The sequence below is a fragment of the Myotis myotis genome, unplaced genomic scaffold (genome assembly GCF_014108235.1).
Source record: "Myotis myotis isolate mMyoMyo1 unplaced genomic scaffold, mMyoMyo1.p scaffold_m19_p_6, whole genome shotgun sequence".
Lineage (NCBI taxonomy): Eukaryota > Metazoa > Chordata > Mammalia > Chiroptera > Vespertilionidae > Myotis > Myotis myotis.
This window is the reverse complement of record NW_023416368.1, coordinates 87,793,989-87,848,219: the sequence shown is the minus strand read 5'-3', so window position 1 is coordinate 87,848,219 and position 54,231 is coordinate 87,793,989. Positions and strand designations below refer to the sequence as shown.

Genomic DNA, 54,231 nt, shown 5'->3' with positions numbered 1-54,231 from the left:
AAATGGAACTCATTGTTATGACACAACTGGAGGAATTTCTAAAGGGGATAAGATCAATAATAACATTTGCAAAATTTAGCCACATTAGCCAAGAATGGTGACATTTTCTTTACAATCTTTGCATTCCAAGAAGAGACTAGTGTGGCAGCAGAACTCATGTCATGGATGAGACACTGAGCATTTGCACATGATCTGCTTCTGAGATCCTGAGGCTGTAGTTCCAGGCCCTCATATGCAACTTCCTTTCTAATTCTTGTGGTAATCCCATGGAGTTGTCAACATTGTCCCACTGTTGATGAGGAAAGCTTATGTGCAAAGTCCAGGCTCACACCACCACAACATGGCTGCCAGGAGATGCAGTCCCGAAGACCAGCTCCTGAGTTAGCCTGAGCTAAATAAAATTTGGGAATTCTTTAAACCCTTTAATGGTGATCTAATGGTCCAAATTGCAAGTCAAGAAAAATGGCTATGTAGACAGACAATAGCTTACTGGACTCCCCGTACCTCTCCAGTTCAACCAAGTTGTTCTTCATTCATCTAACATGGAAGCTCTGCCCCAGACAGCATGGTCTTTTATTCTTTCCCCAGACAAAGTTTCTCAGTCTGACCTCAGTATTTTCCCCACGTGGCCCTCCTGCCTGTAAAAACCACCCTATCTTCTCTACATCTTTAATGACTATATTCACTCTTCTGAACTTCCTCTCTCAATCTTGTCTTCTATCACTACATGACCACTAGGACCTGTCAGCACAAGTGTAGCTCAGATGTTGCTTTAATAAAAATAGTAGCTATTATTTTCTCTGTAGCAACCAAGTGCCAGCGCTGTACTAAGCACTTGGTTTACATTTGTTTTGTTCACACGATAGCCTCTCAAAAAAGGTATTTTTATCTTCCTTTTATTGATGAATAAATTAAGATGCAGCGAAATTAAGTTACTTAGAAATAGCTGGAGAGTTGATGTTCAAACCCAGGTCTGACTTCAAAGTCTGATGTTTTTTTCTAAGTTTTAAGCCTGTTTGAACATATCAGAGCACTTGGGGATGGTCCACCAGAAATCTATTGGCAGGAAAAACTTTTCCTAAGGGAAAAGCAAACTAGAGTACACAAAAGAAAATCATGAACACGAGGCCAGGATAGAGAAGAGAGACAACTTTGAGTTCTGCCATGAGTCTGTTTCTCCTATTGTCTTGCAGCCCAGCCACTCGGGAGGTATGCCTGTGACTTCAGGAGAGGAGATTAATCTGTGGATGGCTAGATTTGGAGCTTTGACCCAATATTTTCCCAGCAAGGTTTGATTTTGTTTTTATTTTTGTTTTTTGTTAATCCTCACCCAAAGATACTTTTTCATTGATTTTTAGAGAAAGTGGAAGGGATGGGGAGAGACACGGAGAGAGAAATATTGCTGTGAGAGAGACACATCTATTGGTTGCCTCCCCCACGTGCCCCAACCAGGGCCGAGGATGGAGCCTGCAACTGAAGTACAAGCCCTTGACCAGAATCAAACCCGGGAACCTTCAATCCAACGGCCCATGCTCTATCCACTTAGCAAAATCAGTTAGGGCCCCAGCAAAGTTTTGTTTTGTTTTGGGTTATTTTTGTGTGTTTCATTTATTGATTGATTGATTGATTGATTGATTGATTTTACATCTTTATTGTTGAACTATCCCAGCAGAGTTTTACTACATTGGAGTCTCTGGTGGTTTTTATAAGCTGTACAGGCTTCTGGGGGACTCAGTTAGTCAGGAAACCTTAACATCTCTGGCGTTTAACGCTTTGGCGATGGGTTGTAACAAATGATATTATTAACAGCTGGAGGGACAGAAGATGAAACATGTAGGGTTAATCCAAATTGACAAATGTCATTTGGCATCTACTACATGCAGGCATTTTGTAAGGTGCTAGGATCATGGCGCCATTGGCAAGTTTGAGCAGGCAAACGGGAGTAGATGGAAAAGCTATGCATCACATGGATCTTCACATGCTTCTTGTGCTCAGAAGTGAGTGCCTTCTTATTACTCGTCTGAACAGTGTGGACATCTTTTAGTAATTCATGCAAAGGCATTGTACATGCTAACACTGACTTTACTCACTGCCTTGTCCCTCACCAAAATTAACTAAAGATTAAAAGATGTTAGAGGTACCTGAATATGAAGTCGTGGGCTAGGAAAATACTGCTGGATTGTGCTTTGGCCCTACATTGCCTCCACCATTTTATTTCCCCGGAAATTGATTTACATCATTGTTTGTTTTGCCTTCTCATATGAACAGTAGAAATCTCTATAGGTTTGCACATGATGAGTATAACTGAAATTGATCCACACATTCATTCTTCCTAGAAACAGTACAGTTAGGATGCTCTAAAAATACATTCTTTGATTCATTAAAATAAACTTCTTAAGAATGTAACAAACATGAACATAATTATCTCTAGGAAGAAATTTTCCTATATGTCCTAAGAAGAAGCAAACAAGAAGGAACTGAGAGACTGAGCCAAAAAAGCTAAAGAAAGAGGAGGTGAGTTGAGTTGGAGTTTTAAAAAAAGCAATAGAAAACAGAAGTTAGAAAGAAGGAAGGAAGATATTTATGTCATAACACTGTATCATTCATATTAATTTTAAAAGAAAAATAACTTTCTTTTACCACCGTATGTGCCAACATCATGTGAGATAGTGTCATATACTGAGGGTTATGACAGTACAAGTTAAATAAAGAATTGGCTGAGTTCATGACTGTGAACTTAGCACTTTGATATCCAAGGAAGAGCTAGAAAATTAGACTCTCAGAAGTCCCCAAGTTGGAGAATCTGGATTATAAAATAAGGCTCTAGGAATTCTCTACTACCACATGTGATAGGGCTAAGATGACAGATGAGTATATTCTCAGAGATATGGAGCATTCTATCTGAAACTAGGCCATTGATCACTTCAAGATGAGCATGAATCCAAGGGTACATTTTAACTCCATATGCACCAAATAGTGTCACTCTGTTCCTTGACCTTTACTGCTCTTCTGGTCCTAAAGGCATGATGTAAAGAGTAAAGATAGTACCTTTTATCCACACCAGTGAAAGAAGAAATACCCAAGTTATACTGACTACCTACTATAAAAGAAATTAGCAGGAATCAGCACACAATTATAATAAGGTTCACCACTTTTCACAAGATGATTTGTGAGAGGAACTGATAAAATTACAGTGCCACCAGAGGCTCTTTCAGTGATTGAGCCTAATAAGCAGCAGGCAGGTGGAGACAGGCAGAGGTGGATCTCAAGGTTCCTTGGGATTTTGGCTGACTGCCCCCTGGGACTGGTGCTGTTAAATCCCAGCCTTGCCGGCTGATGTGGCTCAGTGGTTGAGCATTGGCCCAGAAACCAGGAGGTCACTGGTTCAATTCCCAGTCAGGGCACAAGCTCAGGTTGCAGGCTCGATCCCGAGTGGGGAGCATGCAGGAAGCAGCCAATCAATGTTTCTCTCTCATTGATATTTCTATCTCTCTATCCCTCTCCCTTCCTCTCTCTAAAAAGAATAAAAACCTATAAAAAATATTTTCAAAAAAAAACAGCCTTGGTGCACAGCTTGATCCTTCCTGCACGCACCCAGGGCCCAGCAGAGGCAGCCACAAACTGTGCATCGGTTTGTAGCTTCAAACAGGTTGCTTAGGGCTCGTCACAGGCAGCGTCTGACATTGGCCTACAGCACAGTTTCTCCCAAAAGGCCCAAATATCAATGACGACATCAGTGCAGGACTCATTTATCCCCACAAGTGGCACATCCAAAGGGAGATCTCAGCAGGTGCCAGACCCTGCTGAGTCAAATTCCGGTCTGTGTGCACAGCAGTGCCTTCACTGTGGTTAGGGTTGATCCTCACAGTTAGCCAGCCTGAGTGTTGACTCCAGGTACTAATGGGCCAATAGCAATTAGACTCAATTACAACAGGAAGGCCTACATAAGCCGTGCAAGGGACACTCCAGAACTCCCAGCGCAGGTGATGAAGGAAATTGCACCACGAGTCCCACAGGACACCTATGACATAAGGCCACCCTACCAAGACTGAGAGTCATAGCAGATCGACCTAAAACAGTAAAACCTTGATATAATGGGCTAATTCAGGCTGGGGGGTGTCCATTAAAGCTGAAAGTCTGTTACATAATAAAGTAGGTTTTCCAAATGTGTATGGTAAAAAATTGGCAAATTAGTTAGTTTACCTGTTTTTACTTATGTAGACATATGTGTAATTAAAATTAAGTATGTATAAAAAGTTTAATTCCACAGAAAAGCTTTCTATATATATTCCTGTAATTTTAAATTTATGTTGAATAGTCTAGTAAATGGGTGCATTTCACCAGTCAGCATTTCACAAATAAACAAATGCACACAGGTAGGGCGTGGCTTAGCTCACATCGGAACATCTGCCAGCACATAATAAAACTGCTGCAGAAAGTCAAAACACACGACAACAGAACCAATTACTACCTGTGCTGCAGTGTGACCATGCGCTAATCATTCACTGAACATTGTTTACAAGCAGTGACTCTTGGATTTAAATATGTATACTAGCCCTGGCCAGTTTGCTCAGTGGTTAGAGTGTCAGCCCACAAACCAAAGGGTCATGGATTTGATTCCCAGTCAAGGGCACATACCTTGATTGCAGATTCAATCCCTGGCCCTGTTGGGATGGACCAGAAACCACCAATCAATATGTCTCTTTCATATCAATGTTTCTCTCTCTTTCTCTCCTCTCTCTTCCCATCTTCCCTCTATTCCACTCTCTCTAAAAATCAAAGGAAAAAATATCCTCACTCTTCAGGTGAGGATTAAAAATATAAATAAATAAATATGTAGACTAGCCCTGGCTGGTGTTTCTCAGTGGTTACAGCATTGGCCCATACACTGAAGGGTCACAGGTGAAATTCCCGGTCAAGGGCATATACTTGGGTTGCAGGTTTGATACCCAGCCTCAATTGGGGCATGTGTGGGAGGCAACCAATTGATGTGTCTCTCTTGCATCAATGTTTCTCTCTCTCTCTCTCTCTAAAACATTAATCAAAAATATATCTTCAGGTAAGATTAACAAAAATAAATAAATAAATGGACTATAGTTATAGATATGTAATATTTATTTATGTCAGCAAAATTACTACAGTATTTTTCCAACATATGGCCTGTTAGCTAAAATTTGTTTAAAATAACAGTGAATTAATAACAAAAAATAACCTATTAATTTAATTATAAGCAAATCTTGATTAAAAGCATTTTTAAATTAATAGGATGTTAATTTTCATATATGACATACAGACCAGAAACTTTGTTTATTAAATCTACAGTCTGTTAAATCAATGTCCACAAAATCAACTGTACACAGAGCATTTCACTCCAAAGAAGCAGAATATAATTCTTTACAAGTGTGTACAGAACATTTTCTAGGATACATCATATGCTGGACACAAAACAGTCTCAATAAATTTAAGAAGATTGAAATCATATCAAGCATCTTCTCTGACCATAATGGTATGAAACTAGAAATCAACCACAAGAGAAAAAAAGAAAACACCTGAAAAACATGCAAAGACATGGAGGTTAAATAGCATGTTACCAAACAATGAATGGATTAACGAGAACAAGAAAGAAAAGTGAGTGTCCATTTATATTTTCACTAATAGAATCTAAGAGTTCTAGTTGCTCAATATTATTACTCTCTCAATTTCTGCTTTTTACTTGGGGGTGTTTATAATATTTATAGTTAATGTTGTTACTGATATGAATAGGTTTAGGTATATCACTTTGCTAATTGTTTTTTATTTGTCCCATCTCATATTGGTTCCCTTTTTCTCTTTTTCTGTCTTCTTTTAGATTTTTTCTTTTTATTAAGTCACTAGAGGCCCAGTGCACAAAATCCATGCACAGGTAGGGTCTCTAAGCCTGTCTGGCAATCACGGCTGATCTGTGGGGTGACCAGCAGGGTGATGGGGGCTCCCACTCACACCCGCCTTGGCTGTCCTGGCGCCGCCCACTCAGTCAGGGTCTGTGGGCTGGGGGCAGCTCCTGCATTGAGCGTCTGCCCCCTGGTCGTCAGTGCATGTCATAGCAACCAGTCATTACACCGTTCAGCTGATTTGCATATTAGGATTTTATATAGATAGACTAGAGGCCTGGTGCACAAAAATTTGTGGACTCGTGGGGGGGGGGGGGGCCCTCAGCCTGGCCTATGCCCTCTTGCAGTCTGGGACCCCTCGGAGGATGTCCACCTGCTGGCTTAGGCCCACTCCCTGGGGGATCAGGCCCAAGCTGGCAGTCAGACATCCCTCTGGCAGCCCGGCAGCCCTCAGGGGATGTCCACTTACCAGCAGGGAGAAGACCTAAGCTGCAGTCGGACATCCTTAATGCTGCTGAAGAGGCAGGAGAGGCTCCCGCCACCACCACTGTGCTGGCAGCCATCAGTCTGGCTTGTGGCTGAGCAGAGCTTCCCCTATGGGAGCGCACTGACTACTAGGGGACAGCTCCTGCATTGAGCATCTGCTCTTTGGTGGTCAGTGTGTGTCATAGTGACAAGCCATTCCCAGTTGTTCTGTTGTTAGGGTCAATTTGCATATTACCCTTTTATTATATAGGATAGAGGCCTGGTGCACGGGTGGGGGCCAGCTGGTTTGCCCTGAAAGGTGTCCCAGATCAGGGTAGGGGTCCTGCTGAGGTGCCTGGCCAGCCTGGGTGAGGGGCTTATGGCTGTTTGAAGGCTGGTCAAGCCTCCCCCCCAGTGGGGACCCTCACCCCATGGAGGTTTGGCCAGCCTGGGTGAGGGGCTGAGGGCCGTTTTCAGGCTGGCCAAGCCCCCCCAGCAACGGAAGCTCCCAGCCTCTCCTTTTTTCTTTTTTTTTATTCTGGGTTTTATTTACCTTCTATCATTGAAACTTGTAGCCTTGAGTGGAGGTATGAATTCTATGAAACAGTTTTTGTGTCTGTGTATTTAAAAGATGCTGCTCATTAGTATTTCATGCATTTTTTTCAGCAAGAAATATTCCACCAGTGGTACATCTACACAATGGAATACTATGCTGCGGTAAAAAAGAAAGAATTCTTACCATTTGCAACAGCATGGATGGAACTGGAGAGCATTATGCTAAGCGAAATAAGCCAGTCAGAGAAAGATAAATATCACATGATCTCACTCATTTATGGAATATAATGAACAACCTAAAGTGATTAACAAAAACAGATCCAGAGACAGAAAAGCATCGATCAGATGGTCAAACCTCAGAGGGAAGGTAGGGGAGGGGGGTGTAAGGAGGAGAGATCAACCAAAAGTCTTATATGCATGCATATAAGCCTAACCAATGGACACAGACAACAGGGGGCTGAGGGCATGAGTGTGTGTGGGGGGGGGGGCAATGGGGGGATAAGGACACATATGTAATATCTTAATCAATAAAGAAAAATTATTTTAAAAATAAAATAAATAAATAATAGAAGCAAAAAAATAAAATAAAAGGAAAAAGAAATATTCCGCCATCCTTATCTTTCTTCCTCTGCATGCATATGTCTTTTTTCTATAGCTAGTTTAAAATTTCTCACTTGCTTTGAGCAACTTAATTATGATGTGCCTTAGTATAGATTTCTTTTTGCCTGGGTTTTATTGAGTTCCTTAGATCTATGGAGTTATCGTTTTCTTCAGATTTAAAAATATTTCCACCATTTTTTCATTGCACATTGTTTCTGTTCCTCAAAAACCCTCCTCTCATTCAAAGTCACTAATTGCACATATCAGACACTTCAAGTTATCCACAGCTCACTGATGTTGTGTTTAATTTTGACACTTTTTACTTTCTTTTTACTATTGTATAGTATGTCTTCTGGTCTATTAATCTCTTCTTCTGCAATGCCTGCTCTGCAATGCAATTAATTTGATTCAGTTTGTTTTTTATCTCAAACATTAGTTTTCATCCCTTGACATTTGATTATTTTTTAATATAACTTCCATGTTACTATGGAACACAGTCCTATCTCTAGCTCTTAGAATAGATGGACTATAACTGTTTTAATGTCCTAGTGTACTGACTCTATCATTTGTGACATTTCTAGGTTGGTTATGACTGATTGGGTTGTTTTTTTATTTTTTAGTTATGGGTCACATTTTTCTGCTTTTTACATTCCTGATAATTTTTAATTGGACACATTGTGAATGGGGCCAGCCTGGGTGAGGGGCTGAGGGCTGTTTTCAGGCTGGTCAAGCCCCCCGGCAACGGAAGCTCCCAGCCTCTCCTTTTTTCTTTTTGGGTGCTCAAAATTCTTATTTTTATAAATATTCTTTAGCTTTGTCTGGCATGCAGTTTCTTGGAAACAGTTTGAGCCTTTTGAGTCTTGCTTGTAAGCTGTGTTGGCGGGACCAGTGATGTGTTTAATTTAGAGCTAATATTGTCTACTATGGAGTCAAGACCCCTTTGTGTTTTCTACTTGATAAGCTATTAAATATGAAGTTTTCTAGTCTGTGAGTTGAAGACAGACAATATTTTATTTCTGTGTGAGCTATGTAGTTACTACTATTTTCTCTATTTCTTTTAAAATCGATCTTTTGTGACCGTTTGGTAGTTCATTCTCTCTCTCTCTCTCTCTCTCTCTCTCTCTCTCTCTCTCTCTCTCTCTCTCACACACACACACACACACACACACACACACACACACACTGATCCATAAGAAACTGAAGACTCAGGGGATCCCTCATCAGACTCTAGAGCTCCCTTTCTGTCTCTCCCTCATATCTAGTAAGTACTCTTCCTTCAAGTTCTAGCTGCTCCCTAGATACTCAGCTTTGTTTTCCAAACAAACACTGGGTCCCTTCTCCTGCGCTGCAGCCTTAACGCTCTCCCCAGACTTTAACCTGGATCATTGCAGGGCTCACGCCATTTGTCCCCTCCTCTCAGGGATCACTGTCCTGTGTTGTCTACTGTCCATTGACTTGAACACCATTGTTTTATATATTTGTCCGGTTTTGCCCTTTGCTTTCATCTGTATTATTTATTACTTCATCTTATTTGGGGGTGGAAATCTGAATACAATCTCTTTTTAGCAAAATCCATGATTTAAAATTTGTTAATGAATCTCTGGTAAGCCAATTTCAGTCCCCTTGAGGGAGATGTTCATGACTCACAATGGCCTTTCCAGGTCACTCTCTCTGAAGCCTGATATTTTGAATGAGGAACCTGAAATAGAGATAATAAGTAATTAGCTAAGGTTACAAGAAGGAAATGACAGGCACTAGAATCAAATCCAGGTGAGTCTTTTGCCAAAGCCCACATTCTTTACTCCATTATGCTTCTTACACCTGCAAGTGAGTTATGGAGGCCATATTTGATATCAGAGACTAAGTGACTAGAGTCCAACAAAAATACCAATATTGTGAAATCCCAAGGTCAAGTGGCAAAGAGAGTCTCAACTGAGAATAGACTTGATTTCTACAAACTAACTTTTCTTCTTCCTCCCTACCTCTAATTCTCTCCTTTTTTCCCATCCTACCATGTACTTTTACTGGATTTATCAGGTTTGTCATCTAACAGTTGATTGAGATTAAAATCCTCTAATCAGTCTGAAAGGTGGTGAAGTGGTATTGCTAGTCAAAGCCCCATTTTAAAAAAAAGAAAATAAATGAAACTGACCATTGAAACACTGGTGACAGGGTAGCTCAAAGGTTACTCTTCATCTGCTGCTTGGACCTCACTTTCAGCTTCTCGCCTTCCTCCCTGAACAGCATGAGCTTCAGCACCCCCTCCAACTTCTCCACAAACTTCGGAGCCCAGGGATTTGTGCAATAACCCAGCCACCCGGCCATCCAGCCAGCATCTATGCAGGTGCTGAGGTTTTGGGCTTCTGGTTCTCTGTGTCTTACTCTACCAGTGTGCAGGGCAACTGGGGGTCCCAGGGCCTGGCTACGGAGATGACACGGCTCTGGTGGGCAATAGGGAGCATCCAGAGAAAAAGGAGACTATGCAATGTCTGAATGACTACCTGGCCTCCTACCTAGAAAGAGTCAGGAGCCTTGAGGCTGATAATCAGAGATTGGAGAGCAAAATCCAAGAACACCTGGAGAAAGAACCCAGGTCAAAGACGGGGCATTATTATTTCAAAACCATCAAGTCCCTGAGGGCTCAGATCTTTGCAAGTTCTGTGGACAATGCCCATATTGCTCTGCAGATTGCCAATGCCCGTCTTGCTGCTGAAGACTTCAGAGTCAAGTATGAGACAGATCCAGCCATGCACCAGTGTTTGGAGAGTGACGTCAGTAGGCTCTGAAAGGTCACTGATGACCCCAATGTCACTTGACTGCAGCTGGAGACAGGGATTGAGGCTCTCAATAAGGAGCTGCTCTTCTTGAAAAAGAACCACAGGGAGAAAGTAAATTGTCTACAAAACCAGATTGCCAACTCTGGGTTGACTGTGCAAATAAATGCACCCAAATCTCAGGACCTCAGCAAGATCATGGTGGACACTGTGGCTCAGAAGAGTCTGTTTCTAGAGCGTTAATAACTGTCTCTACACGTCTTAAGAGATCATTACACATTTTATAAAACCTTACTTATTTTAGTTTAAGGTACTAGGAAAACAAAATACATGGCTCATAACACTTCAACATGAAGAAAGTGTGGGTTGGGAAATCAAACCAATAAGAAGCTAATCTGAGTCCCAGGAGGGAAATCCCTGGTCTAGAAATTGGTGCAGGAGTCAGCAACCTCTCCCAGGCGTGGCAACAGGAAACATGCTGTGATTTGTTTAGTGACATGGTGGCCAAAGCTATGGAGAGTCATGTGCAAGCATGTGCATGGACACGGGGAAGACCCACCCAGCCAATGCACCAATTTTTAAGTTAATCTCTTCTCACTCCTTCCCGTTACATCCCAAGTCTTCAGGTTTCTGCAGAGCTGAGAGCCTGAGGCCTGCTCAGCTTTCTTCTAGCTTGTCCCCTATCGCTGGAGCAAGCAGGTTCTCAGTGAGACAATATTTACCACATATAGCACAGTGTCTGGAACACGAGAAGATATTTCAATAAACATGGTTAGCACCTGTGAGGCAACTGTTGACTGGTTATTTTGTCCTTTCACCTTGACATGCTTGGAAAGATCTCAACAAGGACTTGGCATGTTTCTTCAGAAAGCTCCCAGTCCCTGAATTGAAGGGTGTAATAACAGAAAGGAGACCACATACTGACTTGCAGTCATGCTACTGGATAAAAACTGGCCAGGGAGGATAGCTAACTCAAACACAAAGAATTTTTAAGCCACAGGAATCTCCTAAGATTTTGTGTGTGAAACCAGTTTTCTAGATGGCCATTCTGTGGGAAAGAAGGAAAGAATGTAGTTGGTAAGTTTGTTGGTTATTCTTAACCCCAAATCTCATTGGGGCTATGACTCTATAAATAATCCATTAATGTGGAAGAAGTGTATCATTTTGTAAAAACAAAACTGAAACACAACAGAAATAGAAATCAAAGAGCTGATTTGCGTGTTCTCTTGCCCTACCAAAGAAAGGCAAGAGAGAGGGAAAGAGGGTTCTTTCAAAATGTAACCTTCTCTGATTCTTTTGAAACATGGTTTTCTAACTGTTTAGATTTATGAATAACTATTGAAGGGTCACTATCGAGTAAAGTAAACTATGCAAATTCGTTTTCTATTGCTCCATAACAAAACATCCCCAAATTTACCAGCTTCAATCAATAAACATTATTTCACAATTTTTGTGGGTCAAGGATTTGGGAGTGTTTTGCTGGGTCTCTCATGAGGTTGCATTCAAGCTCTTGGTGGGGGGGCTGCTGTCTCTGGTGCCCACCTGGCTCTTGTGGAGCCACTTCTGAGCTGACCTTGCGGTTGTTGATTGGAGGGGTTAGTCCTTCACTATGTGGGCCTGTCTATAGAATCGCTCACAAAATGGCTTCCCCAGAGCAAGTGACGAGAGAGAGAGAGAGAGAGAGAGAGAAAGAGAGAGATTATTTTGGGAGTAACATACAATCGCTTCTGCTGAGTGGTATTGGTCACAGTGATCAGTGTAGGAGGAAACTACCCAAACATGCAAATACCAGGAAGTGAGAGTTTTGGGGACCAACCTGACGGCTGGTTGCTACACTATTCCAATTGTTCTACACACATTTGGTCTGCAGCCTCGTGGTTCCTCTGTCTACGACACTGTGATGACAAATAAAAATTTAAGGTGTGATGAACTAGTTGGTATCCATGGTACGGAGTGCCCTCAGTGGGTAGGTTCACCACCACACACATACTGTGTCACTAGTCATTCTTTTATCCTATTAGAAGTCCAAGGCATGCATCTTCAAATGGTGAATGTATTGTGCTAGGTTTGTATATGAAGAAAACTTATAATTAACCATGTAGTTTAGAATGTATTTAGGAAATAGAATGATATAAACAAATGTGGATACACTGAGTATTATACAGTAAGAACCAGTTCCAGGTCCGTGTGTGTTACTAACTAGAACTACGTCAGGCAAGCCACCTAACCTCTTTGAGCTTATGATATCAACTATAAAATGAGTGTGTGGTATTAGGTGGTTTCTAATAATACTGCTATTTCTAAAAATTGGTTATTTAATGATATTCTAATTATGGAAAATTCCCAATAAGATGCATTTCAGAGTATAATTTTCTAGACAATAGCATTTCCAAAGTAAGAGAAATCCATCACAAATGGGCCCGTAATCTATCTGAATCAGATCAAGATTATTGACTGCATTCGCTTATGACAAACTGCCACATGCCGGGTCCCTGGGATATTCAGGGCTGGCATTAGAGGATGGTGTGTAAGCACTGCAGAGGTTCCTCCCATAGGGGCCAGAGAGGTGTGTCCCCAAAGCACAGTTTTCATAGGTCACATATGCAGCATGGGGTCACGTCTATCCCCACAGGTCTAGGCGTATACCTTTTTTCATTTACATGCCATAAAGTTGACTTGTGCTAAGTGTGCAATTCAATGACTTTTAGCAAGTTACAGAGTTATGCGATCATAACCACAATCTAATGTTCATCATTCCCAAAAGGCCTATATCCATTTGTAGTCCATTGCTTTTCCAGCTCCAATCCCCAGGCAACCACTAAGTCTACTGTCTCTATAAATTGCCTTTTCTGGAATTTTCATACAAATGGAATCACACACTATGTAGTCTCTTGCACCTAGCCCCTTCATATAAAAGAGGTGTTCAAGGTGCATCCATGTTGTAGTATGTATCAGCAGTTTGTTCTTCTAAGTTCAGAATAATATTCATTTGTGCGGGCATTCTGTGTATCTCTTCACCAATGTATGGACAGTTGGGCTACTTCCACTTCAGAGCTGTTAGAAATAATTCTGCTATGAACATTTCTGTCAAATCTTTGTGAACATGTGTTTTCATTTCTCTCAGATAAATACCCAAGTAATGGAATTTCTGGGTCACATGGGTTAAATTCTATCAAGTTTTTAAAAAACTGCCAAACTGTTCTCGAGAGTGGCTGCACCATTTCACATTGCCATGTTTTATTATATCAACAGGCATTGATGGGCAGTGAGGAAAGTGTAAACTGGGGAGCCTCTTCTCGTCAAGGTAACCCCAGCTCCCAAAGACCTTATGCCTAACTGACAATGAAGTTTTGGGTCAGTGACCACTGAAACAATTGTTTTCTGGACTAAATTCTTCCTGATTGTACTAAGAAGCAATCCCTATTGCCCTACCTGGTTTGGCTCAGTGGATAGAGCGTTCCATAGACTGAAGGGTCCCTGGTTCAATTCCAGTCAAGGGCACATACCTTGGTTGCAGGTTCCCCAACCCAGGTAGGGGTGTGTGTCTCTCTCACATCAAGGTCTCTCTCTGTCTCTCCCTCTCCCTTCCACTCTCTCTAAAAATCAATAGAAAAATATCCTTGGATGAGGATTAACAAAACAAAAAAAGAAGAAGCAATCCCTGCTTAGTTGTGTGGGTGCTATTGTATGTCCTTTTTCACTGTTGAGACAGCCCAAAGCAAAGTTCTAAAATCTAAAAAATGAACCTCCCGCCCCAAGTAGTTCATCTCATTGCATAAATGCCAATCTCTTTGTAGCCAATATTTAGACCTCAGAAAGAGACAATGTATTCCAGAAAATGGTCAAAGATATCTTTATATTAGTCTAATATTTTGCTTGTGAAAAAGTATCCTGCAGGTGAGGAAAGTTCTCTGTATTTTATTTAGGAAAATGCCTGCATCATTTTCCTCTGTAGTTAGTTTAAAGGATCTTTAAGACATGGATGGACCTAAAGAGTAATATGCTAAGTAAGTCAAACAGAGAAAGACAAATACCATGATTTCATTTATATGTGGAACTAAAAAAAGAATATAAATCAACAAACAAAACAGAAACAAGGTCACAGATACAGAGAACATTTTGATGGTTCCCAGATGGGAGGGGGTCAGCGGGTGGGTGGAAAAAGTGAAGGGATTAAAGAGTACAAATTGACAGTTATGAAAAGAGTTACAGGGATGTAAAGTACAGCACAGAAAATCTATAATAATAAAAGTGTAATATGCTAATTAGGCTGGACAGCCAAACAACGTTCCAGACATCCTTCCAGACAACCTTCTGGATGAAGCTGGGGCTGCAAGGGCCGAGACAAGCCACCTCAGCTGCAAGGACCGAGCCCCTTTCACGAATTTCGTGCATCAGGCCTCTAGTATAGTCAATAATATTATAACAATAAAGAGGTAATATGCAAATTGACCCTCACTTCATCGCATCGTCACAAGATGGCTGTGCCCACAGTGGAGGCAGGGTTCCCATAATACAAGATGGCTGCACTCACAGTGGAGGAGGGGTTCCCATAACGAGCCATAACAAGCAATCAGCAGGGACCTGAGGCTGTGTGGTGCTGGGCTGGTGCGGGAGACCTGAGGCTGCGCTCCCTCGCCTGGCAGGGCTTGACGGGGGACCACAGGCCGCACCCCCAGCCCAGTGGGGCTTGACAGGGGACCTAAGGCCATGCCCCCCCACTCAGCAGGGCTTGACAGGGGACCTCAGGCCAGGCCCCCCACCCCAGGCCATGGCACCTGAGGCCATGCCCCTGCCTGACACTGGGCTGGGGGACCTCAGGCCACACACCCCCAGCCCTGGCACCAGGCCAGGGGACCTGAGGGTGCACCAGGGGACCTGAGGCTGCATCCCCCTCCCACCAAGCAGGGCTTGATGGGGGCCCTGAGGCTGTGCCCCCCCACCCGGCAGGGCTTGACGGGGGTAAAACCAGCCAGGTCTGGATCTTGCCCAATGGGGGTGGGGCCGGCCAGGTCTGGGTCTTGCACAATTTCGAGGTGCACATGGGTAGGCAGGGACTTGACTCTGGGTCCCATGGGGTCCCTCTGACAGGAGGAAGATTTTCATATACATTTTACTGATTTTCTTTCATCTCTGACACTTCTATTATAGAGAAAGGGCAAATAGCAATATTAACATATTTCCTCTAATTAATTCCCTCTTAATCTGCACAAATTTCATGCACCGGGCCACTAGTATTATAATAACTACGTATGGTGTCAGATGGGTACTAGAATTATCAAGGTGATCAGATCACTTCATAAGTTATATAAATGTCTAATATCTATGTTATACACCTGAAACTAATATAATATTGTATGTCAACTATGATTGAAAAATAAAAAATTTTTTTTTAATTCTTAGCTTGTGGGCCATGGAAAAATAGGTCACAGTGGATTTGTTTGGCCCATGGGCTGTAATTTAGTGACAAATAAATAAATAAAGGGTCTCTAAGTATGGCCCTGTACAAATGTCAATATAAAAAAATGTACATAATGTGCACTCTTATTTTAGAAGCCATATTTTTTACTAAGTATAGTGGTTACTCAGTAAAAATTTAATGAATCTGCCCTAAGAATAAATTTCTACTTTAGGGGACTAAAATTATACAAAATAATGACTTAGTGTTGTAATAAAATGTCAATTTTATTAAAACTTCACATGGTTAAGTAAATTTGTTTTTCTTAAAGCCCATTTTATTGTATTTCTTCATCAGAGTCAGTTGGCTCAGTGAGACTGTCACTGATAAAGACATGTACAAAGTTAGCACCGCACACCTATAAACGCAGATAGCCATGACGACCTTTCCCATATGTACAACCCTTTTACACATACACACATATATTTACAGCTAATAAATAACACTTAACGCCAAAGCATTGTTAATATATAATATATAGTGAAGTCCACAGAAGCCAGAGTTCCCAGGGCCATGCACTGATTTGATTCAGATGTTCTTAAGTTTATGCACTCAAATCCAGAAAATTAATGAATTACAATAAAGGGGGATGCCAACCACGAATCACACAACATTTATTTTTAGAGAGAATTCATGCCAAACTGGCTGATATCAATCACAACATTCGTCCTACTCTGTACAACCATATTTCTCAGATGAATGACAGACGTTGTGTAACTCCAGAACAATTTCTAAGCCAACAAATCCCAATACATCTTTTGATCATTCACCTTCCAAGCCGCACTGAATAAGTAACGTACGCAGTGCTTCATATGTGAGTATGCATGTGTTCAGGTGCCCGCACGTGTTCACAGTTTGGATTCCCAGCAATAGCCTCTGAGATATTTGACTTCATTTTATATTAATAGATAGAAAAGCATTCTGAACGCAGGAGATCTATTTTATAAATAATTGCGCACTCACTCCTGACTAGTTGTTAAAAACAATTCTCATGACATTTCATGTGGCTGTGGCCATTGAGGATTCTTTTCATCATGCATGATGGTTTTAAGCACTGTTTATGAATATGTCCCAGTGACTTTTCCGTCTCTCTACTTAGTAAAAGTGGTCCTGGTCTAAAATGTGTAGACATTTGAGTGCTTCAGAATTTGACTTGGAACGCATGTTCTTGTCAAAATCAGGGAAGAAAGAGTCCTACTCAAAGTATGGCTGAAGCAGGGCTGAAATAAGCCTAAAGCCGAATAGAAACCATTGGATATTAAACAACTTCACCTCGATGAATATAGTTGTGAAATCTGATGCTAAAATTATGGGATCATTTTCTTTCTCCATAGTGAAAATTATGTGTCAGCTAAGTGCAACAGGCTCATTTTAACACCTACCCAGGGAACACTGTTAAAATATAACTTTGAGACAAAGCAAGAAAAGGAGGGGAGAGATTAAGCAATAAACTGTAAAGCCTTTTAAGACTTAATTGTTCTAAATTTTATATCTCCTTTAATTGTAACAGTTATGATGCAACCAACCACAGGAAGTGTTAAAGGTTCAGTCAACTCCATTCTCCACTCCTCCCTCCAGTCACTGGTTCCTGGTTAACTCCTGGGCTGCATCCCATGGCAAGAGGGCAGCCATTCCAAAAAAGGCAGGTGTTTGACCGGTAAGGAATAAGTCCCACTCAGGCCATAAAAAATTACTTTCTACTCAGGCTTGGAGTAAACTTTGAGAATGTATGGCTCCCGAAAATGCAGAATTCCAGCTAAAATATGAGGTTCTAATTATTTGTAGGCTATGACTAAAGTCACTACATAAAGAAGCTTTATTATTTTACCACAAGCCCAAAAAATTCGTATTTCTTTCTCAAAGGGTAAAATGCAGTGCTGTTCATATCTGCTGTGTTTTTGTTTTGGTTTTTAACTTTGCAAGATGTGCTATTTGGCCACTGTACTCCTCAAATTAAGTTAGCCACTTTTTAGTATTTGAGACTGTCTCTTAAGGTAACTAACAGGGATAGCTGGGATTAATACTCAGGAAATTTCACTTTTAACCACCCAACGCTCTGGGCGTCTCTTGTAAAAGTTATTCATTCTTCACAGAACTCGTGTGCTGTTCTTCCTTCTGCAGATTCTGAGAGGGAAAAAAAAAGAGAGAGAGAAAGAGAAAGGTGATTTGTTACCTGCTTCGTGTTTTACAACCCTCTCCCCTCCCCCACCACCTTCAGATTTCAACTGGAAAGTCAAAACGAAAGTGAGAATAAACCAGGGAAGACGTGGGAAATGGGTCGGGGCAAGGTTGCATTTCCTAGAGAGGGAAGGCACTATGTCATCTCCTTCGCCGTGTTCCAACAGACTGTCATCCTCAGAACGCTGAACCCAGTGGTGTCAAGAAATGCCTGGTTTGTGTGGGTGTTTTGTTTTTTTCTTGTGATATGAGACTTCTAAAGAGTTATATCAGAAAGAGAAACTTTGTCTGCTTGATTAACTTCATCACAGAAGGAAACTGCAAAAGGTTGCTAGTCTGGTTCATAATTACCTCCTACACAAGTTCAGATGCATTAAAAAATGCTGCCTAAGTACTTGTTGTCTCAGTAATCCTATAATCGGATAAGGACTAGATCATGAGACTTTCTCAGGTAAATTCTTATAACTTATAAATAATATGACCAGAAATACCTTATAAACAGATGGAGCTATTTCCTAATTTGGGGTTTATTTGTTTTTACATTGACATTATAGATTTAAAGTTGTGAATATTTTGGGGAGAATGTATGTGTACATGTATGTTTGTGTGTGTTTGTATGTGACATAAATTCATGTATTAAACTTCACATAGGAGTCCCTTTCTGAGAGTTAAAGCAAATGTGAAATTGCCTCAAATTTGTGATGAGGAAAAACAAAGCAACGAACCTATTATTAGAACAGTCTCTATGCCAGTAACTATTCTCCGTTTCAAATTTATCTTGAGTGTCTTACATTAATGTTTGTAATCCAGATGACTCCACCTTGCCAATCAAAGTATATATGCCATAATTCCATTTTTGTAAAACAATTTAAAATATATAAGTACTATATGTGCATAGAGAAAGCCTGAAAATATAGCAGGCATATCTCAGAGACATTGCAGGTTTGGTTCCAGACCTCTGCAATAAAGTGAGTGTCACATTAAAGGGAGTCACACGAGTTTTTTGGTTTCCCAGTGCATAGAAAATTTAACAAGCATGTCAAACCCGCTGGCTGGCCACAGGGCCCACTGGCCGCAAGTTTGACATGCTTGCTTAGTCTATTAAGTGTGCAATAACATTACATCTAAAAACAATGCACATACCTTATTTAAAAATGCTTTATTGCTAAAAAATGCTAACCATCATCTGAGCCTGTTGGAAAAATAGAATCGATAGGCTTGCTTGGTGCAGGGTTGCCACAAACCTTCAATTTGTTAAACACGCATTATCTGGGAAGCGCAATAAAGCGAGATCTGCCTGTCTATTAAAATGTTAATCGGGGGTTGTCCCTGGGTGATAGAGTCACAGTGATGTTCTTTTTGCCTCTTTTTCCTAATCTACCTATAATCCACAATTATCCATGGATGCATTATATTAAAAATAGAAATTAAAAATAATACCGATATTCCGTGTAGGTCTTTAATGTGTTTTTTCTGCTTAGGCAATTCTTATTCTGTACTTTTTCTAGAAATGTAACTGGGAGAAGATAACCCAAAAGCAATTGCTTTTTCTCTTTCCAGATAACATTGTGGCCAGCCTCTCCCGTTGCTTCTTGTGTCACTGGCTTGCAAGGCATGATCTAAGCTTTCTCCTCTTTCTCCCTGCCTCTCTCTCATTAGCACTTGGCGCCTGGCAGGGGAATGCGTGGAGGAGTGGAGTGGCACAGTGCAGGAATGCAGGAAGGGATGGGGAAGGTCACATGCTTAGTCTCCACTTAGTACTGACGCTCTGGAAAGATTCAGCCGACAGCTGCCACGTGGATTAGCCTCCAAGGTCAGGTAGGAAAGAGCCAGGGAGCTGTTCTAAGGGGGAGAGGAGACCGGTCCCCTACACTCTCACTCCATTAACTCCCCATCTTTTGAGTTTTGAGATGGATGCTTGATGGCTGCCCCTTTGGCTCTCTGTCCCTGAGCCGGCTGGCACTTAAAGCATCATTGAAGGACTATATTTCGCTGCAGTTTATATTTCGCTCTCCCTGGAGGGGCTGCATCCACAGCCACATGACCACTAACGTGTGCTGTATGCTCTGCACACGGGGTCATAAAGGCAGCAGGGACGCAGCACAGGGAAAAGCACAAGTGAAGATTTTGTGGCTGTTCAAGAAGTAAAATAAAATCTAAAAAAGTGTGCCAGGGGTGAAGGTCAGAGCTGGCAGAAAGAACAGGAAGAGACAGAAAAGCCCAGCCAGTGCAGCTCAGTGGTTGAGCACCGACCTATGAACCAGAAGGTCACGGTTCGGCTCCCAGGACATATACCGGGTTGCGGGCTCAATCCCCCGTGTGGAGTGTGCAGGAGGCAGCCAGCCGACCGATGTTTCTCTCTCATCATTGATGTTGCTACTTCTCTCTCCCTACCTCTCTGAAATCAATTTTTTAAAAAATTTTTTTAAAGAGACAGATAAAAAAACAAATGGACCAGTCTGATGTGTGTACGGAAGGGCTAAAGAAGACCGCCGGACGGTCCTGATCACAAGAATCAGTGAAGGCCTGTGTCCCACGTGCGGGTCCCCAGAGAGCGTTAGCCCATGATGCTCACCAGTTAGACTTTTTATTCAGAGACTTGTCGTGGCATTTCACAAATACCACAGCTGACTTCCCTTTCTGCAGACGAGACACTTTCTCCCTGGAACAGAAGATCACCCTGTGGGGGGAAAAGGGATGTGAACGTGCCGTATGGAACAATGAAAAAGACCGTTCAGAAATCAGGGCTGTTTACATCCCATGTGACAGGCCTGATTAATTCTTTTATATTTCCAATAATTAACTGTTTACATACGGGCCATTCTGGTCAACAAGACAGCTGAATCAGAGGGTTCGTTGAGGACCTAACCCACTGTTCAGCACTGAAGTCAGTTCATCAGTGCAGCTGGCATACGGCACCCTGGAGCAGCCTTAAAACCACAAGGCTTTCGCCAAGGGATGATACGAGATCAGTTTCACCGCCTCTGAGTGTCTGCCTTAGGGAATTCGCAAACCAGCTTCCAACTGGCCCTGCGGCAGAACGGAATGCGCTGCTCCTCCAGCCACGCCCTCTTCCATTATTATTATTATTATTATTAGTTATAAAAGGAAATGGCCAAAGAGAAATAACTTATCAATCCTAAGTTTTAAAGTCATATTTTTACTAACAATGTTCTATTCGCACTGTAGATTGCAACACCCCTGTGCATTTTGTATAAAAGTTTTCAACCCCCCCGGGGCTCTCTACGCCATTCCTTGTATCAATATGCGCAGGGTGGGGCTGGGGAGTCGGGGTGAGATTATCTTGGCATCTCATCCTTACTGAAGAGGCTGGTTCTAATCTTTGAACGTCAAAGGAGCATCTCTGAGGTTCTTTCCGTGACGGCTCTGTGCTTGCAAGAAGCAGTGAGAAATGAGAAACGGAGAGTCCTGACTTCTCACCTCAGCTCTCACACATGACTGTGACCAATGTGGGCTTATGTTGTCTTTTCATGAAATTCAGAAGTACTGTTACTTCCCTGGTATGATAATTGAGGAACACTCCCCCCAAAATTATAGGTGTAATTATCTAGCTGATATAGTTGTATGTGTGTGTTGTCCAATTACAGCTGACATTCAATATTGTATTAGTTTCAGGTGTACAGCATAGTGGATACACATTTATGCAATTTACGAAATGATTCCCCCTGAGAAGTCTAGTGCCCATCTGGCACCATACACAGTTATTACAGTATTATCTACTATACTCCCTATGCTCTACTTTACATCCCCATGACTATTTGGTAACTGCCAATTGGTACTTCTCAATCCTGTCCCCTTTTTCACCTAGCCCCCCCACCCCCTCCCATCTATCAACCAACAGTTTGTTCTCTGTATCCATGAGTCTGTTTCTGTTTTGTTGTTTACTTTGTTTTTTAGATTCCACATATAAGTGAAATCATATGGCATTCATTGTTCCCTATCTGACTTGTTTCACTTACTAGCTGGCATCGTTTTAAAGACAAAGCTCAGTAAAGTTTCATCTGAGTGTTGAAGGCTCCAGAAACACCACCTCTAGGTAATGGCATTAGAGTGAGTCTAAAGGGAGTGGAGGAAAATAAAGGTGTTACTTCTTTTGAGTCTCTCCTGCTTTCACTCTGATCTTCTCAATGGCAAAGCCAGGGCTGCTCCACCAGTCGGACCAGCTGAAGTATGAGTCGCTATTCCATTTGAGCTTCAGCATCAGCAGTTCTCCGATGTCCACCTCCGTGTAAATGAGGAAAGAGTACGTCTTATTTGTGGAAATTTCAGGCCTGGATACAAAAATCAACATATTTGGTTAGTTCTGGGAATCAAGTGGGGTTTTTTTCCCTTTTCTTCCTCCCAAGATGTAAATAGCTTTATTGTTTGGGGGGGGGAGGGTATTTTAAAAATGCAAAAAATGTCCAACAAAATATTCGAGATGAATGTCAATGGCACTTAGTGTATTTCAAAAGATATCTCCATCCCTTTCATCAGTTCCAACTTTTATCCTAATAATATGAACCATTTGACACAGTTTTAAAAGAAAAAATCCATTAGCCAGTTATTCAGAGACATTATTTTCATTGTTATAGATTCTCTTCCAATTTGTATTGATATGTGAACATGTGTTGATTTTGTAACAATCACAATGTACATAAAATGCTCTATTCTTTCTTTGTTCACTACATATTTTACCTTCTACTTTTGCCACGTTTTATCTAGTTTTATCCAATTATAGTTTTTAGAGGCTAGATTGATTTTGTTGATTTGTTAAATCACAATTCACTTAACCATGGCCTCAATGCTGGACACTTACTTTGTCTCTAATCGATGCTATTATATGCACCCCTGTAATGACCACCTTTTGCCATATAGATTTTTTTTTAATTCTCTTTAATATTTCTTTTTCTAGGTGTCTTACTCCTCTTCTGTTCCTCAGACCAATGGCTCTGGCAAGGAGCAGGGTCATGGCAAACCCACATGCTGGAGGCCATGCATGCGGCTACTCACAGGGTGAAGGGGATGTTCTCACTCTCGGCCACAGTGCCATACAGAGAGATTTCGAAGGCCTGGTTGGTCTGTGTGTCACTCTCAGTTCCAGAAAAATGTATCTTTACTTGGTAATGGAAGACTGTAGGGAGAAAATAGAAACAAGTGCTGGTCAGTCTTTATGGAAACATCACAGCCCCCCAAAAGCAGGCAATTCAGAGCCACAGACGGGATTTCACTAGTGATCAAGTAGGAAGTGCTCACACATGCTATCAGTGTGGCTTAAAAAGATTTCTTCATGTCTGTATGGTGTTCGTGACTAGAAAAGTCAAACCTTGAATTCTACTCTCTTTCAGAAAAGGGGGGTTGCGGTGGAGAGGGAAAATCCAGGTATATCTGAATTGCCAAGCAGTCCTAGAAAGTAGTCATCTTTGATGGGGTACTCGAGAGATTAAATCAAGTCGCCAAATTACCCATGAGGCTTTCTCCATGGACTCCACCTCTTTCTTGGCCAAGATGTCCCTAAGTTTCTATACCAGGCATATTTGGCATTGTTACTGTGTCACTGTATGTGACTACGTTTCTTCATGCTTCGTGGGTATGGCTGACCTCCCTACCCTGTGTTTAAGCTCTTCCAGGTCAGAGGATCATGTTCACCCTCTGTTCCCCCATCATCTAGCACAGTAGGTATATAGCAGTCGCACAATAAGACTTGTTTCATTGAATCACCCACCAGTGAGGCCATAAAGACTATCAGTCCCTAAAGCGTCCTATGTTAGAGACAGCCTCTGAACTTGAACATCTCCTCCCTGCTCTACTCATCTCTACGAAAAACCCTGAGAAGATGGAATGGAGGAGGCGATAAGGGATAGGAGAGGTAGCAGACTAAGCTACTACAGGGTGAAAAGAAACAGAATTTGATGTTAAGTGGAGCCCTTGCAGGCATCACCACAGACTGGAGCAGGAAGAGTCGGGGCTGCCAGTGTCCCAGAGACACTGGTGGAGCACTGAGTGGCACCACGCAGAATGCCTGGTCTCCTCTACACCTCACACACGCTTCCTCACTCTCAAGAGCCAGGGAAACGAAGGGTTCGCTCATGACTTAAAAGGCTTCCTTGAATTGCAGGTGCTCCAAACCTCCGGGCCACCAAATGCACCTCTGCAGATTGTCACAAACCACCTCACAAACAGAGGCCTCTGTCACATCTATTTTCTTTAATATCATTCCTTCCCTTGGACTTCCACTGACACCACCTAAGCCAGCATTTCTGATGTTAGTGCTTCTGGCCAGGTACCTGACTATCCCTTCTCCTCTCTCCTCAGTTCCTGTAGGTCTTGCTCTAAATTCAAATGTGAACAAATTCATAATGAAATGCAAATGCCTTAGGAGGTTTGGTATATTCTCCCCTCCCAGGAATAGTTGTATTTTAAAATACAGGTGGTTTCTGCCTTCACTTAAAGCAAACTTTAGGAGCTGGCCAACTTTTTCTGTAAAGGGCCAGGTGGTAAATATTTTAGGCTCTGTAGGCCATACAGTCTCTGTCCCAACTACTCAACTCCACTATGGTGGCAGGAAAGCAGCCTTAGTCAATACAGAAACAAATGCGTGTGACTTGGTTCTAATAAAACTTTATGTACACCCTCGCCCTTCACGCAACACACATTCATGGGAAACCTGGTGCTAAACCATTCCTAGACGACCTGCCTCTGGGTCTGGGTTTTATACGTCACAGAGCAGCTCCCTCACTGTGATCTATTGAAAGTCAGCCCTTGACACAAGGTTTTGTAAGAAAAGAAAACAAAAAAAGGAAACTTTATGTACAAAAGCAGGTGGTGACTGGATGTGGCCCATGGGCCATAGTTTGCTGACTCTGGATGGATGGTTTCAAATTAGCTCTGAGTCTTGTACTAATGGGCTGGCCCATGCTAACGGTCATGATTACAGAGGAGGGAGGCCAGCAGGGCTGCTGCACAGAGCAGGCAGGTTGTGCACCGGACCTTCCTGGCAACGGGAATTCAGAGCTTCAGAAAAGTGGATCCATGCAACTCCCTCTCTACCAACAAACACAAGTTGGGCTCAATGTGTAGTAATATCATTTTATCATCTCTGTTGCAATGAACAGCATCAGTACGTGTGATGCAATGAGCATGAGCATGACAAAAAAATGGGATCCAACTGATTTTCCTGTTTACAGCGGTCACGAGCTTACCTTTGTAAGGCATCTGAGAACGAGTCTTCAGGTACATTTTGCTGCTTCTCTTGGCTCTGACCTTGTTGATCTCATAGCCCACGTTGTTGCAACGGTTCTTTCTGCAGCTCAGGCAGAGCCCTTTCTCAAAGGCTTCCTTTGAATTGCACCGGTAGGCCTTACTGGGGTTTTCCTCATTCAGCAGAGAGTCAATGAAGAGATGAATGGAGCGTTCATGGGAACACTTCACCAGCTGGTCCACATCTGGTGAAAAAGGGAAGCAAAGGACATTTCAGCTCTGTAGAAGTCCTCAGTGAGTGTCTCATCTAGAATGTTTAGGTGCAGTGTTAAGGGTAAAATGACCTCAGGCCCTGGCTGAGTAGCTCAGTTGGTTGGAGCATCGTCCCATACACCAAAAGGCTTCGGGTTCAATTCTGGCCAGGGCACATACCTAGGATGCAGGTTCCATCCCCAGTCAGGGTGCATACAGAAGGCAACCGATCAATGTTTCTCTCACCTCTCTCTCTTTCTCTCTCACTTCCTCTCTCTAAAAAAAAAAAAATATCCTTAGGTGAGGATTTTTTTTTAAAGAATAAAATGGCCTCAGGATCTAGTCCTATGACTTTTTGATTATATATCCTATTTAAGGAGCTATTCTTGGTGGCAGCTTCTCACCTACCTCCAATAATGTCAAAGTTGCAAATTTATAGGAAGCTTTAGGCTTTACTGCTCTCTTATATTTGTACATCTAAGACACTGTAAGAGATATCCAAAGTAGAAGTTTATTTCAGCCAGTTTATCATATCCTTCTCTTCTATGTAAAGAATATAATAATCCCAAATGCTTCTAGAAACATACTTCTAGAAGTCTCATCATAAAGGCATAATTATTAAATAAATAGTATTTTGTCATAGTCATAGATGCTATGTAACATTCAAGGGTATTGTTACTACTAATGATTTTTACATTAAATGAATTATAGAAATAATCACTGATATCATAAGAGTGTACCTATTACCATAAACTTTCATATTATTGAAAATAGTAACATTATGCTGTAAGTTTTATAATGTGCACAAAAGCCTTGAACATATTCTCTACAGGTATATCCCATTGTCCACAAAATAATACAAAGTTCCCTTAAGACAAATAATAAATTTAACACAAGCTAGCACAATTATTAAACTAAGTATTAAGCCAATATTATATTTTCTTCTTAGAATTTTGGAATATCTGTTGTTAGAGAATGGTGATTTGTTTCTGATCTGTTCATCTCTTTAAAACCTGACAAAAGAAATGTGGACTAATTAACATGTCCCTTACTTTCCATAAAATTCAAAATAACTCTGCTGGTTCTGCAACTACATTCAAAGTATGATCACATGTGGCAGACAACATGTTATGCTGCTATTATCAAAGGCAGTGGAGCTTCCTTGTCTAAACCTCACCTCGCTTGTCTTTGGTCCCTGCAAATGCATTACTCTGTGTAGTCCACACTTCATCAGGAACATAACTCGGCGAAAGTGTATATTAAAATGACATACTTTGGGGGATGGTAGAACACTGGGTTGGTAAGAGTTAAGAACACAGCTTATGCGAAATTAACTTCCAAATCGTATTTACCTCCAAGGCCCCTCTCTGCAATCACACGGATGGCTTCCCCGATGTTACAGCCTGGTTGGAACGTGCCTCCATTCGGGTAAATGTCAACGTGCCCTACTGGCTTCTGGATTCCAATACTTCGGCCAGGTGACCCTCTGGTGAATGTGTGTAAGACGTCTACAAAATCCGCATCATCGGGAGAAAGGCGACTTGGAGCTTCTGCGTATTCAAAGTTAGGTCCGGCTGGATCTAGGCCTTGATGGGGGAGAGGGGGGTGAAAAGGCCTCAAGATTTAAAAATTCCTATTGTTTTTAGTCTCCATCAGTACCACCCTAGCATTCTATTGCTCACCATTTGAATATAATTGGCAGCCCCATGAATTCTTTTTTTATTATTATTGTTTAAAGTATTACATATGTCTCCTGTTTCCTCCATTGACCCCCTCCCCGGCTACTCCCACCCCCCAGGAGAAGCCCCCACCACCCCAGTGTCCATGCCATTGGTTACGCTAATATGCACGCGTTACAAGTCCTTTGGTTGATTCCCGTAGATTCTTATTAGGATCTTTCAATTACTGAGAATCAGAAAAGTAGACTTAGCTCCTTCAAAAATGAAATTTCTGGGGAATTTTAAGCTTTACTGCTCTCTTATATTTGTGAGTATGAATTAGTAATTTTCACTCAGGATAACTTGATTTCCTTCATTTTCCCAGTACTTTTATGAGAGGTGGCATATGGGCAACACACTCCCAAAGCCTGGGGCAAAGGGAGGAGGGACTCCGTGGGCTCTCTGTGCTTAACTCTGCTCTATTTCCCTTCTGCCAGTGGATGGTCTGCCCATGAGAGCAAGGGCCTATCTCCCCAGAAAAAAGGAGCGCTCCCGTGAGATAATCAAGTGGTTGGGGATACCCAGAAGAACACATTTGACGAACATCCCATTCCCTTTCAGAATGACAGGCATCTCAACTCTTTTGTTATAAGATGAAAGGCACTGCTTTCTTACCCGTAATTCTGTTGACCTTCTTATTGGTCAGACTTCCTGCAACGCCAGCAGCGTGGGCCCCGAGGCTGTATCCCAGGAGATGGACATTATCCAGAGGGTAGTTAAATTCCTCCTTTGGAAAAGAGAAAGAAAAAAGGGTTCTTACAGTTCTTTGCAAAAGATCAAAGCTAAAAGAAAAAGAAATATAAATATTGTTTTCAAAATATAGGCAATACTGAAAACTAATTCTACTTATTTTAATTTTGTGTTACAGATAAGAAAGACATATGCTAGTGTTGAGTTTTTCTCTTTCCTTAACAACATATTTGAATTAGAAAGTTTTCCAATACATCTGAAATTAAAATGTATGGGAATTTCCATATATCTGAAAATATATGTATGCATGTATATGCATGTTTAGACTTATATATAGATATGTATATCTGAATGATACACATATGTATACATATAAATACACACACAAATACACAAATTTAACTATAACCCAATATTTCCTACTCTAAATATCCTGCATCACTTTATTCTTTAAGGTCAGCCAAGCAATGACTAAATATCAGAAAATATTAAAGAGGAAGGAACCACAGACATATATGGTCCAGCCTCCTCACTCAACAGATGAGAAGTCTGAAGTCCAGGGAGGTGATCAGATTTGCCCAAGTTCACTCTCCTGGTTAGCAAAAGAGTCAATGTCAACTTTTCAATGGTCAGTCCAATAAACACAGTTTATGGTTTACCTCTAAGCAGCTGAGTTAAGTAATTTGACCCTGTTCTTTCAATCCCAAGAAACTTTCCAAGAGAGTTTTTAGAGGACGGCCTCACAGAGTTGTGTGGCTACAACTGGAAGCTAAGTTGAACTCCTGGCCCTGATCACCTCACATCCTATAGATTGTCTTTGCCACGTTCTTCCTAGCTCACTTCCATCACTCCCCTAACCCTCAACAAAAGTCTGAACCCCTAATCCATGCCAAGGAATAAGTACTATTAATGTTTTCATCAAGTAGATCAGCATCCCAACAGGCCAAAGCCAGAATAAAATGTCATATGCCAGCCAACTGATAGGGAAGGAAGGGCCCGAACATGACACCTTCCCTAGGCCCAGAAGTAATAAGCTTTTCTCTGTTCTACCCACTTAGTTCTTGGTCTCAGCAAATCTATTCACTATGAAAATATCAAAGGGCAGAGCAGGGCAGGACTACGTCTTGGCTTTATAGTTTTATCATTCTAATCATAATGCTGCTTTTGGATTTAATAAAAAAAAAAAATAGCCCTAACCGGTTTGGCTCAGTGGATAGAGCATCAGCCTGGGAAATGAAGGGTCCCAGGTTCGATTCCGGTCAAGGGCATGTACGTTGGTTGCAGGCATATACCCAGTAAGGTGTGTGCAGGAGGCAGCTGATTGATGTTTCTCTCTCATCGATGTTTCTAATTCTCTATCCCTCTCCCTTCCTCTCTGTAAAAAATCAATAAAATATATTTTAAAAAATAAATAAATAATGCCAATGCCCATCTAGTGCTGAGATTTGAATTGCCCCAGAAAATACCTATAACTGAGTGAAAAGGAACAAAGACCAGCCATTTGTCCAGCTCTAGCCAAGAGATCTGTGATGGGCACATGGCTTCCCCCCCCCCCCCCGCCACACACACACACACACACACACACACACACACACACACACCCCGTCTTACCGCCATCCAGTTGATAAACGTGGCCACATCCTTCCCCACCAGCTTGGTGTAGCCCGCAGACACTGGGTAGTGCTGCTGGGCCCGCCACAGCCAGTCCACCACGATGACGTTGGAGTCCGGCTCCCTCTTGTACAGGGCAGCCACGAGTTTGGGCACCCAGCTCTCATACATTCCCGTCACCTGAAGAGGATGATACAAGCTTCTTAGAATACCCACCTACAACCTGTCACAGAGGCCAGCCAATTACAGCTACATTAAGTGGGAAAAACAAACCCACAAGGAAGCCCATAGGTTCAGACAGAAGAATCAAACCACACAAATGCTCAGGGGTGGCAGACTGCGGCTTAGCAGGCCTTCAATTTTAAAAGCACGTTTCATGGCCTTAGCTGGTTTGGCTCAGTGGTCAGCCTGTGGAGTGAAGGGTCCTGGGTTCGATTCCAGTCAAGGGCACGTGCCTGGGTTGCGAGCTTCATCCCCAGTGTGGGGCGTGCAGGAGGCAGCCCATCAATGATTCTCTCTCATCATTGATGTTTCTATCTCTCTCTCCCTCTCCCTTCCTCTCTGAAATCAATAAAAAATATATTTATAAAAAAAGATGCCCTGCTGGTTTGGCTCAGTGGATAGAGCGTCGGCCTGCGGACTGAAGGGTCCCAGGTTCGGTTCCGGTCAAGGGCATGTACCTTGGTTGCGGGCACATCCCCAGTGGGGGGTGTGCAGGAGGCAGCTGATCGGTGTTTCTCTCTCATCGATGTTTCTAACTCTCTATCCCTCTCCCTTCCTCTCTGTAAAAAAAATCAATAAAATATATTTTAAAAAATAAAGAAAAGAAAAGCACATTTTATGAATTCAGTAAAATATCAATAATTTAAAGTATTAAAAGAAAAGTCAATCTGAACAAGTTTAAATTCTGCTGAATTACAAACTATATTTGAAAAATCAGCTTTAATACTATCAATCAGGCTAATAAATGTTTCTGAACAGAATTATTTTGGTGAATAAAGGGGCACTTTTTTTCTTATAAAGAGTCACATACACATTTGATTTGCTAATGAAAAAAAATAGATTTAAGCATGCTAATGTCTCCTAATAGAAGGCAAGTTTGCTTAGCGATCTCTTTCTTAATACATAAGAAAATGATCAACTTCAGCTCAGACATTTTCACAAGTCTCTCAAATTCTTCCTTATTAGCATAGAAATTAATGAGGTTTAATGGTCACATTTCCCTACTTATTAGATTGGTCCTGTTGGGACCAATCTGTAATTCTTTACTTCTTGTTAATAAAGGCCTCAAAATTCCAAGTCACAAGAATTATGGGGTCCTCAAATTAACTCTATTTATGTAAATTTTTAATTTATGTTTTCAGAAAGATGTTGGACACCTGTGGAAAGATGCACACTTTGAAACACTTAAAAACTGCAGGTTAGAAAATTGCACACCATCCTGCCATAAACTTGTACACAGCAACAACCTGATTTAAATCCCCAAATCTACGCACCCTTACAAGATCTGAGAGCAGATCATATCTTCACGGTTAGCCACCATGTCCTCAACAAAGGAGATTCTGAAATCTATGGGCAAGGCAGCTTTTCGGGGCAGACCTGTAACACCTTTAACCTTCTAAGATTAATTCTAATAGAAAAAAATTTCCAAACCAAGGGACTTCATTTGGAATTTTGATTTACAGAGAGGGTTCTTTCAGATTTACACTGCCACTTTGTCTAGTCGATTTTCTAGACTAAGCTCTCTAAACGTGGTCGCTTGCCCCACTCCTGACACGAACAAGCTGCACCATTTTTTACCCCAATGCTGTGCTCTGCGGTACTAAAAAGCAGGCCTGAGAATGAGATCTTGGCTCCAACCCCAGCTCTGCCACTAACTAACTACTGCTATGAACAATGTGGGCACTGTTCACTAGGCCACCTACAGAACAAAGGCGTCAGACTCAGGTGATCTCAAGGTTACCCTCCACCTCATCAGTCTCTCCTTGGGACCATTCTGGTTCCCAATCTACTTGCAGGGATAAAACCCCAACTCGATGGCTATTTTAAGCATGAAGAGAAAACAAAGAAGAAAAAGTACAAAAGTGATGTTAGCCCATTAGGAACTTCATTAAATCTCCTTTGAACAAGTCTCAGAGCCTGTGCTTCAAGTCCTGGTGCAGCCTGGATGTTCGAGGGAACCAGCCGGAACACCCACTTTGCCCAAAACTCTGAGAAACCGGTCCTGCCCCCTTTCTCCTCTATTGGGGATTAGGGGCCACCCTGTGCAGCTGTCTCTCAAGGGAGGAGGATGTCGTTTCTTCAGAAAACAATGTTACCCACTCCTCCTTTCAGCCAGGGGTAAGGACCTCCTACATCACAGTGAGAGCCCTGTGCTTAAAGCACGGGTCTGTGAAACCCAAGCAGGTGGCAAAACTCCAGCACAGCTGTATCTGAACCGCCTTCTGAGCTGTGCCCTGCGCACACCGCACGCTAAGCATTCCTCTGGGTTTCTCATGACAAAGCCGCAGAACCTCCGCACTGCCCTCTGTCCTCAGCCCTTCGTCGCTGAGCCGTCTACTTCAGACAAGGCAGGGAAATTTTGTTTGAACAAGGGCCCTATTATAAGTTTTTCTCTGCTATCGATGTTTCCAAATGAGGCAGCCTGTCAAAGAGCAAGTAACCCAACTTACTCCTACGGTGACAGGTACTTGTCTTAACTGCCTATTAACTAACCTAGTCCTTCCTTTTTTAATTCAACATAAATACTGTCACTAACCTAAAGGGGTGGGAAATCCAAGTGAGAACCCACCTTCTGCAGTCTGGAAAGGTTTTTCTAGGTTCTTCTTCTGAGGTTCCTTACACCAGTACCAATTTTTTTAATTTTTTTTATTATCAGACACACAACTGAACCGAAGCCCTCCTGGCCACCGGCATCAGGGAGTCCACCTGAACCAGCCAGGGAGTTCACTGAGATAAGCCGAGGTCAAACCCAGCGTGGCTGGATTGTGCAGACCAGCCAGCTCTACGCAGTGAAACTCAGTCCCCCGGCCAGCGGCCAAGCCCCTGAGCCCACGCTCTCAAAATGTCAGGACCGTGATGAGAAGAATATAAATGGGCTTTATGGACAGTAGGACCAGTGATAGAAACTGGTACCATCCACTGATGCTGGGTTAGTTGTGTCATCTTAACATGAGAAAAATACATGTTTTTTAAAAATTCCTAACTTTTAGCAATTGTCCTTTACTGTCAATAACAGTTGGGACTAGAAGTATGTCAATCATTATCATTTAGTACCTATTACCATATTTGCAAGCTCTGACATAATGGAGAGATGCTCTCTCTTTAACCATCCACTTTATTTAAGTCCTTTTTAATAAACAATGAACTCTGCTCACTAGGGATTTAAAATATTAAAAACCAACTGAAGTACTTAAGTAAGAACTGCACCACATAGAGTGGCTATCTGGCCTATTTAGAGAGAACTAGTTTATTCATATTTTTAAAAGTAAATATAATAGTCATCTTGTATGACAGTTCCCTGCTAGCCTACTTTCATCTCTACAAAAAGCTCCCTAAAGTTTATAATTGGAGAATGTTGGAAGTGGAAGGATGCCTAGTCCAACCTCTTTGTTTTACAGATTTATAAGCTGAGTCCCAGAGATGAGAAGTGGCTTGATCCACATCACAGAGCTGGAGAACGGCAAAACCAGGAGTGGAACAAACACCCCCTCACTCCACTCCAGCCCTCTCCTCACTCTCACAGGCTGTCTTCCTTAGGAAAGAACCTTTGGGGATGTGCTGGACAAATCAGGATCATGCCAGGTTTCCACCGGCTCCCAAAAATGATAACCTACGTTCTGCTCTGTAGTTGAGCAAAGCCTCATTTTCCACGTAATAGGAAGGCTGGTTCCAGGGCCCCAACTAGGTACCAAGGGAAAATGCAGGTCAGCACTGTCTGGGGGAAGTACTCAGGAACCTGTCACTTTAGAGTCCATAATCCCCAGCCTGACCCAGAACTGCCTTTAAGAGATAGCATCTCTCCAGGTTTAAAGCAAAGCCATCGGGAAGCAAGTAGAAGTATGGGGCGTGGAGACCCATCATTGGGTTCCCAACAACTAGGGCAGGATGGTCAGGACACAAGGCCACCCCAAGCCCCTCCTTCCTGCAGAGCCTCTCTTACCGTCCAGCCATGGATCACCACGAAGGTTTTGCTGCTGTGGTTGAAGTGGCAGTTAGCCACAGACTCTGTCACTCCGGGAATGATGTGGCAAGTGTCCTCAGCTGTGTCTTCAGGGGTCCTTAGAGCAAATTTACTTTCAATGTCTGTAAAATCTCTTTCTCCTATAATATGTGAAAAGAAAAAATTGGATATGAAGCTCATTGGAGGGCTGTGTTTTTTTATTTGATGAAATGGTGAGTATGTCTAAGGTTCACAAGCAGCCAGCACCAATACCACTTGTGTTTCTAAAGTTTTTTAAAAAATGAATGTGGTTTGCAAGAGAATGACTGATTCTCTAGTGGTGATCAAAGCTGACAGAGACGGTCTTCAAATAACTGTGAATTAAACAATATGGATCTCTCCTATATCTTCCATCCTCTCCTTCAGTCAGGGAGTGTGTGTGTGTGTGTGTGTGTGTGTGTGTGTGTGTGTGTGTCACTACTATTAGAAATTCCTTAGTTAATTCAATCTTCTCTCAAAATATAGATTGGCCAAGGTCACGCTGTTTATAATAGTGGGAGAGAGAATGGGGACCAGAACGCAGGTCTCTGGGTTCCAGTTCAAAGTTCATTCTCTTAGAGAACATTAGTTCGTGGCTCTCTCGTTGTCTAGTTCCACGCATATCATATATCTCTGATCCCATAATAGTATACAATAAAGCTTATTTGCCTTGAAGATTGTTTCCTTTTCAACAGCATGGTTTTTTAAATATTAACAAAAAGAAAAGTTGGTGACTCGAGGAAGCTTTGGTGTGGAATGGGTTCCACCCCTGTGGCAGGACACATCAGTTCAAGATATTTTTAAAAGTAATTTAGTGGGTTGTTCATAAATACCTGAGCCATTGTTAACTCTTTCCCCAAATATTTATTTTCCCACTTATGCCTTTAATCTTCCATAAAGTCAAAGCTTAAAAAACTACTGTAAAGCTGGTTTGGGAGAGAATCCACTTTGGTTCTTCATAATTAATCCCAAAATGAATACAGAGAGAAAGAGAACTTTAGCATATTTCTCTCTGGACAATAAATCTAAATGTTGATAAATCTTCACAGGGTATTTGTAAACAGTACATATCACGTCACAGTGAACACTTGAAGTAAACACTGTGGCAGATAAAATCAGACTGATTTACAAAGCAAACACAGAGGGAAGTTATATTAGGGGAAAATATATTTTTAAATATAAAAATATAACTATTATTACTATTTTGTTGCTAAAATAGTAATTTCTTATCAAGGGAAAAATAATCTGCCTATTCACTTTAAGAAGGTAATAACTTATAGATTTCAGATTTCACTATTTAAAACTTTCAGGAGATACATAACTGAGATTTAGAAATACTTCTAATTTCTTAATTCACATTTATTCTTTTCACAACTCAAAAGCTGAAAATCTGTCATTTTAAATAACATTGCAAAAGTGAGGCCAAAAATAAGAATGATATTGTACATGGAAAGACAAACATTCAAACCAAAATTATCATCGATTTATCTGAGGACTGGCCAATATTTTCCTTTTTATTTTTCTTAATAATTTTCATAGTTATTTTTCAAAATTCCTAAAACAATATTGTGGTTACTTCTTACTAAGTATTCATTATTGTAGGGAGCGGTTATAGGGTTAAGCCTCAGACTGACCTGTGGCAGGGCCACAAACAAGTCCCAGCTTGGAAGGCAGAGCCCTCCAAGCATAATTAGGCTTGACCTTACAGCCCTCCCTAGTTCCTTCCTAGGTAGCTAATGGGCTGTGGGAGGTGCAGCAAGTGCTGCCAAAATAAGGTGAAACTCGCAAGAACTTTGTAAACATGTTGACCACTTCCCTTGTTTTGCTTTGTGTGCTCTGACTATAAAATAAAGCTTCGGCTTGCAGGCTGTGTCTCTCTGTGTCCTCATCCAGGCACAAGAGATCCATAGAGCCCCAGCTGTATTCTCTTGTCTGTCTTCTTTAATCCTTCACCGCTAGCCATGCTGGACGCAGTTCATGTGGCGCCCAACATGGGCCCTGAGGCCTGGGTACGGGAAACTACAATTGCAAGGTGAAAGGACCCTCCAGTAAAGCGCGCACACAAAGCAAAAAGTAAGGTAAGGAGCGAAGTTTAGTAGTAGCTGGGTGTAAAACGTGGGAAATTCAGGATCTCAGGAAAGGGATCTCTAAAACAATGCTCAAAGAAGCATAGTCAAATTCTTAAATTTAAGTTGTGCCTAAGGACTGTACCAGTAAAGCAAAAAATAGAAGTCCTAATAGCAATGCTTAAAGGTAAACCAGGACATTTCGCTAAAGACTGTAATGCTAGAATTGGAAGTCAAAAGGCTACGGGGAGTGGAAACAAGCAGCCTGGACTATATCCAAGATGCAGGAGAGGAAAGCATTGGGCAAATGAATGCCATTCCAAGGCTGATGTCACTGATAATCCAATGCCCTCTAGGCAGGGAAACTTCAAACGGGGCCAGCTGTCTTGTTTAATCTTTCACTGCCCCTCCTCAGGTTCACCCCTGGCCGTGTTGGACGCAGTTCAATTATATGTAACAAGGTGGACACACACGCACACACACGCACGCACACACACACACACACCAATCTCTAGAATCTAAACACGCTAAGATAATTTCTTCAAATAAGAGACTGATATTTAAAGCTCTTTTTTTCATTTCCTATAGTAAAATTGCACTTGGAATGCACTCATCCATCAAGAGTGCACTCTGCTTTTCATCTTATTTGAAGCTATAGGTCTTCCTTTTGCTTCCTAACCAAGGAAGCACGCTGGTGGCCTAATTATTTATCTGACAGTGGGAAAAACATATTGCAGATTTTTAATCTGCTTCTGTATTCAATGTGCAAGAAATTTTTATTGTTAGAAAATACTTTAGAAAATTTAAAACTAAACTAGTGTCCCTCTCCCACATCTCTCCACATCAAATAACTCTTGCCTCCTCTCTACCAGTCTTATTGTAACATGTTCAATTAGCAGAATTTTTAAAGCAGGAATAATCTGAACAACCTGGCGGATAGATCTCACCCACTACCTATTTGACAAATTGATATTTAAGACTGTGCCTTGCACAACTCCAGAGGACAACACTAGCTTTCAGTCCATTTTCCCCTAGATTATGCAACATGGTGGTCCTGGTGTTGCTGGTGATTTTGAAATGATTAAAAATATTCTTTGTAATTACTAAGGCTGGCTTTGTACATTTACACACACACACACACACACACACACACACACACACACACAATCTATTCAATCCATAGATCCTGTATCAGATTATCTGTATAGTTCATGGGGAGCTCCAATTCCCCACAACCAAGATCTCCTGTTGGGTACATAGCTTGCAAAGAAAAATAATAGTAAATTCATACATTCTCAAGCAAATTTGTATTTGGAGACTTTTATTTCACTTTGCAAGGAAAGTATTTTTCATTTTAAGTTACAGAAAACATAGGAAGCCTTTGACAGGAAAATACTACCACTCTATAGGCTATGTGATGTTTTTAATGCAATGGATGAAATCATAGATGTCAGTTTTACCTTCTCTCTGATGTTCTGATAGGAATTTTCATACTATAGGTGTTTGTGGGCCCCTCACGATGTCTCGGCCTCCTAAAGACGAGTGTGTTTTACAAACCCCTATCAGCCCTCACAGAACTGACTTGGGCCGCGTAGAGATGGGGAGAGAGATGGATCCTGATTGCGAGCTTTCAGTATGTGCTTTACACATTGGGAGTGTGCCTGGCTGGCAGATGAACTGATACGGCTTCCTTTTATTAAGGAAATTACTGTTTCCATACATGGAAATATTAGTCACTCTGCACTTATTCTTTGAAGGGGATAAGGATCTTTTACCAGGTCCCTTTGGAAATTAAAGCCATCTAGAATAATAAAGGGGGGGGGGCACCTAAGGTGTATTTCTTTATAAGAACCTCTATCCTGAATTTAGCTTATCATACCAGCACGACCATGCCAGCCTGGCCCCCTCAGACATGTCCTTATTAAGCACTAAGGGGAAATTTGGGGGTGCCAAGCAAATTGCATGCTAAGGCATTTCATGACTATGTAATCTTTATTCCTAAACTCCTAAATAGATAGCTAAAAACCTAAGTGTGTGCATAAAGACAAGGAAGTTATCTTAATGCGGATAATAACTCACAGAGATAAAATTAGGTTGAAAGTCGAAGCGCTTTAAGGATAAATTTAGAGAAGATACATTTTTGTTGCTAGAAAAGGAAAAGCATGAAGCATCCCAGTAGATATTCCAAAGGCAGCTCACAGTTATCAGATGAAGTTGATTGACATTTATAAGAAGACTTGAGGTAGAAGAGCTCAATTATAATGCAACTCTCTTTGAAGTTTCTACTTTCTCTCCCTTCCCCTCCCCTCCCTCCCTCCTAAAAGCCCTCATCAGTCATTCCTCTACTCTCTAAGACTGATGGTCGCAATCACTGACTCAGGCAGCTTCTGCAGAGAGCCAAGAAACAAGTTAAATTAATGAAAATAAAATAAAATAAAAAACAAGTTTTATGAGGGGGAGAAAATCAATATTGTTATCTAAAATGGATAGTGAACCGTATAGCCCAACTTCTCCTCCGGAAATAAAGCAAGAAAGGAGGACTGAGCTAAAAATACACTGCCTGAAAGTGACAATGTTCCTTTGTACCTCCTCCCCTAACTCAGTACAGCTATTCCCCCATCAATCCTGCCATTGCAGGTGGTATCTGCTATTTTGCTGTCATCGCCCAGCATGTTTAATTCAGATGTTAGCCTGGAAATTCACTGTGACCAGTCAAATGGAACTTCGGCTGCTGAGCGCTGACCCATATGCTTGTCTTCTAGTTCTTACGGTTTCCTGATGAGGCCACGCAGAGCTCAGGTGGCTCCAAGAACAAGGAAACTGAGGGCCGTGCTTCCTATCCTCGTGTTCTTCTTAGAATAAACTCGAGATGAGGAGTAAACTCAGAGCCCCGAGGAGGTACTACTCACCTTTCCCTCACACCTGTATCTTTCTTCTCTGAAACTCTTACTGTCTCAGATGAACTCCTTTGGAGGAGAAAAGGGGGTGGGGGAAGTTGCTGGCTAAGAGAAGCCTAATATAAAGGGGGGTGGGGAGGGGTGAGACTGAGAGGGATTAATTTCAAGTCTACTAAAAAATGGCTCCTCCATGCATTTACAGCCAGTACAAGCGTGCTGGTTAAAATCCAATTTAATTCATTCATCACCTAAATGTCCATTGAAATCAAAGAGTAAGAATTACAGGGGCCTAAGAAAGATTTGAGTCTGGCCCAAACTCCTCTTTTGGAGTTGAGGAAGATAAACCCCAAGAGGGGACACGGACCAGCCCAGGAATTTGGGTCCTGGACCTCTCAGGGGGCCTAGCAGGAACGGACACTCCGGAGACACGTCTCTGTGTGTGTTCTGCGGTAGAAGTAACACTACCCTATGGTGGGCTTTCTAAAATAAGAATGCGGAGTTTGTTCCTACCTCCTTCTTGGATGGTGCCAACCCCTCAAGGGGAACGTGCCGCCACAGGAGATGTCCAGCTTTAAGGGAATCTGCATTGTTCTTAACCTAGCAAGCATGTCCTTCCACACCATTCCGCACCGAAAGAAACTCACACACAAGTCAGGGACGAACTCGACTATAACTTGAACCACTGCGCACGGGCCACCCGAGAGGGCGTCCACGCGACACCACCAGAGCTTCAGTTCCGCCGGCGAAGAGAACAGAGCACGCTGCCTCCTTTTATGACTTGCTGCAGTTGCTTTATTTTTTTCTTTCTGTATTTTATCATTTAAGAAAAAACACAGCAGCAAGTTCTGTGTTGACTTCAATAAGACCAACTAGTCCATCCTTTAAGCAGGCAGGCTGCCTCTATTGCGGGCAGGTCTCTGGTGGAGCGCGGGTTCCTCCCACCCCACCCCACCCCCACCCCACCCCACCCCACCCCGTCCGCAAGAAAGAAATTCGCATCTGGCCTGCAGCGCCTTAAGCTCCCGGGCAGTGACTAGGGGTCAACCGCGGCCGCCTCCCGGCGGCGCCAAAAGTGGGGCTCAGCTAAGAAGACAGTGAGGAGAACCACTGAAAACCTGGCAGCCCCCAAGTCCCCGTTTTCAGGGGAATCACCCCTTTTCTGGCTGTGTTGGGCGCTATGAAAAACCGAGCGTACAAGAGCCGCCGCTGGAGGAGCCTCCGCGCCTCGCATCTCCGGTCCCCACGCCCACCTCGGCGCAGAGTGAGAGTGTCCTGCGCTTCTGGGGTGCGGAGCACCATCCCCCCGCCTCGGGCCGGCTTCTCCAAAGGGGCCGCGCTCTGCCCGCGCTCCCACGGGCGGGGGCTGAGCCGCAGCCGAGGCCACGCCGGGGTCACCTTGGCCCGCGCGCCTTTCATTCCAGGGCCCCCGCCTCCCGAGCGGGGATGTGACTGCTGGTCACTGCCACCCGAGCCCTTCCTCCCGCCTCCCTCGTCCCGCCTCTCACACTCTCCTGTCCTTTCCGGCTGCGCCGGGAGCCCGGGAACCGGCCCCAACGGGAGCGGAGGGGACAGCGCGGGAACCGGCAGGGCGGGAACTGCGAGCCGCCCCGGCAAGATCGGAAGGAGAACTCCCTTCCAGCCGCTCCCGGATCCCGCCCCGAGGACTTCTCCGAGCAGCGCTCGGGCTAAGAGAGTCCTGGGTGCGCATCCGCATCCCCATCCGCCCTCCTCCTTCCCATCCTCCCGAGCCGGGTCTGCAGGTGGAGGGGCGTCTGCGCGCAAAACTTACTGTCGGCGGCCACCCCTCCGCGGGAGGCGGTCAGACTCTGGAGCCAGACGCCCAGAGCCACCAGGAGCAGCGCTTTGCTCTCCATCTGAGTTCGTTCCTCCGCAGGAACTACTGGGCACGGTCGGGGGAGGACAGACTGATGGACCCGGAGCCGGAGGCGGGAGGCGGCTGGAGGAGCTTCGGTTCTGAGCGGGTCAAGTCGCCTTTCGAAGGGCAGAGCCAGGCAGCTAGAAGTGGCAGGTTTCCTCGGAGGAAGAGGAATCGAGTCTGACACTGTTTCCACTCCACGGCTGCTTAAGTGACAGGAAATATGCAAATAAACCTCATCACCTATTGGCTATAAAATCATAAGTTGGGGGGAGGGCCCAAAATTCACTTCCAAATGTTTGAGCAAACTGTGATGAAGATCAACCCTGCCAGCGAGAAGAGGGTGAAAGAGCAGAAGGGATTTGTGAATTCCCGATTGGCTTTTCCTAAGGGATCTGGCTCTCCGGGGCCCCCTGCGCAAGCCCCACGCACAGGTTTCTGTGGATTTATGTTAAATGCTCCACCATCACCGGTTTTCCAAGGAGGGGAAGTTAAGCTGTTAAGCTACATTTGGTCCAAACTTAACCCCACTCCTCTTTTGATGGATCCTGTTTGTAACTCGCAGGATTTATTTCCCAAAAAATTCTCCTGGACGATGTCAATTTAGGGAACTATAAACACACAGTGTTCTGTGGCTTGTGCTCGAACAATCTGGTATTTTAATATTGGCAAAACGTATTAGCTGATGTGGTGAAGGACAGCCCTCTTACTGTAACTACTTTCTCACTTTTCCCTCGTGCAAATTATACCCAAACTCATCAAAGAATGCAAGCATAACATTTTATCCTCAGAGGCAGAATATCAAAGTCAAAAACTCTAAAGCTACTATTGTTATGCAAAGTGAAGAAGCCAGTCACAAAAGACAGATGTTGTAAAATACCCACAAATAGGCAACTCTTCTAGACAGAAAGTAGATCAGTGGTTGCCTGGAGCTGGGGAATAGGGAAGGGGAGTTTGGAGAAGTTTTGGGGGGATAGTGATGAAAATGTTTTAAGTTACATTACGGTGATGGTTGTACAACTTGGTAAATACACTAAAAAAATTGACTTGCACACTTCAAATCATTGAACTTTATGGTATGTAAATTATATCTTAATAAGGCTATTAGCAAAGATGTATTGAGATATGCAGTTAAAATAATAAGAATAATGAAAAATAAATAAAAGCAAAAAAATTATAAGAATAATGAAATCACATTGGAAATTATAATTTTTTGTCAAAGTGCCCAGAATGCTATCAAATATCTTTTGAAGTGTAAAGGACTTGCATTAGCCAGAAAGGAAAATTACCTCCACTCTCCACTTTATATCTGAGAAATAGTCTCAAAAATCAAAACCTCTAATTCACTATCTTATATTGGATTCTCTCTCTCTCTCTCTCTCTCTCTCTCTCACACACACACACACACACACACACACACAATCTACCTTTGTATGTTAAGAGGATAAAAGGCCATATTATTTAAACTAGGCTCAGATTTAAAGTTTATCTCAAAAATGAAATACACCTGATACTACCCAAATTATTCAAAGTGTGCTATCCTGAAGACTAGGTTTCTATTTTTAAGTTGATACATTAAGTGGCACAACACAATATATTGTCTTGTATTGAGATGATTAAACAATATATTGTACGCATTCATTCTATCCTGCAAAGTATGTGGAGGATTTTGAAACCTGCCAAAAATTAAATCCTTTAGAAGAATTTTAGACGTAAAGAACAACCGTGCAAAGGGATAAATAACTGTGATGTGGCCGTCCTCCAAAAGTTATATAGTAAGTTTGAATTTTAAAAAATGACATGAGATTAGTACAGCTGTATTGCATGTACTCAGGCATAAATGACATATAAACGGAAGTGCAAATGCCTGCTATCTTACACAGAATATTCATGCAGCCTATTTTCACGCACAATTTTTTAATCATTTGCTAATACAACCAAACCAATCTGTTCAATCGTCTGTGCCTTTCAGAGAACTACAAGAAGATTGCTAAAGGGGAGCCTGATGCTTATGAAAATGTTTAAAGTGATTTTCCAGGTTAACAGATAACAAAATTAAAGATCTTGAGAAATTCTTTTTTTTTAATATGAAACTGGTTTTGGAGTGGCCTGTGGTGTTACATTCTATGTCCGTTAAGGTTGCAGAGATTTCCAAGAAAAATTAACTCAGCAGCTCAGCTTGCTAGGAAAGCGACAGGTTGGCTCTAATCCCGAGACCTGCGGTGGGCAGGTGGGTGTGGCGGCAGCGCGCTCTCCCGATTGGCTGCTCTCTGGGTGACCAGGTGCCAGAGCTCTGGTACTGAGGCTCATATGACCTCCACGCTCCCGCTGCCAGGGCCGTAGCCAGGCGCCTCCACCAAACCTCTGCCAGGTTATTTGATCCCCTGTAGCGTGCGGCTCCACGTTTTCCGGAATTGACTTTTCCCTTATAACAGACTTAAAAAGCTTCAGATTAAAAGAAGCTAAGCTTTTCATACACGTTTAATAAACCAGTACACACGGCAGGACACTTGCTCCTGGTATAAGTAGAAAGTTAAATGGGCATACCTAAAGAAACGACCAAAAAATCCAGAACTCCACATGTAGGGAAACTGTATCCATCAATCAATCTATCTATCTATCTATCTATTATTTAGATAGTGGGCCTGCTATTCGCACACACTGGGCACTTTTCCTACCTTTTTGCATTTAGTCATTACAAAAACATCCCAAATTTAGTAATATTTTTTTTTTAATATATTTTTATTGATTAAGATATTACATATGTGTCCTTGTCCCCACGTTACCCTCTACCCCCCACGCCCCCCACCCCCGCTCATGCCCTCACCCCCCCGTTGTCCATGTCCATTGGTTAGGCCTATATGCTTGCATATAAGTCCTTTGGTTGATCTTTCCCCCCTACCCCCACCCTCCCCTACCTTCCCTCCAAGTCCCGACAGTCCAATCAATGCCTCTCCGTCTCTGGATCAGTCCTTGTTCATCAGCTTATGTTGTTCATTATATTCCACAAATGAGTGAGATCCTGTGGTATTTATCCGCTCTCAAGTTCCATCCATGCTGTGGCAAATGGCAAGAGTTCCTTTTTCTTCTTCCTCTTCTTAAAGAATACCTTTCAGCATTTCATATAATGCTGGTTTGGTGGTGATGAAGTCCTTTAGCTTTTTCTTATCCGTGAAGCTCTTTATCTGACCTTCTATTCTGAATGATAGCTTTGCTGGATAAAGTAATCTTGGTTGCAGGTTCTTGCTATTCATCACTTTGAATATTTCTTGCCACTCTCTTCTGGCCTGCATGGTTTCTGTTGAGAAATCAGCTGACAGTCGTATGGGTACTCCCTTGTAGGTAACTGACTGTCTTTCTCTTGCTGCTTTTAAGATTCTCTCTTTATCTTTTGCTCTTGGCATTTTAATTATGATGTGTCTTGGTGTGGTCCTCTTTGGATTCCTTTTGTTTGGGGTTCTCTGCGCTTCCTGGACTTGTAAGTCCATTTCTTTCACCAGGTAGGGGAAGTTTTCTGTCATTATTTCTTCAAAAGGTTTTCAATATCTTGCCCTCTCTCTCCTTCTGGTACCCCTATAATTCTGATGTTGGTACGCTTGAAGTTGTCCCAGAGGTTCCTTACACTATCTTCATATTTTTGGAATCTCTTTTCTTTTTTCTTTTTCGGTTGGGTATTTTTTGTTTCTTTGTATTTCAAATCTTTGACTTGATTCTTGGGATCCTCTTTTCTGCTGCTGGATCTCTGTAAATTATTCTTTATTTCAGTCAGTGTATGCTTAATTTCTAGTTGGTCCTTTTTCATGTCCTCCATGGTCTCCCTATACTTATTGAGGGATTCATTAAATTTATCGGCGGTTTCCATAAAATTCTTGAAAAACCTTATAACCGTGGCCTTAAACTCTATATCCAATCGTTTGCTTTCCTCCATTTCTGCCATTTGTGACCTGTTTCTTTGTCTCCGCATTTTGGTTGCTTCCCTGTGTTGATAGAGTGGCTTTGTGTGCTAGGTGTCCTGTAGGGCCCAGTAGCTCAGCCTCCCCAGTTACCTGAGGTGGACACTCTTGGTGCACCCCCTCGTGGGCTTTGTGCACAGTCTTGTTGTAGCTATGCCTTGGTTGTTGTAGGATCACTGGGAGGAATTGACCTCCAGGGCAATTGGCAGCGAGAATCAGCTGCCCTGATGATGCTCAGCTGTGTAGCAATGCAAGCCGCTGTGGGGCCTGGGCCTTGTCTTGGAAGCTCTGAGTCTATCTGGCCCGGCTGGGGTTAGGTAATTACAGGTTGCAAATGGCCGGGGCATTCATATGCAAAAGCCTCTGCCGCAGCCTGGGTGGGGCGGGGTCTCAAGGAATCAAAGGGCTGAGAAAGCAGCTATGGCGGAGCCTCAGCCCTGCCCTAAGGAGTCTCGAGTCCCAGTGTCCCGGCAACGGCTGCAAGCACCTCTGAGGGAAAGCCGCTCTCAAGCTCGCCCGCTGCCAGACAGTCCAGTATTTCCCCGTATGAGCCCTGGGTCCCCAGAGACTTCCCGGAACCGGATTTCAGAGCCGTCGGGAGCTTGTGTCTCCCTCCGGATTCAAAAAGACAGCCGCGTCCTCAGGTGCCAGACCCTTTCCGCGCGCGCGCACGAGCCCCCGTACCTCTGCACGCCACCTCCGCAGCTCCTCCCGCTCGCAGTGTGCTTTTCTCTCCTTCTAGTTGTAGAATTTACACTCAGCCAGCCCTCCTGTAGCTCTGGATGATGTCCACCTTGTGTTTTTGATGCATTTATCGATTGTTGTGGGAAGCAGAAATTTCCCGGTGTTTATCTATGCCGCCATCTTAGTTTCTCCCAAATTTAGTAATATTAAGGTTGTACAGATGAAGGTAGATAAAGTGCAAGGAATATTAAATAGCAGTAACCACAAATCATAAAGTGTTTTCTTGTATGGTGATCCCGAGAAGGAAGGAACGTGTATTTGATGTGTTCTGTTTTACTGTTGCTGTAATTCAAAGCAGAAACGTCTGGAAAGATGGTTTCCGTACATGCATGGTTCCGTACAGATTCTATTTTGTGGCTCTTTTGCTAAATTATGATGAAATGTCTGGGCTCTAAAAGAGCATGAGACCCTAGCTGGTTTGGCTCAGTGGATAGAGCATCGGCCTGCGGACTGAAGGACCCCGGGTCAATTCCAGTCAAGGGCACACGCCTGAGGTTGCAGGCTCATGCCCGGGGGACATGCAGGAGGCAGCCAATCAATGATTCTCTCTCAACATTGATGTTTCTATCTCTCTCTTCTTCTCCCTTCCTCCCTGAAATTAATAAAAATATATTTTTTAAAAATAAAATAAAAACAAAAGAGCATCAGTGCTTCTGAAGTGGATCTGGTGTCTATCATAAAAATTATATGTAATGAAATAAAAAGCATGGCTGGTACAGATAAAATTTGCCAATACAAAATCATAAATATAAAAAATATGTTCAGGTCTACTGACTTTTAATTTTAAAAAACCAAGATGTTTACTAAACTCTGTCATGAAAGACTTTTCCACTGCTGCCCACCCATACCCAGCCTGGAACTGTAGACAGGGAGGAGCGACGGCCGCATCTGGACAGAGATGGGACGTGACCCTCAGGGGAGGATGAGGGCGAGGTCATAGCTCCGGGACCTGGTGCCTGAGGCTGCAGCTGTTCCTACGGGCAGTTCAGTGGAGATGCTGGTGTTGCAGACCTCTTCTCTGATTCCTTACCCAACAAAGCTACTTTGAAGAAACACCAAGTAGCAGTTCAAGGAAAAATTAACCCGAACAGAATATCGTTCTCCATTGGTAACCTTGGCTGTCATACTCTGGAAAAGTTAAAATACAAATAAATGTTATATTTAGCCACTTTGTTACTGTCTCCTTCCTTCACCAAGTTTGAGTAAAGGGACCAGGGTTACTATGTGAAGGAATTGTGGGGCGTAAAGAGAATTTTTAAGGATTTTCGTTTTCTTGGTTTGGGAATATTCACCCCTTTCTTTCTTCCAAAAACAAAAGAAAATAACCAAAAAAAGAGAAAGCAAGAGAAAGAAATACTTTAATATCAGCATTAAAAAATTGACTAAGTAAAGTTAAGAGAAATAAAAGATTTAAATAAAAACGAGTGAATTTTTTTTTAAATGTCAGTGTATTGCAATGGCCTGTCCTGGAACAAGGTGTAATGGTGAGGGGGACACGTCAGAACATACCAGAGAGACAGATGCTGGCAGGGGAGCTGCACAGGCCGAGGGTGGAAGGAAGCAGGCCTTCCCTAGAAGACAGACAACTCAGACAAGCTGAAAAATGTCCCACAAATAGCCCACTGGATTTATCAGCTATGTTTACCTATAAGTAGTTTCTTTCCCCTTCTCACACACGCACACACACACACACACACATACACACACTAGGAGACCTAGGTGATGACTTGAATGGGCAATACCACGCATGGATGTTGCTGAGGGCTTCACATTTGGAGATAACCTCAGACAAATCATCGAAGCCGGAGCATGACCATGAGCTGAGCCTGACTCCAGCACAGATATGTTTGAAGCGCCCCCTGCTGACTTCCTGGTGACACTGTAACATCTCAAAAAAGCCATTTGAAGAGGCCGGAAACAATTGACTCGAGTAATCATTAAGCTCTTTTGTATTTTTATTGGAGTTTTTCCTGTTTGTTTTGTCAAATTATATGTAACCATGAAGGAAGAAGTTATTGCTCTTCTCACCTCTGTGCTTACTTCCCACCGCATCCAAAAGTTAGTAGGTTCTTAGTGAATAATTGTTGGGTGAATGAATAACACTGGGTGAAAGATGGTCCAGTGCTAAATGGGGAAGAAATAAGGGTATTTTTTATTTTAAATTTTCACTAGCTTTAGTCATTATGAAGCTTGAATGTGTGTGTGTACACACACTCTCACACACACACACACACACACACACACACACACACACACACACATCCTCCTTGCCATAATCTAGTCTACTTAGACCAGTGATGGCGACCTATGACACGCATGTCAGAGGTGACACGCAAACTCATTTTTTGGTTGATTTTTCTTTGTTAAATGGCATTTAAGTATATAAAATAAATATCAAAAATATAAGTCTTTGTTTTACTATGGTTGCAAATATCAAAAAATTTCTATATGTGACATGGCAACAGAGTTAAGTTAGGGTTTTCCGAAATGCTGACACGCCGAGCTCAAAAGGTTCGCCATCACTGACTTAGACCAAATCTAACTGGTCAGGGAAATGGAGAACAATTTCATTTAACTTGGGCTTTTTGCTGGCCTCATATATTTCTCCTCTTCCTTTTAATTAACTTTTTTGTTAAAAAATATACTCTTGCCCAAAATAAAACCATAAAAGACAAAATTTCAAGCAGTACAAAAGCAGTGCTACCAAACATCCTCCTCTAGTATCTCTCCAGAGCAACAGGTTTCCTTTCTTGTGTATTTCCTATAAAAGTCTATCATTTACAAGCATAAGTGTGTATTCATCCACCATTTACAGTCATGTCAGCAGACCATTCGCACTGTTCTGTAATTTATCTCTTTCACCTAATAAAGTGCCTTAGAGCTCATGCAGAGGGCCCCTTTTTTCTTTCTTTTTAAGCCATCTAAGAGTCTCCTCTGTGGGTGTGCCATCATTTTTTAAGCCAGACATCGATGAATAGTTATTTAGGTCTTTCGGTAATATAAACCATGTTGTAATGAAGAAAGACAAAATTCTTTGAAATTATTAATTCAAAGACTATAAATATTTACCATTTTCATAAGCAAATCACTAGGTTCACTAATGAACATGCATAAATTTACATTTCTACCTACAGTGTAGAAGAGTTGAGTGTGGACATTCTGGCCATAAATGGTGTATTACTGAACTATTTAATCTCTACAAACCCGGAAAGTGAAAAATGCTCTCTTGTTTTAATTTTCATAGTAAATAATAATAATAGCCAACTCATACAGTACTTGCTACATGCCAAGCATTATTCCAAGACTTTGACGTATGTGACTAATGTAATATAAAATAGTTTTATTTAGATATAACTTACATATCACTGAAAATATCCATTTAATGTGTACAAATAAATTGGTTTTTGTATGTTCACAGGGCTGTGTAAACATGATAGATTTTAGAACATTTTAATTACACCCAAAGGAGCTCCGTAGCTATCACTCTGCTCATCTCCTTCGTCCAGCCCCAGCCCTAGGCTACTTTCAGTTTCTATAGATTTACCTGTTCTACACATTTCTTTTTTTTTTAATATATTTTTTATTGATTAAGATATTATATATGTGTCCTTGTCCCCACATTACCCTCTACCCTCCCACCCACCCCCCCCCCGCTCATGCCCTCACCCCCCCGTTGTCCATGTCCATTGATTAGGCCTATATGCTTGCATATAAGTCCTTTGGTTGACCTTTCCCCCTTACCCCACCCTCCCCTACCTTCCCTCCAAGTCCCGACAGTCCAATCAATGCCTCTCCGTCTCTGGATCAGTCCTTGTTCATCAGTTTATGTTGTTCATTATATTCCACAAATGAGTGAGATCATGTGGTATTTATCCGCTCTCCAGTTCCATCCATGCTGTGGCAAATGGTAAGAGTTCCTTTTTCTTCTTCCTCTTCGTAAAGAATACCTTTCAGCATTTCATATAATGCTGGTTTGGTGGTGATGAACTCCTTTAGCTTTTTCTTATCCGTGAAGCTCTTTATCTGACCTTCTATTCTGAATGATAGCTTTGCTGGATAAAGTAATCTTGGTTGCAGGTTCTTGCTATTCATCACTTTGAATATTTCTTGCCACTCTCTTCTGGCCTGCATGGTTTCTGTTGAGAAATCAGCTGACAGTCGTATGGGTACTCCCTTGTAGGTAACTGACTGTCTTTCTCTTGCTGCTTTTAAGATTCTCTCTTTATCTTTTGCTCTTGGCATTTTAATTATGATGTGTCTTGGTGTGGTCCTCTTTGGATTCCTTTTGTTTGGGGTTCTCTGCGCTTCCTGGACTTGTAAGTCCATTTCTTTCACCAGGTAGGGGAAGTTTTCTGTCATTATTTCTTCAAAAAGGTTTTCAATATCTTGCCCTCTCTCTCCTTCTGGTACCCCTATAATTCTGATGTTGGTACGCTTGAAGTTGTCCCAGAGGTTCCTTACACTATCTTCATATTTTTGGAATCTCTTTTCTTTTTTCTTTTTCGGTTGGGTATTTTTTGTTTCTTTGTATTTCAAATCTTTGACTTGATTCTTGGGATCCTCTTGTCTGCTGTTGGATTCTGTAAATTATTCTTTATTTCAGTCAGTGTATGCTTAATTTCTAGTTGGTCCTTTTTCATGTCCTCCATGGTCTCACTATACTTATTGAGGGATTCATTAAATTTATCGGCGGTTTCCATAAAATTCTTGAAAAACCTTATAAACGTGGCCTTGAACTCTATATCCAATCGTTGGCTTTCCTCCATTTCTGCCATTTGTGACCTGTTTCTTTGTCTCCGCATTTTGGCAGCTTCCCTGTGTTGATAGAGTGGCCCTGCGCACCAGGTGTCCTGTAGGGCCCAGTAGCTCAGCCTCCCCAGTTACCTGGGGTGGACACTCTTGGTGCACTCTTGGTGCCTTGGTTGTAGTAGGATCACTGGGAGGAATTGACCTCCAGGCCAATTGGCTGTGAGAATCAGCTGTGTCTAAAGTGGGAGAACTTCTGTGCTGAAGACACCCTTCTGGGGCAAGACTTGCTTCAGTGGGGCTTTGGTGCTCACTGAGTCTGCTCCCTGAGTGTGTCCCTTATGGATCTGAGGAGTTGCAATCTGGATGGTCCCCCTCTGACCACTGGGTACAGTGGCTCCTGGATCTAAGGAGGTGCTAATTCAGCCTCTGCCTGAGGCCACACAGCAGGAGCCATGAAGAGGCTCAGCTGTGAAGCAATGCAAGCCGCGCGGGGCCTTGGGCCTTCTCTTGGAAGTTCCGGGTCTTCCTGGCTCAGCTGCAGTTAGGTACATTCACATGCAAAAGCCTCTGCCGCAGCCTGGGTGGGGCAGGGTCTCAGGGAATCAAAGGGCGGATCAAGGAGCTATGGCTGATTCTCCGCCCTGAGTCGCGGGTCTCAGTGACCTGCTAATTGCTGCAAGCACCTCTGAGGGAAAGCCGCCTTCAAGTTTGCCCACTGCCGGACAGACCAGCTTCTCCCCGTATGAGTCCTGGGTCCCCAGAGACTTCCCGGAACCGGAGTACAGAGCAGTCGGGAGCTTGTGATTCAAAAAGACAGCCGCGTCCTCAGGTGCCACCCCCTTTCCTCTCGCGCGTGCGAGCCGGCCATACCTCTGCACTTGTACCTCTGCACTTCACCTCTGCAGCTCCTCTGGCTCTCAGCGTGCTTTTCTTTCCTTCTAGTTGTAGAATTTACACTCAGCCAGCCTTCCTGTTGTTCTGGATGATGTTTGCTCTGTCCTTTGCGGTAATTTTCAATTGTTGTGAGAGGCGGCAATTTCCCGGTGTTTACCTATGCCGCCATCTTAGTTTCTCCTAAAGAATAATTTTCTTCTACACATTTCATATACATGGAATCATATAATATGTGTTTCTTCTGACTGGCTTTTTCCACTTAGCATAATGTTTTCAAGGTTCATCCATGTTGAAGCATGAGTTGGTACATTCCTTTTTATTGCCAAATAATATTGCATTGTATGGCTATAACACATTTTATTTACCCATCTATCAGTTGATATATATCTGAGTTGTTCCCAATTTTGGGCTACTATAAATAATGCTGCTATGAACATTTGTGTACAAATTTTTGTGTGGACAAATCTTTTTAACTCTCTTGGGTATACACGGAGAAATAGAATTGCTGGGTCATATAGAAACTATGTTTAAGACTTTGAGGGGCTGCCAGGCTGTTGAGTACCTCCTTCTCTATAGTTTCCCAGACTTCCCTGACAGTTTGTCATCACCTCCTTGTGTTGCAAATTAGTGCTCCTGTCTTGATTATCATACTCATGAAGTTGGGGATAAAATTCACTCATAGCCTCTCATGAAACAGACTGACATATCTCAAAGGGGATTTGGGGGAGATGGGAGGAGATTAATCAAAGAACTTATATACATAATAGAGGTCCAGTGCATGAAATTCATGCACTTGCGGAGAGGGGGGCTCCCCCAGCTTGGCCTGTGCCCTCTCGAAGTCCGGGAGCCCTCGGGGGATGTTACTGATGGCTTAGGCCTAAGCTGGCAGTCAGACATCCTTAGCATTGCTATGGAGGTGGGAGAGGCTCCTGCCACCGCTGCTGTGCTCACCAGCCATGAGCTCAGCTTCTGGCTGAGCAGGAGTGCACTGACCACCAGGGGGCAACTCCTGCATTGAGTGTTTGCCCCCTGGTGGTCAGTGCACATCATAGCGACTGGTCATTCCACCATTCAGTAGATTTGCATATTAGTCTTTTATTACATAGGATATGGGTAATCAATGGACACAGATAATGGTGTGGTAAAGGCCTGGGGTGGGGCAGGAGCTGGGAGGAGGGGAGTAAGGGGGGAATTGTGGGCATCTGTAATACTGTCAAAATAAAATAAAATAAATCCACTCATAGTCTCTATCACAGGGGTCCTCAAACTACGGCCCGTGGGCCACATGCAAATACAAATATTGTATTTGTTCCCCTTTTGTTTTTTTACTTCAAAATAAGATATGTGCAGTGTGCATAGGAATTTGTTCATAGTTTTTTTTTACACTATAGTCCGGCCCTCCAACGGTCTAAGGGACAGTGAACTGGCCCCCTGTTTAAAAAGTTTGAGGACCCCTGCTCTATCACCTTAACATCAAACATAGAGCTGGGTATCAGTGTACTCAAACATCTGTGTGAACAAATGAGAGAAAAGAGGGAGGAAGGGAGAGGAGGGAGGGAGGGAGGAAAGAAGGAGGGAGGGAGGGAATGAGGGAGGCAGGGAGGGAGGAAAAGTTGGAAATGTAAACATCGGTATATACTGCAAGGTATTTACATTTACCCCAAAATTATTTTCTACTTTTCTTGTCAATATAGTTAAATAAATGAGCCATAATTAAAAGGATAAATGGAAACCTTTGAAGTCTTAAAGAAGTTTCTATATGAATGAACATGACACTGTGGTGCTGCTATTCACAAAGTAAGTGAAGGTAAGTGCCAGAAGTCAGAACCAAATCAGAAGAATCCAGATCTGAGTTGCATTGTCCTAGACATCTGTGATTATATGGTAGTTCTTTTACTTTTATTATGTGAGTTCAATAGGTTATAGCAAGTGATATAATTTTATAGGTGATTTTTCTCCTACTTGATATTTTAGTGTAAAACTAATTGCCACTTTTATGTTTTCTCATCATCACTGCTAAATAGTACTATTTTATCAGAAACTTATTTATGTGTTGTTTAGTATCAATTCTAATACCTTCCATTCAAGATAGGAAAACAGTCTAATAATAACACAACGTGTCTTATATTAACAGACTTTGAATTTACTGGACCCAACATGATTCTCAAAGAAACTTTGGGAAAATCAGTACACAGATTGATCTTCAGAATTACTTCTAAAACGTCTACTCCCTGACTTCGTGCGTCAATCGCCATTTTCCCCTCACTACACAGAGATTTGAGTGACCCTTGCCCAAAATTCTACACAGCTATCTCAACTGTACTGCAAGTACCCTACCCTAGATGCACTCTTTGGGCCATTTTAAACTACAGAAGTTCAACCCAGTTGACTTATTACCTAATAACAATGTAAGAGGAGCACAAATCTGCCAGGACCTTGAGTCTACATTATTAGAGGCTTTCTCTAGAGGCCTTGAACCCAGTTTGTCTGCTTGACTGGCCAGGAGAAAAGAGACAGTCTCCTGGGCTCAGCCCTGCCTGAATGAGAGAGGCGTTTCCATCTCAGACTACAGCTCCAGCAGCTTTATTGAGGAGTTGCAAGGAAAGCAAATCTCCTTAGAACTTGAGAGAGAAAAAGATTGGGAATAGATGGTAAGGTCCATAGTGAAAGCTGGAGCTCTGGGCATATTCCTCATTGCTAGGACCCGGCCCCAGGGGCACTTGGATCACAGCACTCTCAGATAGCCTGAGCTGTAACTCTCTGTGCACTCAGCACTGTAAATACCGCTCTGTAATGTGCTGAAGCTGCCTTATATCAGCTTGCTAAAGCTGATTGTTAAATCTTTAGGAGTTTTGCAAGCAGGTTAATGACATTTGTAGCTTGTAATAAGCCACCAAGGGAGTGTTTACACCACACAAATTGGCAAACAGTACAAACTAAGACTTTTTCCCCAAGACAGTCAGCTGTCAAATATTTACCAGTAAACCACTTCTTCCTACCCTACAAAACCTGCATATAAAGCAGTGGTTCTCAACGAGGAGTGATTTTGGCCTAAAGGCAATGTTTGGAGATATTTTGGGTTGACAAAAGTTATTATTGCCATCTAGTGGGTAGAAGCCAGAGATACTGCTAAACATCTTGCTACAACCCCACATAACAAATAATTCTCCAGCCCCAAATGTCAATAGTGCTGAGGTTGAGAAACCTTGGTGTGTACCTTGAGAAAGTAGAGCTTCCTGATAAGCCATACTCATTAAAACCAAAAGAAATTCCCCATGAAGGAACTGACTATCCCTGTATTTACTCTCTCCTTCCCCATTAAAAGGCTCATACGGCCATCTAACAACCATTGCTAATGCTCATGTATTAAAAATTAACTTTGCAGGCACTTCACAAATAAACTCTCGCTGCTTCTCTACATCTACTCATATTGGTTTTGTGTCTCATTACCTTTTTCAACCTATTTTGGTGACATTCTGC

The 54,231-nt window shown here is 42.5% G+C and overlaps 1 protein-coding gene and 1 pseudogene across 1 annotated transcript; one reads left to right on the top strand and one right to left on the bottom strand.

Moving 5' to 3' along the window:
* Positions 1–9,735: 9,735 nt before the first annotated feature.
* LOC118658556 lies at positions 9,736–10,507 on the top strand (annotated as a pseudogene).
* Positions 10,508–15,928: 5,421 nt separating this feature from the next.
* LPL (lipoprotein lipase) lies at positions 15,929–40,982 on the bottom strand. The gene is made up of 10 exons (XM_036313723.1): positions 40,325–40,982; positions 33,534–33,694; positions 29,372–29,551; positions 27,686–27,797; positions 26,705–26,938; positions 25,103–25,345; positions 22,914–23,034; positions 22,010–22,192; positions 20,476–20,580; positions 15,929–17,846 (listed from the first exon to the last, which is right to left on the bottom strand). Coding segments are annotated over exons 1-10 (1,425 nt in total). The 5' UTR covers positions 40,410–40,982; the 3' UTR covers positions 15,929–17,845.
* Positions 40,983–54,231: the final 13,249 nt, after the last annotated feature.

Coding starts and splice junctions, on each gene's coding strand:
- LPL (XM_036313723.1), bottom strand. CDS start 40,409: ATGGAGAGCAAAGCGCTGCTCCTGGTGGCTCTGGGCGTCTGGCTCCAG. Junction 25,346..26,704: donor TGCAGAGAGGGGCCTTGGAG/GTAAATACGATT, acceptor CTTTTTCACCAG/ATGTGGACCAGCTGGTGAAG. Junction 22,193..22,913: donor GAGAACATCCCCTTCACCCT/GTGAGTAGCCGC, acceptor TTTTGTATCCAG/GCCTGAAATTTCCACAAATA.